At 49.3% G+C, this 69,271-nt stretch overlaps 3 protein-coding genes across 5 annotated transcripts; all 3 read left to right on the top strand.

Annotated features, from left to right (window-relative positions):
• Positions 1-12,289: 12,289 nt before the first annotated feature.
• Positions 12,290-23,922, top strand: KRT2 (keratin 2). 3 transcript variants are annotated; one of them, XM_036915172.2, is made up of 10 exons: positions 12,290-12,369; positions 14,704-14,887; positions 18,100-18,314; positions 18,672-18,732; positions 19,508-19,603; positions 20,280-20,444; positions 20,760-20,885; positions 21,657-21,877; positions 22,969-23,003; positions 23,099-23,922. In XM_036915172.2, the coding sequence occupies exons 3-10, from the start codon at positions 18,283-18,285 to the stop codon at positions 23,338-23,340; spliced, it is 978 nt and encodes a 325-aa protein (XP_036771067.2). In that variant the 5' UTR covers positions 12,290-12,369; positions 14,704-14,887; positions 18,100-18,282; the 3' UTR covers positions 23,341-23,922. The 3 variants fall into 3 exon arrangements, with proteins under 3 accessions (XP_036771067.2, XP_057342623.1, XP_036771065.2); XM_057486640.1 differs by lacking the exon at positions 14,704-14,887 and having other exon boundaries at positions 12,296-12,369; XM_036915170.2 differs by lacking the exons at positions 12,290-12,369; positions 14,704-14,887 and adding an exon at positions 16,396-17,095.
• A 5,266-nt stretch (positions 23,923-29,188) lies between these two features.
• Positions 29,189-39,191, top strand: LOC118927166 (keratin, type II cytoskeletal 73-like). Its single transcript, XM_036915051.2, has 9 exons — positions 29,189-29,648; positions 31,152-31,366; positions 32,195-32,255; positions 32,903-32,998; positions 33,708-33,872; positions 36,299-36,424; positions 36,793-37,013; positions 37,552-37,586; positions 38,338-39,191. Exons 1-9 carry the CDS (start codon positions 29,202-29,204, stop codon positions 38,586-38,588), a joined length of 1,617 nt encoding a protein of 538 aa, XP_036770946.2. The 5' UTR covers positions 29,189-29,201; the 3' UTR covers positions 38,589-39,191.
• Positions 39,192-43,116: 3,925 nt separating this feature from the next.
• On the top strand, positions 43,117-53,823 carry LOC118927183 (keratin, type II cytoskeletal 72-like). Its single transcript, XM_057487884.1, is given in 12 exon segments — positions 43,117-43,125; positions 43,323-43,841; positions 45,103-45,188; positions 45,190-45,309; positions 47,859-47,919; positions 48,302-48,397; positions 49,156-49,320; positions 49,949-50,000; positions 50,003-50,073; positions 51,639-51,859; positions 52,494-52,528; positions 53,268-53,823. Coding segments are annotated over 12 exon segments (1,602 nt in total). The 3' UTR covers positions 53,435-53,823.
• Positions 53,824-69,271: the final 15,448 nt, after the last annotated feature.

Here is a 69,271-nt window from a genome sequence, read left to right as displayed (position 1 = left end):
TGAAGAATTAAATTGAGTAAGATCAAGTGCCCAAATGCATTAGTACTAGAAAGCTAGTAAAGGAAAAATATGGATTCTGTTTAGTTCAATAGTTACTGCACACATACTATGTGTGAAGGCCAAGGCCAAGCACTGGGGATACTAAGTGAGACATGGTTATTGCTCTCAAAGAGCTTAGAGACTTGGGTAATGGGAAGTATGCAAGCATGTCATTACAATCACATGGCTCATGCAAGGATAAAAACACACAAAGAGTATAGAAATGGTACATACAGAAGTGAGGGTGATTAAAAATGGTGACTGGCAGGGTTTTAGAGCATAAATAGGAGTTTGCCAGGTAGACAAGGAAAGTCAAGGCAGACAAGGACATTTAAGTCAAAGAAGGATACTCCAGGCAGGAAGGATAATATTGTTAAAGACACTGAAGAGTGAAATTTCATGAAGTATTTGAACATCTGAAGGAGCATGAAGTTAGTGACAAGAACTGAGGGTGAAGAGTTAGGTCCAATCAGGAAGGGCCTCATAGACATTCAACAGAGTCTGGTCTGTAGTTTGTGAGTCTGAAATTCTCAGATGGGGTTTTGGGAACTACTGGCTTATTACAAGCTACTATGCACGGTGCCAATGGGAGACAAAGGTGTTGCCTTACTGCTTAGTGGAATAAGAATTTAGCATAAACCACAGTTTGTCTTGTATCTGAGTATCCCCTAAGAAATCTTGCCTGCATATGGGACATCTGCTTATGGAAATGTCACTTTCCAGGCATTTCATCACTGAAACAGCTGTGATAGGTGAGAAGGAGCCTATACTGGGATTTCCATTTATTTGTTTATTATTGAAGTATAGTTGATATACAATACTATATTGGTTTCAAGATACAACATAGTGATTAAACAGTTATATATATTATTAAATCCTTACCCCAACTAGTGTAGTTACTATCTATCAACATAGAAAGATGTTATAGAACTACTGGCTGTATTCATTCTTTATGCTTTACTATTATCCTGGTGACTAATATATTTTATGATTGAGGTTTTGTGCCTCTTTATTCCCTTCACCTATTTCACCCACTCACTTCAACTATTCCCCCCATGGTAACTATCAGTCACTTCTCAGTGTCTATGAGTCTACTGCTGTTTTGTTCATTTTATTTTGTTTTTAGATTCTACGTATAAGTGAAATCATATGGTATTTGTCCTTCTCCATCTGGCTTATTAAATTTAGCATAATACCCTCTAGGTCCATCCATGTTGTCCCAAATTCTTTCTTCTTCATGGCTGAGTAATATTCCATTGTATGTATGTACCACATCTTTATCTATTCATTTATTGGTGGGCACTTTGGTTGCTTCTATATGTTGGTTATTATAAATAATGTGGCAATAAACATAGGGGTACATATATCTTTTTGAATGAGAGATTTGTTTTCTTTGGGTAAATTCCTAGAAGTGGAGTAAGTAGGTTGTACGATATTCCTATTTTTAGCTTTTTGAGGAGCCCCATATTGCTTTCCATTGTGGTTGTACCAATTTACATTCCCATCGACAGTGTAGGAGGGTTCCCTTTCCTCCACATTCTCACCAACACTTGTTATTCTTGTCTTTTGGATAGTGGCCATTCTAACTGGTGTGAGGTGATATCTCACTGTGGTTTTAATGTTCATTTCTCTGATGATTAGTGATGTGGATCATTTTTTCATATACTTGCTGTCCTCTGTTTTTTAATCAGATTATCTGTTTTTTCAGTGTTGAGTCATGAGTTCTTTGTGTATATTGGATGTTTACCCCTTACTGGATAAGTGATTTATGAATATATTCTCCCATACTGTAGTTTGCCCTTTTGTTTTGTTGATAGTTTCTTTTGCAGTACAGAAGCTTTTTATTTTGATGCAGTCCCACTTGTTAATTTTTGCTTTTGTTTCCCTTGCCCAGGGAGGTATGTCCAGAAAAAAATTGCTCATGTTTGTGTTCAAGAGATTTTTGCCAATGTTTTCTTCTAAGAGTTTTATGGTTTCATGTCTTATATTTAGGTCTTTAATCCATTTCAAGTTTACTTTGTGTATGGAGTTAGACAGTAATCCAGTTGTATTCTCTTGCATGTAGCTGTCCAACTATCCCAACACTATTTATTGAAGAGCTGTCTTTTCCTCATTGCATGTATATTCATGGCTCCTTTATCATACATTTATTGACCATATGTGCATGGATTTATTTTGGGACTCTCTATTCTGTTCCATTGATCTATGTAGTATATCTTGACGTCAGGGTGCATAATACCCCCAGCTTTGTTCCTTCTCAAGATTGCTTTGGCTATTTGGAGTCTTTTGTGGTCCCATATTAACTTTAGGATTATTGCTCTAGTTCATTGAAAAATGCCATTGGTGTTTTGATAGGAATTGCATTGAATCTGTAAATTGTTTTGGACAGGGTAGCCATTTTGACAATATTAATTCTTCCTACCCATGAGCATGGGATAGAGTTTCATTTATTTGTGTCTTCTTCAATTTCTATCATCAGTGTTTTACACTTTTCAGAGTACAGGTTTTTCATCTCCTTGGTTAGGTTTATTCCTAGGTACTTTATTGTTTTTGATGCAACTGACATGGAATTGCTTTCCTGATTTCTCTTTCTGCTAGTTCATTGTTAGTATACACAAGATTTCTGTACATTGATTTTGTATCTTGCAACTTTGCTGAATTCAGTTATTAGTTCTAATAGTTTTTTGGTGGAGTCTTTAGGGTTTTGTATATATAGTATCATGTCATCTGCAAACAGTGACAGTTTTACTTCTTCCTTACTAATTTGGATGCCTTTTATCTCTTTTTCTTGTCTGATTACTGTGGCTAGGACTTACAGTACTATGTTGAATACTGGTGGTGAGAGTGGGCAACCTTGTCTTGCTCCTGATCTTAGAGGAAAAGCTTTCAGCTTTTTTGCCCATGAGTTTGATGTTAGCTGTGCATGTGTCATATATGGCCTTTATTATGTTGAGTTATATTCCACTTTGTTGAGAGTTTTTATCATGAATGGATGTTGAATTTTGTTACATACTTTTGCAACATCTCTAGAGATGATCATATGGTTTTTATCCTTCATTTTGTTAATGTGGTATATCACATTGATTGATTTATGCATATTGTACCATCTTAGCATCCCTGGAATAAATTCCACTTGGTTTGATGGATGATCCTTTTGATGTATTTTTGGATGTGGTTTGGTAATACTTTGTTGAGGATTTTTGCATCTATATTCATCAGGGATATTGGTCTATAATTGTCTTTTTTTGTAGTGACTTTGTCTGGCTTTGGCATTAGAGTGATGTTGGCCTTAAAGAATGAGCTTGGAAGTATTCCTGCCTCTTCTATTTTTTGGAATACTTTAAGAAGTGTGGGTATTAGCTATTCTTTAAATGTTGGGTAGAATTCACCTATGAAGCCATCTCCTGGGCTTTTGCTCATTGGGAGTTTTTTGATTACCAATTCAATTTCATTACTGGTATTGGTCCACTCAGATTTTCTATTTCTTTCTAGGTCAGTCTTGGAAGGGAGTACTTTGGTAGGAATTTGTCCATTTCTTCTAGGTTGCCCAATTTATTGGCATATAATTTTTCATAGAATTATCTACTAATTCTTTGTATTTCTGTGGTATTATTTGTACTCCTTTTTCATTTCTCATTTCTCATTTTGTTTATATGTGTCTTCTCTCTTTTTTTCTTGACAAGTCTGCTGGAGGTTTGTTCATTTTGTGTATTATCTTGATGAGCCACCTCTTGGTTTCATTGATAGTTTCATTATTTTATTATGCTCTATTTTATTTATTTCTGCTCTTTATTCTTTCTGTCCTTCTACTAACTTTGGGTTTCATTTGTTTTTCTTTTTCTAATTTCTCTAGTTGTAAATTTAGACTCCTCATTTGGTACTGTTCTTGTTTCTTGAGGTAGGCCTGTCAATAATGAGATTTAACATGAGATAGACATGGTCAGATTGGTGCTTCAGAGGGATCTCCCAGGCCAGATTGGAGGGGCCCATATTGGAGGTAAGAAGACTTGTTAGGGGATTATTGCAAAGGTGAAGGCGAACTTTAGGTCAAATCCTTAATGGTGGTAGAGTGGCCAGAAATGAGGATGATGATCTACATTCCAGAGGTAGTTAAGAGCCTTAAATCATCAGGACTTGGTGATGGACTGGATAATGGGTTAGGGAAGGGAAGAGTTGAGAGTGGCCCCACATTCCTGGCTTGGGTAATCACAAACTATTGTAAGAGGGTTAATGGGAAAAAACAACGAGTTAATGCTTTTGAGGTGCCTCTACCCTATCCCTGTAATTATTGGAGTTAGCGAGGTAAATTGTAAAGTCAATTGAAGTTTGAAACTTAGAGCAAATCATCAGATAACTTAGGAAGAAGGGGTAGGGAGAGAATTGCAGAGAACTCTCAGTAGGCAAGCCATAAATTTAGGGGAGAAACTTGCTTGAATGGAGAAAACTTAGAGGTCAGATAATTTTTCATGGCTAACCAGCCAAGATACTGAGGTCCCCCAGATCTAGTGATGACCTTTTCAAGTCTGAGACTCCAGTATTTCATTCTTGGGCAGGTCCAGTGTGGATGTGAGGCTTGGTGCTTATCTAAGTAATAATATTCAGAAGGAGGGAAATTTGGCAAGTATAAGTGTGTGATAAAAATTCTCCTATTCCCCCCCCACTGGGTATATGTGCACATTCAAGCAAAAATGTACACATGTGTTTATTCTCCTTTCTCAGATGTCCTGCCACCCCGACCTCTCACTCCCCTCATCCCCCCCACCCCCCCGCAGACTTGACTGTCTCCACTCCACTGGGATTTGAATTGCACGATTTTCAGTAGATAAGCCTTTTAGAATCTCTCTGTGGTTTCTGCCCATATGCTGTAGCCTCTGACTGAATTTCAGTGCTTTTGCCCTTACCTTGAGATACCTGCACATTCCTTCTCTTCCTGTAGATCCATGTGTCTCACTCCTAGTGTCTGAGCTGGAAGGACAGAATCCTTCCTTTTGCTCACTGGCAGACTGAGCCTTGGGGCTCTCCTTGAATGGTCACAGCGTCGCAGCCATTAGTTCAGTGGCCAGTTTTTCTTTCATAACTGACCAAAGTTTCTTTCCATAAGTATGTGACTCTCACACAGCCAACTCTCTAATACAGTTTTGAGATTCATCTAACTTTAGAGAAGAATGGGCTTCCCACCTGCACTAACTGCATCCTCTCCCACAATTCCAGGCTTAAGACAACCATCTAGTACCCCTGGGAAAACAGCAGAATCCCACAAGTCTTCCTGAAACCCTTGCTTATCATGTCCTAGCTCAGCTTAGCTCAATTGTGCTATCCCACTCTTTCCCTTGAGGGAGGGTCTTTACTAGCCTCAGGGGCTGTTCATTAGCTCTTGGGAATTCTGCAATACAGTCTTAAACCAGTGTCTATGCTTTGCTTGGAATTTTAGGAACCATAACCTCTCAGGAGAATCATCACTGGAATGGGGACCTTCCAGTGAAGGTTAGTTAGTCCCTTGGAGGGACTGTGAAAAAGTCTCATACAGCTGCCCTGTTTTATAAAAAAACGTGTGTGGGAAATTTGGCAGGGATGTTATGGACATTGATAAAGGTATATTTTGAAAAAGAATATAGGTCAGTTATACTAAAGATGTCTGTTCATTGCCTTCTGTTTTATAACAAAAGTTAAAGTAACACCCTTTTACTATTAGGAACAGAAAAACTGGTAATAATATCATGTATATTTCACTTTGTGAATTCTCAGGAAGGACTTTTACTTTTTTTTACTTTTTAAAAATTTTGGTATCATTAATATACAATCATATGGGCAACATTGTGGTTACTAGATTCCCCCCATTATCAAGTCCCTGCCACATACCCCATTACAGTCACTGTCCATCAGTGTAGTGAGATGCTATAGAGTCACTACTTGCAGGAAGGACTGTTTTAGAAAACATAATGCAGCACCAGATGTTGGCACCGGTCAGGGAGATTCAGCATGTGCTCACCAGCTACAGATGCAGGCTGATGCAGGCGTATTGTTTTGGCAACCTGAACACTGTGAACAACTCTGCCATTGACAAGACAGTTTTCCTAAAAGATGAAAATTCCTGTAATCTTCCTAATGAAAAGAAAATACCACCTTCTTTTGATTTACACAGTAGTTGCATTCCTTAACAACTCAGTATATCTGAAAACGGAGCTAAACCACTTTGCATGTGTATGGGATATGAAATTGGGTGGAGCTGGGCTGTGGGCTGAACCGTTACAAATGGTGGGGCATTCAAAAGTTGTTCAGGAGGTCTAGCCTAATCTGGATCGCGCCCACGATATGTCATTATCAGCCTTCCATATCACAGTGACAAGCAAAAAATGTCCCCGCAGATTCCCAAAAGATCCCTAGGGCACTATTACAGCTTTCGGACATTTTATGGCTGAGGACATTTTTAGAGCATCCAGGGGGATAATATGAGGCACATATTTTCAACTGAACCTTTTTTTCTGTGTGTGTGTGCATGTGTGCGTGCTGGTATTGAGGGGGAGGAGTTGTGGAAAGGCCATATCTCTGTCTCAGAAAGTTATTATATGGACCCCTGAATTGTGTGGCTGTTTTCATTAGTTTCAATTTCATTTGCAATTAAAGAAATTAATTTTTTTAAGAAAGGGAGAGAGACTGGAGAATCAAGAACAGAATCCACAAAGAAAGAGAAATTGGTAAAGAGTGTAAAGGAGCAGGCACTGAGGATGGGCAGAGTGAGAACGTGGTGTCATGGAAACCAAGAGGGAAGCACATTTACACAAGCAGCAAGGAAGAGATGCCAGGTGTGAGCAGAAGTTTCCTGGAGGAGCTGTAAATTGAGAAGAGCCTAGAAATATGGTCAGGATTTGGTAGGAGGAAGGAATGAAGTGGGTACTACAGGCCCCTTCTTTGTGGAGAGGGTGTGCCTAGGAGGCTGACTACAGTTGGAGGCCAGAGAAGTGGTCTATAAATTTGCTTCCTGGAGCTGCAGTTAGCCGGAGTCTTGTGCCAGGTGAAGGGGAGGGTAAGGATGCCCATGAGACATTTGGGTGGTGTCATCAATTTTTGGTTGTTTGTTGGAAGGATGGATACCCAAGCTGCTCTGGAATGTTCTGTGTCACTGTGTTTGCCCCTCCCATACCTGCTGGAGGGAACGCGGCACTCCCTGCCAGTCTATTATCAGAAAAATGGCACATTCTTAGCCAACCTGTGACCTTCCCCGGTTCACATTGGCTTATTTCCACCCCTCCCTGGTGCTACACCCAGTTTCCAATCTGTCAATAGGCCCTGTTCTGTCAAGACAGTTTGGAGTGTCCTCTGCTGGCACAAAGACTCCTTTACACCCAGGCATGGTACCTGTGTTGGTCACCTCAAGGCAGAGGCTCGCAGGGGCAGTGCCTGTGCAATTAGGGTATTTCAGAAAGCCCTTTGGGAATAACGAAAAGACTTTTTCTTAGTTCTGTTTGTCGGAAAGATGTAAGGAAGCAGCTAAATCCCTCTTCTGGTAGTGGGAGAACAGTCTCCCCCCAGCTGTTGAGCTCAGTCTTGCGTGTTTGGAAAGTTTGAGTGACCCTGTTGAGAAGCTGGTGTGAGCTCAGGGGCTAGAACGGGGCAGAGAAGGGACTTGAAAGGAGATCAGAGATGACTGAGGGTGGGTGTGATGGTCACTGTCACTGATGGTAAACCACACCATTGTTGTATGGAGGAGGGCCAGGCCTGTTCTTGCTCGGAAGTGACAGGGGTCATTGAAGAGGACATTTCACCCAGGGTCAGTTGTCTGGCAGAGGTAGGGGAGGCCCTGTGAGATGGCGACTTAACTCCATTGGAGATACCTGAGTAGACTGGCCTTTCCCAAGGCAGGGGTGCTTCAGAAGACTCAAACCCTGGATGAAACCACTTCCACCTTGAGTCCCCATCTGCCTTCCCCAGAATCTGCCCAATTCTTCTTCCTCTCGTTTCCTTCTGCAAGTCTCAGGTTTAACTTCCATAATAGTTGGACCAGTTATTTTAAAAAGTGTTAAAGTTTGGTCTTGGTTTGAGCAGATCTCATAGGTGATTTGGAGAATGTTTTTGTTTGTTCAGTTCAGAAAATACCAGAATTCAGTCCCTGAGCATGGGTTGTTCATGGCATGGTGTGCTAACTGCCAGGGTGTGCTTTGAATTCAAAAAGCTCCTCTGGGCTCCAGGGGGAGGGCCCCAGTTTTGGCTCCTCATTGCCCAGAATCCTCTCTCTTGGCTTGACAATGCATCAACAAGGTTTCCACAGTGAGGACACTGGGCTTCGAGGCCAGGTGTGCAGCAGGACCCTCAGGGGCACTTGTGACCTGCCAGCACCCACTGTGGAGAGGTGCGCACCTGGCAGGACCAGGGGAGAAATGCAGTCTATCCCGTGGCAGGACAGTTGCAAACTTCTGGTTATGAGGGTCTGATGGCTTGGATTTTATTGTCCCTGGACCCAACCTTCAAACCCTTTCCCTAGCCACCCACAGGGGTGTGAATAGGAATGAACAGTCAGTTTGACGTCTTCACAGCCTGGGGGACGCACTGCAATGAAAGATTCAGCAGCCTGGAAAGGACACAGCTCCTGTTTACTTCCTATTTTCCAGAATCATGGGTAACCGAGCATTGATTGTGCTGTTTATTAAGCCCCTGTTGTCGGTCTACAACAACAGGGTATTTTAGGGCTTTGGAATTCCACACCGTCAGCGGCGGTATGGCTCAGTGGCAGAGCTGCTGGGCTGGGTTCTTGTTCTATCACCTTTTAGTCATGTGACCTCAGCAAGTCACTGAACTCAGTCTGGTGTGAAGGAATGGTGGGTGGTCTCTCACGTGTTTCTGAGCTGTTAGTTGATGCAGATGTGAGCATGGGGTGGAGGGCCTTCCAGAGGGGCATAGCACTCTCATCAAATCTCTGTGTTGGGAGCAGGGGTTCGGCAGAGGAGGGTGGAGTGAGCAGAAGTGGTGCTCACAGAAGTATGGAGCCTGAAGACGCTGGTACAATCCCAGGTGTGCCGAGTTACTCATCTGGTGATCTCAGGCAGGTCTCTGCACTTACAGACTCAGTCTGCTCATGTGTGAAATGGGCATAATAACACCTGCCTTGATTATTTCAGAAAGAGATTGCCCCGAATGAAATGATATTTGGGAGGGTGACCTGAAGTGTTACATGATGGGTGCAATCATTACCTTTGTTGTTCTTCCTTGTGCTCAATGTGGGGTGGGACCCACACACAGAGGTGTAGTCGGGGTACCTGGGAAAGGCTGCTTGCCTGGAGACCAAGGTGGAGTCCTCATTCTTCCCTATGGCTTCATTTTTATGGGACTTGAGGCATTCAGGAGTCCTCTTTTTAAAAGAAAGACTCATTTGGGAGGAAGGTTGATGTCCTAGGCCATTACCAGCAGCTCTGCAATGAGTGGCTGGTTAATACTTGAGCAGGGTTGAGCTGACTGAAAGCTGAGAATGGGGCTCAGTAAGGCACAGGAGCCTCAGGGAGTAGGGAGGTCTGCGAGGCAAACTTGTGAGCCTCAGGTACAGTGCGTAGTCGGGAGGCAAGATGCAGCCTAGGATGTGCTGTCATTTGTATGTCATTACCAAATTATTGGAATTTCTAGACATTTTCTGCAACTTTTACAGAGAATGGGAAAGTAGAAACATTTGATTTCTACTGGAAATTGTGCTGTTACATATATTATTTCATTTCAATCTTTCATTTCAGTTATTTCCTTTATGTTCAAGGCCTGGGGCAGGTGGCAAGAAACACAAGGGAGCAAGATCAACTCAGGACCATGGTGTGTTCATGTATTTGGGTCACGGTCCCAGTGAGAACCTGGAAGGGCTTTACTCCCTTTCCTCGATGGAACTGTGCACACTGCACAAGCATCTGATTTTGCAAGATCTGCGCAGAGCCCAGCCATGGACTCTTTACGGATGGCACTGCTGTTTCAGAGCCCAGCTTGAGGGTTTGTGGGTGGAGACAGACAAACATGGCTTGACCTCTTGAGCAAGCAGTATAATAAAGAAGTAAAAGGAGCTGAGGGCGCAGGTGCGGGAAGGTGACAGGGTGAAGGAGGAGTGAGCACCTTGTGAGGGGCATCAGCAGAAGCTTTCTAGCAAAGCGGGATTCCAAGCAGGTGCTCCCTCTGGGGTGAACTAGGAGGGTGTGTGAGAGGAGCCAGGGAGGGTGGCCGTTCCAAACCATTGGCCCTCTGGAATCTGGAGACAGATACTGGGAATCCTGGGATGTGTTCTGGGCACAAGCCCTATGTCATTATAGCAAATCCTTCCATATCTCAGCTTCCCCTCCTATAAATCCTATCTCATGGGATTGTTGGCAGATTTAAATGAGGCTAGGAATGTAAAAATGAACACCTAGCAAAGGACAAGGTGCTGTGAAAATGGGCACTAGTCAAGGTCCTGCCCGGGAGGCTGAGCGAGGTGGACAAGCTGCTGCTGTTCCGTCCACGGGCCAGTGCCTCCTGCGGCTGTGCCTCCTGCCCCAGTGGGAGGGGCGCCAAGGGGCCCTGCTCGTGGAGGCTGTCCCTCCTTTCTGCTGTCTGCGGAAGAGAGGACTGGGGCTTGGCTGGCTGGTCTGCACAGAACAGGGCAATGGCAACTGTCAGCAATGACCTGGTTCCATGAACTTGCTGACAGCCCTGCCATGCATCCCCACTGCAAGATTCTGTCATTACCGACTTCCTTACCAGAGAAGCATTATTTCTGCTTAGGAGTGAATGGCACAGCGTTAAACCTGCAGAGAGAAGTACAGACCCAATCCTGTGCTCTGGGGGCTTCCAATATATGTACCACAGATATGGTAAAGGTTTTCCAGGGGAAAGACCCTGACCAGAAGGTGGGGCTGTCTGGGGCCCTCACTAAAAGACAGGGGTCAGGAAGCCCCTGCATGTTCCTGTCTAGAGTTCACATGCCAGCTAAAATGCTGACTTGGAGGGCTGGTGGGGAAGCTGGGGTCCAGGCAGACCCTGCACTTCCCAAGGATCTTCTTTGAGAGACTCCATGGCATTTCCATCTTTGGCTCTTGCTCTGTATGGCAGAGATGCAGCACCAAAGCATGCCAACCCAAATAAATCAAGGTGTTTACACAAATGCCCAAAATGGCCAAGGGAGGAGAAAGAGCCTGGAGATTTTATATCCCAGGGACTCCAAATCTCAGGCAGATGAACTTTTCTTAAAATGTTTCTGAGTGGCTAATGTGGAGCACCAGAAGAAGAGGTGCAGTTCTCTGCCTGCTCCCAGGTATGCTGGCAAGCTGATGCCAAGGAGAGACACAGAATGAAAGGCAGAGTCGTAGACCTGGGGTTCAGCAGCTGTGCTCCATGTTTGTAAGTGTTGAAATGTTATTTCAAAGGGGCGACTGTTTATTGATCAACTCTATTTCTAGGCTTCTTTGAAAAACAGAGCCATAAACTCAGGAGGAGCTTACGGTTGGGGAATCAAGATGTATTGAGATTGTGCCTCTCAGACCCCAATGGCCAGAGCCTGCTGGGGTTTCTCTGTTTCCCCTCTAAGGGCAAAACTCTCCTTCTTTAACTGAAGCCATAGCTGTTTGCCCTTGGTCTCTCCAGCTTCCCCTGTCTGCCCTTGGCTGCCATTTCTTCCACTGTCCCTCAGTGAAAGAATAAATGACAGTGGGGGTAGGTGTGTGAGTTTTCTTTTCCAAGTTTCCCCCCCGAGTTTGCTTCAGCCTTGGGGCTTTTCCTATGAATGAGCATTTGAAGCACAAAATGACTTCAGTGGACCCTTAGGGGGATGAAGTTCAACAGCTCCATTTCCCAGATGAGAAAACCAAGGCTCAAAGCCAAGGCTGTAGGCTGCCCCTAGTCCTGGGGTCAGCTGGGTACAGGGCTGCAAATAGAATGCAGGTTCTCTGACCCTCATCTAATGCTCTTTCTACTCCTGTTGATTTCCAAACCCCTCAGTCTGCAGGTGAGGAGAGGGAGGCCCAGCAAGAGAGGCAACATTCCAAGGTCACATGGCCAGTTCCTGGCACAGGGACTTGACCTTTAAACTAAACATGCTCTTCCCAGTTCATCACAGAGTTTTCCTTTTGGAAGTACTGCTAAACAGAGTCACATATAAAACTTTGAATGCCTGATGGGTTATGAAGCATGCCGGTGGCTCATAAAAATATAATTTGCATCATAAACTTTGCACATTCGAAATAAGTAACTAACTGTTCTTGCTCTATTAAACATGCACTGTTTAATTAGCAATGATTTCACTTGCTCTTTTAGAATTTAAAAAGCTTTGAAGAAGCGTTTGGAAGACTCATGGTTTTTGATGTGAAGAAAAGAAAAAAGCTGTCCAGAGAGGTTTGAACAGTTATCTTCTTTTTTTTTTTGTTCGATTCCTGTAGCAAGCAGGTCATCCAGAATCAAGCCCTTTGGCCATTCCTTCCAAAACAAGGCATCCCAGCTCTCACAGGTCCGAGAGCATCTTGAAGAGATTTGTTGCTACACTGAGGAACAGGAATCTCTTGAAATAAGAAACTGTTTGGTCGTTTATAATTCCATTTGTTTTCACGCTTTTCTTGCTCTTATTATTTTTTGGGGGGTGTGCTTCTCCACCTGCCCCCCTCCTACCATTATCCCCAGCCAACCCAACACAGGAAGCCTTGAAAGAAGTACAAGAGGTCATGTGATGGAGGCAGGTTTAAGTGATGGGGAAGGGTGAGGTGGGCTCTGCAGGAGGGAGGAAAGGAGTGAGCAGAAGGCATCTGATGGAACTCCCAGTGGGCACTTGGTACAGGGGCCACAAGTGTCACAAAGACACTTTTCTAGCTTTTTCTGTGTGATGAAGACATGTTACATGTGGAAGCATACAGGCACAAATGTCAGAGTGATATCATTAACTAGACAGCATTTTAACACCCAAAGCACATGCCCCCTAAGTTGTAGGTAGCCATGACAGAACAAGGTGCGTTAAGCTGGGGACTGACCTGGGGGCAGCGAGGCTGAGATGTGTAACTTCCCATTGTCTGGGTCAGATCTGCTGGAAATGAGACAATTCCCAATTAGCAAATGAGAACTCCATGGGATATCTATGGCCACAACAGTGGGTAAGGAAGTGACATTGTTGAGCACCTACTATGTTCCAGGCACTGTGCTGGAGGCCTCATTCCTCGATTGCTGGGTTGTGTCATTAACTCAACCAGCATGTGTTGAGGCCCTGCCATGTCCCAGGCGGTGTTCCTGCCCTCATTCCTCCTCTGTTTTGGGGTGTGTGTTGTTTCTGAGCAGTGAGCAAGGGCCTGCTCTCCTGTGGAGCCGGGTGTATATGTCCTGGAGTGTCCTAATTCCAAAACACAGTGCGGGGCTGGGTACTTCACAGTGGGGTAGGCCTGGCTGCCTGCCAGCCTGGCTTCCAGGTTACAAGCAGTCTGACCAGGGCACCTTAGACTCAGTAGCCATGGGGTTCCAGGGTTCGTGGTAAGAAATCGAGTCAACTGAAAACAACAAAATGAGAAAGAACATATTAGGTAAGAAAGGAGGAGGGCCCAGGGCTGTAACTGAGGCCTGGGTCAGCAGCTGGGAGTAAAGACTGAGTGAGCAGTTTTAAAATAATTGTTTACAAAGAATTCCCTGGAGGAGTTATTGAGCAAGTGGCTCCCGTTGGGAGCCTGCAAGCCTCCTGTGCCACCTTCCCTTGGAGCAGCTAGAACTCGGAGCTCTCTGGGGCAGCACCTGCCTGCTCAGACAGAAGGCGCCGGGCTTAGCAGGTGGTGCAGGGATGGGGCAGCAGCTGCCTGGGGAGGTTTCTGCTGCAGGCTGTGTGCAGCATGGTTCCAGTCTGTTGCTGGCTGTCCTCATTGTTTTCTGAACTTTTTTCTTAGTATGATCGGATTCTGAATGGGTTCTGGCCCATTGAGCAGCCTGAACTCAGCAGCAAGGGGCCGGAAGAGGAGGGTTTGTTGTTCTGTTTTGTTTTTGAAAGGCAAACACTTGGTTAGTGCAGTGTGAACCAGACCGGCTTGAGGGTGGATAGCTCAGTTCAGCTGATGCTTTGAGGCTTTGGAAGGAGAGACTAACTTAGCTCACTGGGTGGGGTGGGTGGTGGGTGGGACAGAACTCTGAGGCACCTTCCCGGGGTGGGGGATCCCTAATCCCTAGGGAACAGGTACTGGGAAGGCTGTGAAGACGTAAGCATTGCTAACAGCACATTTCCACATCAGGGAAAACCTGCAATTCCAAACCGCAAACCCTAGAGATGATTTTCATGTGGTAGGCTTACTCCCTGAGTGACTGCTCTGTGCTAGGGGATAGAGGTTTGGGGTTGAGATAAATCTGACCTGGCCTGCCCTACAGAAGTCCAGCGAGGTGGCTCATTGTAACACAAGAAGCTGTGCTGAGTCTGTAGGAGGTACTCATGCTACTAAGGGAGTATGAGGGGGATGTAATTCCCACGGGGAGAATCTGGGGTCAGCATTCATCCTTTTTTCCACTGGCTAAACAGTCATCCCTCTCAGCTTAGCACTGGGGACTTTCTTTTCTGCTCCACTGGCCAAGGGATGTGCTTCTGAAAACCTCTGAGGAGAAGCACTTAGGGGCCTGGGCTTGCCAGCAGCTTGTTGCAAGAAGGATTTTATCCTACAGGATCCCTGTTCTATTTTCAGAGACAGCAAAGCTTAAAACCTATTACACCAACAGGTCAGCATCCTTGTGGGATAGTGAGATCCAGAATAAATGTTCCCCATTCAGAGGTGAAGAAATTGAGGATCACAGTGGAAGTCAGCTGCAAAATCACAGCCAGAACCCAGAGCCTTAACTCCCATCTCACCCCCTTAAAGGCAGAACATGTGCTTGAGACGAGCACATTGAGATCATGTAAAAGGTAAAGATTTAAAAAATGGAAATAAAATGTTATGTAATAACTAAATTGCATGAATCCTACCTTCCACATTTAGAGAGAAGAGGAGGACTCACCCTCTTCAACTTGACCTTCAAAACCCAGTGAATGGCTCTAATCTGGAAGGGGAGGGTGCCCAGTGCAGAGTACAGGAAGGGAGACTGGGTCTGAAAGCAGGATTATAGAGCAGGAAAACATGTAGACTGTGTGCTGGCACAAGCCTAGGACATGGCAGATGCTCCACTGAGGTCCATTCCTTTTCTTCACAGAGGGACTAAGACCCCCCTGAAGCCGATGAGGTCTTGGCAGAGTTACCATGGCATAATGGGCAATTAAGGTGTTGTTCAGACATCCATAGATAATGACACATTTGGCTCTGGATTGAGGCTTTCCCCGGAGATTTCAGCTTTGTGATTTACTTGCATGATTATGATTATATAAACCAGATTGGGGAAAAAAATCAAGGAGACACATGGATTTGCTTCCTTCAGTATTCACTTATTGCACATTGGATATCTTTAATTGCTAGCTCTCTGTTTCCCCCTCTCAGCCCCACTCAGGGATGGATGGAAGATTTGGGGGAGGAGGTACAAGAAGATGAAAACTTATCAAGGTCTTGCTATTAACTAGCAACTTTGTTTAGCACATTTGTCTATTATCGGATCTGTTTTTGTAACACCCATATTCATATGCACTTAGTGACTCTATGGGACTTCTGATAGTCACCCATCTCTGGGAGCCATTGAGGAGCACAGCTTCCTAACTGCTTAGCAGAATCACTGGGCAACACATGATTACTGACTAGCTGAATCAATGTACATTTAGGTTTTAGAGCTGTATAAAGCCTTTGATTGCAACCTTTTGTTGGGTGCCCAGAGTTAGACACACTCAGGAACAGAGAAACTTTCCTTATGCCCCTCATCTTCTGGGTTTTCATATAGAAAACTGACAGAGTTGATGGTTATAAAGACTTTGGTTACAGGAATGAAATTCTCTCCTCATTGACTCTCATTCTTGGTGTGAAAGAGTCAAGATATTTTGAAAAATGACAACTTTTTTGAAGCATTGTAGGTCAACTTCTTTCTGTAAAAGGATGCTTTTTACCCCATATCGCATGTGTGCTCTGCAAAAGCACTTCCTGGAGCAGAGGGAAAAGCAAGGAGAGCTATAAAGCTGGTACTGAGGGGCCTCTGTACAGTCTCTAGACCTAGAGTCTCTCTCATCAGCTGAACTGGGTGGCAAGATGCCCAGGTCTGAGTGTTAGCTGCCCTCCCTTGGGTTGGTACAGAAGAGGGAGCAACATTGCTGAAGTTCCTTTTTCAGACTGAGAAACCCACATACTGATCTCCTCTTTTGATGATTTCATAGAAATCGAATTGCATGATAGATGCCCAGATCAACAGGAGAAATTGGAATCAAAGCAGCTTTGGGATGGAGCCTGTTAGTAGAGTTTTAATGGTTATTAGGTTGATAATCACTCACCAGGATAGCTTCCAGGCAGACCAAACCCATGCGTTAAGTGGGCCCACACCCAAGCACACCCACGCCTCGCTGGCAGGTATATAAGAGGACCCTGACAGTCTCAACAGCTGAGTTGAGTCTCCAGCCTTACCTCCTCTCAGGAATCTTCAGCTTCCCTTGCTGGGCAAAGGCATCATGAGCTGTCAGATCTCGTACAAATCTCAGGGATTTGGAGGAGGAGGTGGAGGAAGATTCCAGGGCTTCAGCGGAGGCTCGGCCGTGGTCTCTGGTGGGAGCCAGAGATCAGCCTCTGGTTTCTCCTGCCTGAGCCGCCATGGCGGTGGCAGAGGGGGCTTCGGTGGAGGTGGCTTCAGCAGTCAGAGCCTAGTTGGCCTTGGAGGGACCAGAAGCATCTCCCTTAGTATGGCTGGAGGAGGCTCCAGTGGTGGATTTGGGGGCAGAGGAGGTGGCTTCGGAGGGGGCAGTGGCTTCAGGGGCAGTGGCTTTGGTGGAGGTGGCTTCGGAGGGGGTGGTGGCTTTGGAGGTTTTGGGGGTCCTGGGGGCTTGGGGCCTGCAGGATTCCCTGGTGGAGGTATCCATGAAGTCTCTGTCAACGAGAACCTCCTGCAACCTCTCAATGTGGAAGTCGACCCAGAGATCCAGAAAGTGAAGTCTCAGGAGCGGGAGCAGATTAAAAATCTCAACAACAAATTTGTGTCCTTCATTGACAAGGTACGTCAAGAGAAGATGGCTCTGTCTGATGCTCAGGAGGCCCTCCTTCCAGGCTAATTGAAAAGCGAATGACAAAGATCTGTTTCTTTCAGATACCACTGCTGCAGTCTTACTGGCCTGTGTTACTGGCAACATCCAAATGGGAAAGATGCCGGCTTCGCGGCTACATCTTCTGTAACAGCCTGCAGATAGGAATGATCTGTGCCTTTGGGTTTATGGTTTCAGGCTAAATAAATACCACTTAGAGAAAATTTTGAAAAATCACAGAAACCTTGATATAGACAAGAAACTGGCTGGCCAGTTCAGGCCATGTGACAGAGCAGGTTTGGAAGGGATTGGGAAGACATCCTCTTCCGAGATAGTCTTCCTTTCCTTGGAAGTTACCACTCTGTTAAATCCTGGGAAGCAGAACCTGAAATATCTGCTTGGGGATGAATGAGATTCCAGCCTTCAAGGGAAGCACTCCAAGTTTCGTGACCCATAAAATCTTTATTGGGGTCACTCAGGAGTGTAGTAGCATTTTCTCCTATTTCAAAACAAATGAAGCTACGGAATTTACAAGGCTCTCAAAACCCAAACTGAGGAGCCACGCCCTCCAGCGTGCTCACATGCAGCACCTTCAGGTGCAGTGCCAGTGTATGCTTGCTTTTGTTTCTCCCAAGAATTTATGGGACCTTTGCCAGGAATTCAACTAGGATGGAAAAGGGAAATGGCCTGGAATCTTGGGAGTAGCTGCAAACAAAATAGTGGGCAGTGAAGTAGGAAAAGAAGTTCTCTTCATGGAGAGGGCCAGATGTAACCTTAGGAGTCTGTAGAACTTTTCAGCTGCAGAGGCAGAGAGCTCTGAAGCTCTGCCTGGCATTATCTGGCATCCAGCTGGTGAGGACAAAGCTGTGTAGACTGCCCTGCATCCAGAAGCTGGACCAGAGCAGACTCTGGCAGGTGTGGTCTGTTGGCAGGAAGGGCAACCGAGGGCTCATGTACTCTCCTTCTGGTCACCACAGGTGCGGTTCCTGGAGCAGCAGAACCAGGTGCTGCAGACCAAATGGGAGCTGCTGCAGCAAATCGACATCAGAAGCCACAGAGTCAACCTGGAGCCCAGTTTTCGGGAGTACATTGAAAAACTGACGAATCAATTGAATGCACTCTTGGCAGAAAGAACATCACAAGATTCAGAGCTGAACAACATGCAGGATCTCGTGGAGGATTTTAAGAAGAAGTAGGTGGCAGAGTAAACACTGAGTGAGAAAAATATTGATCTGAGTCGTTGGATCTGTCCCCCAGAAAACCACTCATCTCCCAGTTGCATTTGTGGTGATAAAAGGGAGAGGCATCTGAGTCTTTGTAGATTATTTGTGAGGAAGATATTTAGGGCTTTAGAAGTTGTGTTTTATTCACATTTGAGGGTTAATTTATAGAAAGCATCCTCATTTGAGATATCATAGTTTCAACTGAGACAGTTAAAGAGTGCTTAATATTGCCAGAGGATGAAGTATTTGGGGTGAGTCCAGTGGAAAAAGGGAAAGAGTCAACAAACTAGAACCAATATAATGGCTGTGTCCCTGGGTCCCAACAGGTACGAGGATGAAATCAACAAGCGCACGACTGCTGAGAATGAGTTTGTGACGCTTAAAAAGGTGAGAGAGAGAATGTCATGGCTGGGGTGGGAATGAGGGTGTTTTAGAGGTCCATGATGTCCAAACAGGCTGAGAAAAAGCAGTAGCCCGGGGAAGGGGTGAGGCGTGTCCATGGTTGGTTTTACTGGCAACCAAAGTGTCTCTGTAGTTTAAGTTTCTGGAGTTGTTCTGGAAATTGGCTAGAGCATTTACCACCAATAAGCTTCTTAAAGTGCCTATTGGATCATGAAAGATAAAAACACAGAGAATGCTTAATTTTTCTCCTAAAGAGCTGAGGAAGGAATGGACTTCTCTTAGAATACCTGCCGATTGATGGGGTCAGTTGTGCTGACAAAGGCTTGAGTTAGAAGGCAAGTAGGTTCTCAGCCCGGTGCCTACAGAGGCTTTGGTGTAGAAGCCAGAGAATTCGGGAGAGGTGGGCTGGACAGACAAGATGAGTTGAGGACTGCTGAAAGCCACTGAGACCATTGTGCCCCACAGTGGGAACACAGTGTCTCAAGCTGGAGGGAGAGAATGGCTCCAAAGCTTGGTCCCATTAGAGCTCTGACGGTGTCAGGGGACAGGACCAGTGAAGTGGGCATGGAGCCTGCAGCATTGTGGACCCCAGGCCAAATGGGTTCCCTTGGGGACATGGCTCCCTGAGGTGCGTGGGATGCTGGAGAGCCACTCACAGTGACTGGCTGGAGAAGGGTGGCCAAGAGAGGGTAGGACCCATACCCTGGGCAAAGAAGGGGGAGGCATGAGTTTCACCAGAGGCCCCTAACCTTCCCTGAAGGATGTGGACAATGCCTACAAGGCCAACGTGGAGCTACAGGCCAAGGCAGGCGTGCTGAACCAGGAGGTTGAGTTCATGAGAACCCTCTTTGATGTGGTAAGGAGGCTATTCCTGGGTAGATCCTTGCTTCCTACCCTTCCCACCAAAGGAAAGTCCTTCCTGTTTGGTGGGAAGTTGGCATCAGTGGGGTTTATGGACTGCCTAACTTCAACTTGCCATCATTTTGGTCCATTCGGGAGCTTCTATGGTGTAGATCTTGGGGGAGAGGGGATTTTCTTCTGATATTGTACAAGTAGGGCTCAGGAAATCCCAGGACAATTTCCCCTCACTCTGTTCCCCAAATGTCCAGCTCCCATTAAGAAGAGACTTGTTCTTTTCCGATTCCATGTACTACAGATACCAAAATGCAATATTCTCCCTGCGTCTCTGCCCAGAGGCACACATGTGACTTCTGAAACAGGAAATAAAATTGAAGGCATTTACCAGTGGCTGGTTTCCTTCTGGGGGGATCAAACTGTATTAAACTTATCAAAACAGTATAAATGGTAAAGGCTGCTAAATAGGAGGCTCAGAAGCACAGATTCCTCTCCTATAATTCTCAGGACAACCTTGACAGAGGCCTAAGAATGGTGGTTATATTGCTTTAAATGCCACCCAGTGCATGCTTAGTGTAGGAATCTGTGTATTTCCCTAAGCCTGGGGACGGGGCTGCCTCCTTACTGCCTTTGGCTGTGGGCAGGGAAGCCATGGCCAGACCTCCCGTGTGTTGCAGGAGCTGTTCCAGATGCAACAGCAGATCACCAACACCAACGTCATCCTGTCCATGGACAACAACAGGAGCCTGGACCTGGACAGCATCATCTCTGAGGTCCGTGCCCAGTATGACGAGATCGCCCAGAGGAGCAAGGCCGAGGCAGAGACCCTGTACCAGACCAAGGTGGGTATGAGGAGAGCAGGGGCCTCAGCCCCTGCCACCAGGCTGGGCTTCACCCCAGCCAGAAAATTATAAGGTTATGGGTGTTTTTGTCGAATGGAAGTTGGGCATCATTCCCAAGAAAGTGTGCCCATAGTACCCCAAATGCCCTCAATAAAAAATGGCACTGAGTCTTCTGTGGGTGTGAGATGGTCCTCCACCTCCCACGAAGGCGCCATGGCATTCAGCTCGGTTGGTCCTCCCTGGACCAGTATCAGACTTTCCTCAGCTCAAGCCAAGCTTCCTCCAAGCTGCAACTGCCCTCCTCTTCCTGCACAGTATGAAGAGCTCCAGGTTACTGCCGGGAAACACGGGGACAGCCTGAAAGAAGTCAAGATGGAGCTCGGTGAGCTGAAGCGCACGATCCAGAGGCTGCAAGGGGAGATCACCCATGCGAAGAAGCAGGTGTGGCATGGCCCTGAGGACTGGCACTGCTCCATGAGCTCAGTGGGGCTCGGTGTGGGGTGGAGGTTCTATGCAGGGGTGTGAGTGCATGTATGAGAGAGGGACAGGGGAGAACCTAGGAAACTAAGGCTAGCATATGTTGTACCCAGTGCCTCATGTGTAACATAATTTAAGGCTTATAATAAATTTTAGAGTGGTCTGAGAGCCCTTTTAAAGTAAGGATGAGGACAGGGCCAGAAATGTGTTAACCTCTGATTGTTTGCACAGTGAACAGGAACAATAACAAGGTCACTTGACTTGTGGAGAATGGCAGGTGTAACTTCCCATCTATGCTTAGCACAAGCCTTGCATTGCCTGACCATGTGATGGAGGCCCAGTGGGCTGCAGGGAGGTGGCCTGAGGCCATAGGTTAGCTTTAGAAGAGATAATGTGGGGTGGAGAGTTGACTCCCTAAGCAGCAGTTCTGTGAAGCAGTCCACATAGAATGTTTTCCTATGCAGCTATAAAATGAGGTTATGACTCTGGGCCTGTACTGTGAGGATCAAAGGTCATTATGGGGAAGTGTAAGGGCCAGTTAAAGGTGATTTGGGAAGATGATGGCCCAGAGACAGCGGCAAGTCTCAGCACAGTTGTCTTGCATTAACTCAAGGGAGACTCAGCACTCCAGGGCTGCTGATTCTGGCTTCCCACACCCTAAACACTTCTGCTTCCTCTCCCCTTCTGCAGGCAGACTCTCTGTATGAACAGAAACCTTGTCACCTTCTCTCCTAGTCTAAGAGCCTGCAAGAAGCCATGGCAGATGCTGAGCAGAAGGGAGAGCACGCTCTCAAAGATGCCCAGAACAAGATGGCTGAGATGGAGGATGCTCTGCAGCGGGCCAAGGAGGACCTGACTGGGCTGCTGCGCGACTACCAGGAGCTGCTCAACATCAAGCTGACCCTGGATGTGGAGATCGCCACCTACCGCAAGATGCTGGAGGGCGAGGAGAGCCGGTGAGCTGGTGAGGGGCCCTGGGAGGGCGGAATGGTACCCTGGCCCATGTTCCCCTCTCTCCTAGAACCAGGGCTGGAGGCAATGGTAGAGAAAGCAGAAGTGGGGCAGGGTCTTCTGCTGGCTGAGGGCTGTCATCCCTGAGTTCCCCAAGCAGAGATTCAGGCATTAGTGTACTGCCCGTAGATTCATCAATGTGGATGACTAACAAAGCAGATTAAGTTAAACTAAGCAATAAGTTAATTTTGGTCTTTTCTGAAAGAGAGAACAGAATGCTGTGAAGACAGGCTAACCCTAGACAGTCTGAATGAAACATTGGTCTCTGGGTCTGCAGGGTGAGGAGCCTCTTCTCCCCCAACCTTGTGACCCAGAGTGGGGAGATCGTGTGTTGGAAGATGCTGCCTGCCAAGGCATGACTGGCTGACTGCTCACCTGGAGCAGGTGCCAGCCTAGTTCTTTGTAGGTTTCTGGAGTGACAAACAGAACCATTTGCTAACCCCCAAAAGGGGAACCTTTCCTCCTGCTGTGGTCTGGGACCTTTGTCAGTTAGCAGCACCCCTGGTGATTTAATCTGGGAAAAGCTATCCCAGGCCACCAGCAAGCCAGGATGACAGAGCCTCTTTGCTTGGGCTGTTGCTCTCTTCTGTCTGCTAGGCCATGCCTCCATCTCCAGCTTGCTAGAGGATGTGGGAAAGATTTCAGATGAAGCAGAGGAGGGTGGAGCAGGAGGGCGGTATCAGGAGGGTGCTGCAATTCTTTCTGAATTAAACGCTCATAGTGCAGCCTCATTTCAAAATTCCTGGCATGGCTTGGATTCTGAATATCAGACTCTAAAAGACAGTTAAATACAAAAACGGGTTGCAAAGTCAGGAGTGAATTTGCTTTTTGATCATTTTTGTCAAAGCAAAAATTTGAGATGGATTGGGATGCCAGTGATGCAGAAATGTGGGGCTTGCCACATCTCTGTGATCTGGCAGCATGAAGAGGTGGGCTCTGGAAGGCACTGGGGCCTGGTTTTTTGGGTGGAAGTGGTAAAACATGTACACAGAACCCAAGTGCTCTGCCATGAGCTGTTTTCTCTCCCTCCCGACAGGATGTCTGGAGACATCAGCAACAACGTGACAGTGTGTAAGTGCCTGGGTGTGCTCCTGTCCTGTGGGTGGCGTGTGGGGAGGCAGGCTGAGGCAGTGGACCTGCTGTGCTAACACCACCTCTCTCTGCAGCGGTGACAAGCAGCACCGTTTCCTCCAGTGTGGCGTCCAATGCTGGCTTTGGAGGCCGTGGTTCTGGAGGTAGAGGATCCAGTTCTGGAGGAGGAGGCTACAGCTCTGGAAGCAGCAGTTATGGCTCTGGAGGCAGAGGACAGATCTCCAGTGGTGGCGGTGGAGGGGCCTCCAGAGGTGGCTCTAGCTTGGGAGGCAGATACGGTTCTGGAGGAAAATACAGCTCTGGAGGCAATGCTTGAGGAGGTTCTAGCTCTGGAGGAGGACACAGCTCTGGAGGTGGTTCCAGAGGAGGCTTTGGTTCTGGAGGGGGAGGGCTCTTGCTCTGAAAAGGGTGGTTCTGACTCAGGTGAAGGTTGTGGTTACAGCATGACCTTCTCTTTTGGATCAAGAGGGAGTCCCGCCCTTGACTCTCCCACTCCAGAATGTAGAAGCCTGTCTCTGTACATTTAACTGACAGCAAGTTAAACCTGTCATTCATCTCTGATGGTATTTTGGGGGAAAGAGATACCCACATACAGTTTTTGAAATTTCTTCTCTCCAATCCGATTAACTGGAGTCAGTGCCACCCTCTGCCCCCTGGGGAATAGTCTGCATTGTCTACATTTGTGCTTCCAGCTCTGCCCTCTTTCCCGGCCCCTGCTTACATTGCCCTTCTGGTGGGCCTTTTCCCACCAGGTAGTCTGTTGAGGACCTCATCTCAAAGCCTGTGTCTTTCCCCAGCACTGTCCCCAGGAAACATGTTTCTGGGTATATATCCCATCATATTGGCTCTGCACCTAAAGTGCTGTGGTCTTGGTGTCTGTACAATAAATTTCATTTGTGATTCATAGCATGTGATGTGTGTTAATGTCAAGCCTTGGCAAAAGTGGGCAGCCAGGAGATGTTGTTACTCATTGTTTAACTTAAGGCACCAGAAAATGGAGCGATTGGAAATGATAAAACAGAAGCTTCCTGGAGGAGGGACATATCGTGCTGAAGCAGTGTAGCTTGGAGAAACAAGGGTGTTTTTTCTGGAAGTCTTTACGAACAGGAGGGGCTAGCCCTGGAGTCAGCAGCTGGGTGTGATATTCTCAGAAAGTATTTGCCGGACCTGGGGAATGTGATATTGACAGGTGGTTGACAAGAGGATTTGTGGAAAATTTTCCCTCCTAGAAAAAGACACCCTTGAACAAGCATTTTCCAACAGACTGCCAGCCCTCCCTGCCCTTTCTGAGGAGAGCTCTGATCTGAGACCCTTTCTCCTCCGGGCAAATCAGTTGAGCCCCTCATGTGTCCATCCAGCCTGTCTGCCGCTCTGAGCTCCCAAGACCGAATTTCCTCAACCTGACCTAGGTCCTGGGCTTTCTAGGTCCTCACAGTCCCGTGTCCCAGGTGGGGGCTCTCAACAAGGTTGAAGGAGAGTATTTGGGGACGTCTCTGGAGGACTCTAAAGTGATCTCCAGAAAAATGACTGCGGCCTTCACAGACCACTCCCCTGCTTCCATCAGGAAGTCCTCCACACATTCAGCTGATACTGGCCCCTCTTTCCCCCTCAGGCAGCAGCTCTGTGGGAACCCCTCCTCCAGACATCTCAATCAGGGCAGCTGCGTCTATGGGTGTCACGGTGATGTTAGTGCCTCCCCCAAAAAGGCCTTGTCACCTGGCAGGGGCTCCCTGGGAGCTCAGGAATGGCTGGGCAGGCAGGATGGGCTTGTGGGTTGGTATCAGATTGGCCGGAGTCACCCAGACGAGAGCCGAGAGCCGGTGGTTTTGCTCCGGTGTGGCCAAGCCTCCTGTGTGTGGTGTTCAAGAGGCAGCAGATGCGGCTTCAAACAGCTCAGAAAAAAATGCTGGGGGATTCTTTTCTTTTCATTCTACTTGTGCTTCAAGATCTCAGTAAGGCCTTAGTTGAGTCTAGAGTGTCTTCCTGTTCCTAGAGGTTGTAGAGAGAGGTTTGAGAAGTGCTACAATGAGGCATTAATAGAGAATAGATGGTTTCACCTGTTCCCAGACCCAGCCAGCCTCAGGTTTGAGGGAGCAGGGCACAGAGCTTAGCTGCCTGCAGGGGGCAAGGTGACAGTACACGGGGCTGACCTCTCTAAGGTGAAGTGCTGCTCAGAGGGGCTCAGAGCTGCCCCGGCTGGCTCAGGTGAGAGAGGTCTGCGGAGGTGAGGGTGCGGGTGGGGAAGGCTGCGAGGTGTACAGGAGGCCAGGCTGTTCTAGGCTGTACATACCATGCAAATGTGAACATGACATTAAATGGGGCCTAGTGTCCCAGACATTTGGGCCTGAAGGGAGCTTTAGCACTCAGTGAATTTGAACCTCCAGTTTAGGTAAGGAAACAGGTAAGGCCCAGGGTGGGCCCAGAAACCAGACCTCCACCCCCGATTCATGTTTAAAGGCTTCAGGATGGTGAGCTGCCCTGATAACCTTGTGAAGGGAAGGAAGGCGAGGCAGGCAAGGCGGCAGCTTTTATTCGCACTGCGCTCACTGCCGACTCTCGGGTGTGAGTCTCCACCCCTTCTCTGGTTCCTGCTCCTCATGGCCTCTCCACCTGGGAAGCAGGCCTTCTTTTCAGATCTACTCAGACAAGTGCTACTTTCATGTTGATCTCTCATAGCAAAGTGAGCCTTGTGCATGGACTCAGAGGCCTGAGGTGTGAAAGGAATCTGGTTCTAAGTAGGTATTGGAGGGAGGGGCCATCTTGGTGGGGGGGTGGATTTGCCTGTCCTCCCAAGTATTGCAGGGGACTCGTCCAGAATCCGTGTCTCACCCCTTTCGGCAGGGCCTCTGGCCATCTTCCACCAAATGTGATAACTGACTTGTCAGGTCTTGGGCTTCAACAGAGAGATGCGCACAGGCAGGAGGATTTTACAAGCTCTATTTCCACAGGGAATGGGGCTAAATATTTACATCCTGATGATGTTGCAGAATATTTGAGATACCCTCCCTCCTGTGGTTCCCCCCCTTTCTCTGCCTGTGAATTCTGGTGTGAATTCAAACGAGCCTTTTTTCTGCCCTTCACCATCTCTTCCCTAACAACTCAGATGAGAGTACTTGGACAGCTCACCTCATCCAGGAAGCCCTCTTGGGTGGAACACTCCAGCTTCTACTTTGAAGAGGGGAAGGCCTTGCAGTGGGGATTAGGAGACGTAAATGCTAACCTTAATCTTGGGGGAATCTCTGTGGGGCACTGGACTAGTCATTTCTCCTCCCAAGGCTCAATTTCAGCCCCAGTTAAAGGAGATGGAATGAAATGATCTACAGATCCCTTCGGCCCAAATTCATCTGTATGTTTGAGGAAATCTCAACCAAAATCACAGCAAGATTCTTTTGTAGAAATTGATAAGATTATTCAAAATATATTCAGAAATGCAATTACCTGGACTAAGCAAAATAATTCTGAAAAAACAATGTTGGCAGACTCAGGCTACTTGATTTCAAGACTTATAATACTCAAGACAGTGTGGTGTTGGCTAAAGGATAGATGCATAGCTTCATGAAATAGAATAGAGAGTCAGAAATAGACTATAACCATTCCAGAGGAAACCATAAGAGAAATTATTTGTGACCTTTGGGTTAGGCAACGATTTCTTAGATAAAAACACTGAAATCATGAGCCATTAAGAGAGAAAGACTTAAAAAGTTAAACTTCAGTTTCATTCTTTTACATATAGCTGTCCTGTTTTGCCAGCACCATCTGTTGAAGAGACTGTCATTTCCGCATTGTATGTTAATGGCTCCTTTACTGTATATTAAATGACCATATATATTTGGGTTAATGTCTGGAGTCCCTATACTGTTCCACTGGTCTGTGGCTCTGTTCTTGTGCCAGTACCAAATTGTCTTGATTACTGTGGCTTTGTAGTAGAGCTTGAAGTTGGGGAGCGAGATCCCTCCCACTTTATTCTTCCTTCTCAGGGTTGCCACTCTAGAAAACCCACTTAGAGTTTTAAAGACAGGTGCTAAGGATCCTGTCCTTAGGTTCCCTCTGAGAGTCCCTCACCCTTGCAGTTCTGGGCAATGAGTAGAGGATTAGAGGGAGATTGGGCTCTGGGTCTTGTCCTCAGGAACCTTTCTGGCTCTTGGGTAAGACTGACACACACTTGGGACACAGGTAGAGACATCGAATTAGAGCAGACAACTGGTACAGTTTGGGGAGTCTGGCCAGAGAGGAGTGGCAGGATTGAGATGTGACCAGAGAAGGTTTCCCAGGTGCCCCTGTAACAGGTTCATGAGGAGGGGAGGCCAGAGTTGGAGGGGGCAGTGAAGGTCACATGGGCGAGGGGCTGGTTGCTCATCTGCATTCGTTCACCGCACTGTAGAGTTGGCGGTCCCATTGTGAACACTGGCTTTCAGGCCTTAGGGAGTGATCTCAAGGCCTGTGACAGCAGTTTGTAGTTTTGCTGAGACGCAGGTCTGAATCATGACTACCCCGACACTGGTGTGCTGGAAGGAGTCAATTATGGAGTGATTCTGGCTGGAATACTCAGGATCCTCATCACAACACAGTTTTGCTGGTTTTTACTTATCTTGCCTTGTGAAGAAATTGCAAAGGGATAAAACCTTTGTGTCCAGTGAAAAAAGAAAAGATTGCCAAATGCCATTGCTGGTACTGAAACTGAGGCCACCTAAGAAAATGATTATGCTTAACTAGAAAATAGCTGTTCTGTATAAAAAAAGAACAGGAGGTTGACCTTGGTAATTGCTTGGTACAACCATATTAGCAGGGTAGTATGGTTATATTATAATATGTAATACAGAAAGGGCCATAATCTCTGCACAGGAATAGAAAAGTGGGATTGACAGACTGCCTGTTGGCAAACTAGTACTCTAGCTAGTGAAATAATTACATTTTTATGGTGGAGATTATATATAGTGAGTATATTTGGGATTTGGGAACTGTGAAACACTTGGGTCACATATGTTGGTAACGTCAAGGGTTTCATGAAATCAAGTGTCTGCCCTACCCTCTAGAATTGAGAGTTGAGCTTCTGTCTTATTAATTTATGGCCCCAGAGCCTAGCACAGGGCCCAGGACACAGCCCTCAATAGAACGCTGTTTAGTGAACGAATGGATGGATGAATGAATAGTCCAGGGGCTGGATAGACAGACAGATAACTGTGGCCTGCAAAGCTCTGAATGGGGGGTCAAAAGACCAGTCCAGGGAGTCCTCAAGGCTGGGCCTGAGTTTTGTTGGGTATTGAAACCCCTGAGATTCCTACGAAGAAAGGGATCATGAAATATTTGCCATCCTCAACTATTTGAGCCTTGTTTTTCTCATTTGTGCAATGTGGCTCATCATATCTCCTCCCCAGGCTGACTAAGAAAAGTAAATGAACTCGAACATGTGATCAGCTCTTTTAATGCAGTAAAGCACAGTATCAGTGTAGGCCATCATGAGTGGTGGCAATACTATTATTTCAAGGTCAAGGGGGGTGGTGGGGGGAGAAGGTAGGCACAAAGAAGTTAAAGTGTGCAAGGCAGCCTGGCCATGCAGATAAGCAGAGGACCTGGGAGGACACAGTGGGGGTTGGTAGCCAAGGGGTTGGGCCTGGATTCCTAGTGGGCTCACCTCCCACAATCCTAGACAGCCAGGGGAACAGCCTCCAGGAGCCCTGGGAAGTCAGGCTGCAGGGTCTCTTCCTAACCACATAAACACGGCTTAGCCAGGGTCCCCGGGAGTGGCATATCTGATGCTAGCTAGTACAGTTTGAGATCTCCCACAGATGACGCTGCCAGTTAAAGGTCTCCTTCTGCACCCCCGCAATCCAGCCTCCCTGCTCCTTGGGGAAGGGCAGTTGAGGCAGTGACAAACCTGCCAGCCAAGATCTTTCGAGGATAACTTGGCCAGGCTAGTCACCCCATGCTAATTAGATCAGGCTCAAATTATATGAGCAAGGCTCACAAGCCCAGCACTTTGGGGGTTTTCATGTTATTTACCCAGTGTCTCTGATTTTCTTGGGAGACAATGATTTCTTGCTCCCAGGCAAACTAAACCCACAATTTAGGGCAGTGGCTCCCTCCTGAGTTCTATAAAGGGGGAGCCTGAGATCACAGGCTGGTGAATCACATCTCAGCTAAGGGATAGCATCTTATTCCAGCTCTGGCCTCACCAGCATGAGCCGCCAATTCACCTGCAAGTCGGGGGCTGCCGCCAAGGGGGGCTTCAGTGGCTGCTCGGCAGTCCTCTCGGGGGTTAGCTCATCCTCCTACCGGGCAGCGGGCAAAGGGCTCAGTGGGGGCTTCGGAAGTCAGAGCCTCTACAACCTGGGGGACACCCAGAGCATCTCCCTCAATGTGGCCTGTGACAGTGGATGGGCAGGGGGCTATGGATTTGGCCGGGGCCGGGCCAGTGGCTTTGCTGGAAGCATGTTTGGCAGTGTGGCCCTGGGTCCTGTGTGCCCGACTGTGTGCCTGCCGGGGGGCATCCACCAGGTCACCATCAACAAGAGCCTCCTGACCCCCCTCAACGTGGAGCTGGACCCCAAGATTCAGAAAGTGCGAGCCCAGGAGCGGGAGCAGATCAAGGCTCTGAACAATAAGTTTGTCTCCTTCATCGACAAGGTGGGACCTTCTGGAGAAAGCCAAGCATGGAGCACCTTCCTTCCACCTTCACTGCCCTTGGAAGGCTTCCTGTCTGAGGCAGAGGAAGGCAGGACACCTTCCCAGGATGCAGACACAGCTGAGGACAGAGCAGGGAGGAAGTGGACAAACCTGGGACATTGGCGCTGAGGTTTGGGGGGTGGTCAGAGGGGTGGGAGCTCAGTCTGACAAGGTTTCCAGTAGGCAGGGGACGTGGTCTTAGAGTTAAGAAGCAGGAGAGTGATGGCATGTGAAGTTTAGAAACCAGACAGAGGAGAGGTCCATGGCAGCCTAGGGTATTAGAAAGCTATGAGACCCAGCTCCTCCTCTCACAGGACTCAGACCAGCGCAGACGAGAAACTCACAGCCTAGTACAGCCTATAAGGTGAGGCAGCTGGGGCCCAGCAGTACACTAGAGCAGTACTTCTCAAGAGTGGTCCTCAAACTTGTGGCAATGGCATCACCTGGGCACCTATTAGAAATGCACATTCCCAAGGCCCCACCTCATGCCTCCTGAAGCTCAAACTCTGGGAGTGGGAGCCAGCAACCTGTGTTTTAAAAAGCCCCTGCATGATGCTGATGCACATCTGAGTTTGAGAACCATGGAGGGATGAAGGGGCAAGGGGATCTTGGGAAGTGGAGACCTCCTGGGAGTCCTAAGGGAGCAGGGGAAGCTCACCAGGGGTGATAGTGAGGTAGGGTGGTGAAGCACGAGTAGGAGTTTGTCGGGCAGAGGAGGGGAAAGGCAGCCTAGGGATGGGGGCAGTCCCCTGTGGTATGATAGGACTTGTCTGGAGAGTAGGGAGACCTGCGTTGGCACGGGTATTGGGTGAATGGTGGAAGAAGGGCTGGGCATGTTGTGAAGCACACAGTAAGGAATTTGGACTTGGCCTGTAGGGAATGTGGAAACGCCAGGGTTTTAAGCACGGAAATGGTATGATATTTGTAGGCTGCAACTTGAGAATGGTGGTTCTCTCCCTGGGGAAATGCTCTGAGATCACAGAGGGTCAGACATGAGGGCCACATAGGGGAGCCCGAGACCCCTGCCATCTGAGTGCTTGCCTCTGGCTGCCTGGGAGAGGCAGGGCCTGAGAACACAGGGAGGAGGCAGAGCCCAGGCCAAGCCAGCAGGCCCTGAGCAGAGGTGCCCAAGAGTGTGGAGGTGGTACAGGCCAGCTTACGTGTTGGAGGATTTGCCTTAGAAAAGGGGCCCAGGCTGGCCGGGCACCCTGGTCCAGGCAGGCTTAGACAGGTGCAGGGAGCAGACCTTGATTAGAGGGAAATAAAGATGGTAAGTCCTGGCCTGATCTTGGGGGCTGTCCCCTAAAGACAGCCTCAGTCAGACACTGGGGAGGGGAGGGACATGAGTGACATGTCTCAGGGTGAGGCTTACCCTTCAGCTATGTAGCAACACAGCCAGTCTCCAGGAAAGGAAACCGTACAGCCTTTCCCCATTGATTGAGTGCCTATTGATTGGGGCTCCAGGTGTGTTTCCTGGAGCAGCAGAACCAGGTGCTGGAGACCAAGTGGGAGCTGCTGCAGCAGCTGGACCTGAACAACTGCAGGAAGAATCTGGAGCCCATCCTTGAGGGCTACATCAGCAACCTGCGGAAGCAGCTGGAAACGCTGTCCGGGGACAGGGTGAGGCTGGACTCGGAGCTGAGGAGCGTGCGGGACGTGGTGGAGGACTACAAGAAGCGGTGAGTGAGGACCCTGTGCCCAGGCTGACATGGCCCCCAGGGCTGGGCTTTCCCAGCAGGCATGGGGACATTTACCTGTGGGCTTAAGGGCACTGAGCTGAGTGTGACCCACCCCAAGCTCCTGTGCCCAGGCAAGATGAGGGTCTTCTCTGGGAGGCCAGGTGGTCTGGACAGTGGGCAGCCAGCCTCTCAGGCAGCAGCAGGGCTGTCCCTAGCAGGTGGCCCCTCTTTGGCATGCTCTCCACTGCTCCCCGCTTGAGAGAGCCCGAGTATTGTACCCCATAGCCTCTTGGTTCCTGAGCTCCCTCACTGTATCCTCAGATTTCTAGGAAACCCTCCTAGCAGGGCAGGGAGTTGGAGTTTCTGTTGGGCCTCCTTTATTTCCCTCTAATCCTTCCTTTCCCTGGATATTTGGGCCATTCCCCTTCTTCCTGTCCCAGGGGACAGTCTGTCTTCCTTGGGACTCAAGTTCAGGATAGGATGGAGTTATTAGTTGGCATGTCAGGCAACTGGGTGACACCAAAGTCATGGCCAGAAGGGGCAGCAGCATATTCCTGTGATTTGAACTCTGAGTGGAGGAGGAAGAACCTGCTCATCTCCCAGGCATCAGAGGGAATCCAGACTCCAAACCATCTAGTCCCAGGGCCCTGGAGGGGGTTACTTATAACCCTGCCCACAGTGCTGGCCAAATGTTCCTAATGAGTTGGACAGATTTGCAAAGATGTAGAATAATACCTGTTAAAAGGTACTAAGTATGGCATCTCTCTTCTGCTTTCATGATGAGAACACCCCCACACATACACACTCACACCTCATGCCTTTCTGCAGGTATGAGGAGGAAATAAACAAGCGCACAACTGCTGAGAATGAATTTGTGGTGCTTAAGAAGGTAAGGGGGTGTGCACTGCCCTTGATCACTCAGGGAGTGGAGCACAGAGGGTAGGGGGAGGAAACAGGGAGGATGGGGGGCTGGTGCTCCCTGCAGAAGGGCCTGGAGCCAGAGGGCCAGAAGAGGATGGAGACATTTGCTTCTTGGGACATCTTGGGATGCCCTGATGTTTCTCTAAAACATATCACTGTCAGGTCCCTATATTTTGAGTAAACAGGTGGGGGCCCAGATGTGAACAATTGCCAGGTAATGTCCACTTTGGCTTGGGGAACAAGACATGCTTTGGGAGGGACTGCAGGCACCTTCTAACTCTGCCTGTCTCTGCAAATTGCCATGGCTGCCATCAGCTCTGACTGCTGAACGAGTGACCACGTGGGGGATTGCACTCCTCCCTGTACCTTCTCTCTGAGAAATAGAGGCTGTAACAAGCTTCCACTTTTGGATGGGGCAGAAGGAGTTCCAGAGATATGAGGAACTTGTTAAGGTCTTGTAGTGAGTCCTGGATGGTCACGTCCCTGCCCTCCGGGTCTTGACTCCATTCCCTGGGGCGGCTAACCTCAGTGTTGGGCGCTGGTGTGACCGTTCCTGCAAAAGCCCTGTCTGGGCTCGAGGAAGGGCGATATCAGGGGACCTCTGGATTCCTTTAGGATGTGGACACGGCTTACATGAGCAAGGTGGAGCCTCACGTCAAGGTGGATGCCCTGGATGAAGAAATGAAGTTCTTCAAGGGCCTGTATGAGGAGGTATGGCTCCCCTTGCCCCACCCCCAGCTCTGTCTTTTGGAAGGACAGATGTGAAGGAGCCATTACTCACTCCTTAGTAGCTTTAAGAGTATCTCCAGCATTTGGATACTGGGAGCTTTGTAGATCAAAGTTGAGAGTGACATCTATCCTGGTATCCCAAGTGATGTGTGCCATCAGTCCCAGCCTGGCCTGAGATGGCCTGCTCTGACATCCTTCAGGAAGCCATGGGTCCTTAAGGGGCTTCCACTGACCTTGAGCCGGGCATATTTTCATTTCTGTCTATCTTCTCTCTACTTAGGATGTTTCCTCAGGTAGTGGGCAGGAATCCCTAGGGATGGAGGTGGGGAGTCCTCATGCCCTTTCTACGGCCTCTGTGACCAGCTGGCTTCAAGCCTCAGCCTGTTGGCCAAGCATTGGTGGCTCCTGCGTCCTTAGTGTCTCCTTCATGGTGGCCACCCTGTTTTCCCTCCACCTTCTCCATTCCTGACCAGTGCCTGGTTTTCCTCTGGGGCTGCTTCAAACTCACTCAGCAGTTTTCAGATGTGGTATTAAAGCTTCCGGGCCAGTGAACTCCATTCTTACAAGCTTTGGGGAACACAGCTTAATTCTGCTGGGGAGGGCTTGGGGGCCTCCTGCTGGGACAGGGCCATCACCTTGGCACCCTGCTTTGCTCACAAAACCTATTTCATGCTTCCTTGATTTCTTGCAGGAGATTGCTCAGATCCAGTCCCACATCAGTGACACATCTGTCATCCTGTCCATGGACAATAACCGCAGCCTGGACCTGGACAGCATCATCGCCGAGGTCCGCGCCCAGTACGAGGAGATAGCCCAGAGGAGCAAGGCCGAGGCCAAGGCCCTGTACCAGACCAAGGTGGGGCTGCAGACCTTCCCAGAGTCATGTGTTCTGGGGCTGCTTGTCTAGCCCCATGACACACTGCAACTCACACCTTTCCTGGGAGCACAGCACTGTCCCAGACCCTGCAGGAAGCCCAAAGGAGAAGACACAGCTCTTAGACTGATCCTCTTAGAGGCAGTCATAGGAGGATTCACATTCTTGAGTGCAGATGTATGTGGTACAAACAGAGTTGTGAATACTGGGGAGACAGAAGTTAGGGGACAAGGACCACGTGGCGCTGGTCAGGACTGACTTCCTGGAGGCAGAGTTTTGATGTGGGTGGTTAGCATCTCAACTCTCTCATTAATTACAATAACTTCAGTGGTCTCTTGAGTGTAATCTCAAATCAGGTAACTCTTGCCTTTTTGTTTAAGTTCAACTCCAAGGATAAAGGGGGAGTTGAGTGCCTTAGATCTTAACTCCTCTAATGGTTTTTGGGTGGGGAAATAAGTCTTCAGATAATTTGGTTTCTCTAATCAAGATGGCAACTTCCTAGTTTTCAGGCTCCTTCTCAAGGTAAATTTGCACTCTTGAGACCTTATCTGTCCCTCCCACTGCCTTCTTGCTACCCTAGGGATAGACGGATCTCACATGCAGGGGTGGGAGGAAGGGAGGTCTCAAGGCATAGGAGACAACACAGCCAGGGCGTGTGGATAAAGGTTCAAACTCAAGTCTTCAGCCCTTACTTAATCCCTCCACATTATTTGCAAGCCATGGTCAGAGATGGCTGTTTGGCCTAATCAGTCTGGATTGTGACTGGCCAGTGCTTATCCAGACTCCTTCCAGAAGAATTAGGTAGGTCTGCACAGACATGATTTTTGGATTGTTGCTGTTTGAGGTTACCCACCCTGCACTTCTCCAGTTAGGGGTAAGTACTTACTGAACAGAATTTATTGGTATAATCCTAGCAGCAGAATTATGAGGACTTATTGTTATTCCCTTTTAAAGATGAAGTCAGGTTTCAGGGAGTTCAAGTAACTTACCGAGGTTATTTAGCTGGTAAGTTATGGAGCTGGATCTGCATCTAGATGACTGACTGCCAATTCCATGGTGTTCAGAAAATCAGGTGGTGACTCTGCTTAAGAAGCATTTATGATAAGCAGTTAGGGGGGCTGAGAGCTGAACAGCAAAGGATGTTTACCTGTTTGCTTCAGAAGGAGACTGCTTGGTGTCAGAACCGGGGGAGCCAGTGTCTCTGTCCTGGTCAGTGTGTGGGGAGGGCCTTGCAGAGAAGCAGGAGAAGGCCACCTGTTCTGCCCTGTGTTTACTGTCCCAATAGTTAGCACCAAAGATAGAACAAGAGCATAGAGATAAGACCCCCTTGCCTCCCAGGGGACCTGGCATCTTTAAGAGGAATCCTGAATCTAGGGCTCTGCTGGGGCCAGAAAAGAGACAACCAGTGAAGCCAAGTACCCAGAGAGACACAGGCAGCACACAGCCACCAGGGTTCAGAGTGTCACACTTTCTTGTATTCTTCTTCAGCTCAAATCTGAGGTAGAAATGGAGTACTCTCTGTTGACTAGATAATGGATGACATCAAAGGCAGGAATAATCCCAAACTAGTGTATGACCTTGAATTCATGTCTAGTGCTGTTGACAAACAGCCGAATCTACATTCATTCATCCATTCATCATCAGCCCTCTTTTGAGTAGCAACCAGGCACTGTGCTATGTACTGGGAATTCAGAAATAAATGAGAAGGTCCCTGCTATCCAGTCATGCTGGGTCTGATGGGAAAGACATAGAAATGTGCGATCATAGTACAGTGTGGTAAGACCTATGGCCTGGTGTGCTATGGGCTGTAGAACTAGAAGTATACCCAGCAAGGGCGTCAGGGAATCCTTTTGGAGGAAGTGACTCTGCCATGGCTGACTTGGAGTTAGTTAGGAAAAAAGGGAGGATGATGAGAAAGGGTTTTCCAGGTGGAGGGAGAGACTCACGCACAGAGTCAGAGACTTGAGCGCACATGGACATTTAGGGAACATGGACCTGTTCAGCACAGGTGGAGAGCCAGGTAGGTCATTGGCAGAGGCTGTGAGGAATGAGGCTACAGAGGCTGGTCGATGCCAGACCTCAAAGCACCTTGATGCCATGCTAGGTATTTGAATTTGACCTTGACTTTGATGGACTAAGGGTAGAGGAATGTCATAATAGGAGATGTGGAGCGTATGGGACTTTCAATAGTCCTTACTGCCAAATCTAACCATCAGTGAAATCAGCTGTGCTTAAAGCAAACAAATATATCCAGTAAACTGCTGGTTGAGTGGGAGGCTGTTGGTGGGCCTGGTGAAGTTGGGGACCCTTTCCCACTTCTGCCACACTCTGAAGGCAAAGGTATAATCTGCCAGGATGAACTCAGCCAGGTCCTGAGTTAAGGTCCCTCCTCTGCCCACTCTCCCTAGTTCCAGGAGCTCCAGCTGGCAGCTGGCCAGCATGGGGATGACCTCAAACACACCAAGAACGAGATCTCAGAACTGACCCGGCTCACCCAAAGGCTGCGCTCGGAGATCGAGAGTGTGAAGAAGCAGGTGAAGGGGCTGTGGGGGGTCCTGGCTCACTCCCAAGGGATGCGTGAGCTGCCTATCAGACATGTTCCCCGAGGCTCCTCTCCTCTCGGCCTTCCATCTCAGAACCCTCTTCCTCCAATGGAGCCCCTGCTTTCATCCCACACACTGGCTCCCATCTGACTCTGGAATAATTGGAAGGGTCTTTTCAGAAAGCCAAGGGCTGAGAATAATGAATCTCCTAGTCCCAGGTTGACAGGACTCCATTAGTATGGGTGTGGCTGTGTCCTTGTGTAAGAAGTGGGACAGGACAGTTGAAGGTCCAGCCTGGGAGAAGGGAGGCTCGGGGTGCCTGAGAACTCAAGGGGGGAATGCTGTCTCCTGGCCCTCAGTGCTCCAACCTGGAGATGGCCATCACCGATGCCGAGCAGCGGGGCGACTGTGCCCTGAAGGATGCCCGGGCCAAGCTGGATGAGCTGGAGGCCGCCCTGCACCAGGCCAAGGAGGAGCTGGCCCGGATGCTGCGGGAGCATCAGGAGCTCATGAGCACAAAGCTGGCCCTGGACATAGAGATTGTCACCTACCGCAAGCTGCTGGAGGGCGAGGAGAGCCGGTGAGTGGTGTGAGGGGTCTTAGAATGTTACAGCTGGAAGAACCTTTGCAATCTCCTGACTCAGTTTCCCAGAGAGAGGGGTCACAGCAACAATTGGGAGGGAGGTACAGAAAGCACTGGCATTTGAAAACCGTTTTAACCTAGCACCATTTTACTACTGAGGCCCAGAGAAGAGGTTATGGGTCCTAATACCACACAGTTAGTTACTTAGCAACTCCTGCTGCTAGTATTTCCACAGATGTGTTTATTCAAGCAGCAGCCTCACATGAATGAAAAAATGGGCTAAAGAGAAACCCAGCAGGAGGGCTTCTGGGAGATGGTTGCTGGCCCCTCCAAGGTTGTGAGTTCGTACATCTCTGAAATGGGAAGAGTAGGGTGACGGGGGTGTCCTTAGAGATTAACACTGGTGCAGTTAATGCCATCTGGCCAGCTGGAGGGCTCATGAGGGCAGAGCTAGTCTGGCTGATGATGTCAGGCTGTGTGAGGGTAACTTGGATTCCATGTGATGGAGATTAACCTGTGTGTTTCTCTCTGTCAGGATGTCTGGAGAATACACCAATTCTGTGAGCGTCTGTGAGTATGTCATTCCTCTGAGGGAATGTTTTTAGTTCATTGATGAACACAGAGTAAGTGTTCTCGGTGCCTATTCCCAGGTGCCCCATGGGAGCACCTGGGCTCTGCCTGGGGGCACACCATTGTCATAATCGCCTCCCTTGTGAGACCTGCTGCCTCTTCCCCAGTGGAGTCAGCTGACATTTCACAATGGCCCTTTTCCAGCAGTCTCACCCAGGCTGGGACGAAACTCTCAGCCCACCCTCTCTGTCACCCCCACCTCAGCTTGTCCGCATGACGGAAGCTGTGAGCAGGAAGAGTTCACCTCCTCACGGAGAGTAATGAGCTCTGCACAGCCACACATGCATAACCGGTTTGAAGGCTGGCCCCATAGGGTTCAGCCCGGTCTCAGGCCAGCAAAACCTCTCTCAGATAAGCAATCAGGAAATTCTTTGAGAAAAAACTGAGAATGTATTCTAAAGTTAAATGCAAGACTCGTCAGCTCACGTGAGGCTCGGGCATCATCTGTTCTTCAGGGGAAGCCCTCACTACTCCTGTTTGTGTAAAGAATGAGAAGGTGCCCGATTTGGCTATTGTCCTCAGGGCTTGAGCTGTTCAGGAACCGAGCATATGTCATTAGACCACAGTTGGTGTGAGATGTTTGCTTAAGATGGGGATGTTTAAGCTAGTTGGGGCTGGGAGGTTGGCGGGGATGTAGGGTCTCCCCTGCCCTGGGACACACTCTGATCATTCTGCCCTCCATCCCCCACAGCGGTCCTCAGCAGCTCCACGGCCGGGACCACAGGCGCGGGGACCGGCTTTGGGCTCAGTGGTGCTGGAGTCTGTGGCTACTGGCCTGGCTCTGTCAGCAGGGGCTACAGCATGCTGTCTGGGGGCTGTGTCACTGGCAGTGGGAACTGCAGCCCCTGGCGGGAGGTCAGAACCAGGCTGGGCAGTGCCAGTGAATTCAGTGATCTCCTTGGGAAGACCTCAGCTCTGCCCACCAAGAAAACCATGAGATAAGGTGGGAGACAGCCCATTTCCTGAAGCTGTCCGCCTGGCCCTGGTTTCCTCTGGACTCCCTTCTCCAGAAAGTCCTCTGTCACATTTATTATTATCTCCCTTTTACTTTTCTTTGCCTCTGTCATTTCCTCTCTTTACTTCTCTGCTTTAGTCTTTCTTCGTCTAGACTCAGGATTCTAGCCCATCCTTCTGGCTCCATACCAAAACCTCTTAACTCAGTCTCCTCTTCCTGAAGCATTGTGAAGGAGGAAGACGCAACCCTTTATCTGGCCTGCATGCCCCCTTGAAGAAGAAGGTTTTCTCTCAGGGTAACCCCAATCTTCCCTTCCTGCAGCCCCTCCCATGCCCTGGCTTAGGAGCTGATTGCTCATGTGCTCCACGGGTACGTGAGACTGCATGTCTACTGTCTCCTATTAGAGCAACATCAGCTCAGTGAAACACCTGGCTATAGGTTATATGTTACATGGCACCTGAATGTATACAGAGCTGGGAGCAGCTCTGCAGATGTGTCCTATCACCAAAGGGATTTGTGCCCTCAATATGTGAGAGCTTGTCTTCATTCAGGCCTCACTTCCCTGCTTCTGTGTCTCACCAATAAACTTATAAAACTCACACAGGACTAGGATGCTTGTCTCTCCTAAGGGAATCCTCATCTCAGCCCACATCTCTTCTCTATGTGCAGGTCAATGACCTGAAACCTGGGGCATTAGAGGTCTGGTGTGTTCTGTGCAGCCCCAAAGTCTCTTTCAATCTGAGGGAAAGAGATCCTTGCATGGACTGCAGGATCCCACCATCACCTCCACTGAGTTTTCTGGTACTCAGGATTCATCTCTGACCCCAGCTGTAGCAGATGGACATTCTGAGTCATGCTCTTCTCAGGCCAATGCTCCAGTGAATGGGCAGTCTTTACGAACACTCAGGTTATTGCAGGGAGAGGGAGCCCACATTTGTCTTGCAGTAAGCTCTAAAAATGGTCAAGAGGCAGCAGAAGGCCAGTTCCAGAAAACCGTGGCTCATGTTGTGGCTGTTCTTTGTTCTCTGGGGAAAAAACAGATTCTTTTTCAAGTAATGAACCATGTTCTCTTGGTCTTTGGTGAAGTTTCACTGGGTTGAGGAATGGATGTGGATGTATATGTGTATGAGTTGTGTTTAAGCAACGGGGACATTGTGTTACACACGTCACTCAGCCTCCCAAACACCCTTGTGCTCCAAGAATTCCGATAGGTTCCTAGGCCATGATGATGCTGTAGGGATGCAACAGGACCCAAAGAGCAAGTGAGAGGTTGACTCGTGCTCAGGCTGGGGCTCAGAGTGCATCTGAACAGGGTCAGTGGGCCCAGAGACAGTCCTAGAGTTCAAGTCAACAGCTCTGAATTCAGATTCAGACTCTGCAACTAACTGGGGATCATGAGCAAAGCTCTCAGCCTGTTTGAGCCTCATTTCTTCAGCTATAAAGTAGGCAAAGTAATACTTCCAGATCATTGTTAGGCTAAAGTGAGAGGACAGGAGGATGTGTTATGCAATTCCTGGTACAAAGTTCATGCATAATAAATGTTAGTGGAAACAGAATCTTGTCCTCAATCTGTTTGGTTAAAGAACTTGACTAAATTAGCTCACTGAATGAGGTGTTTAGCTGCTGGCAAAGCAATTCACAAAATTCAAACTTTAAAGAGACCATCTTATGAAGTATATACTAGTAGAGATACCTGAGCAGTGCTGGGATGTTGTTGGCCCACGCTCTCTGGTCCATACAAACAACCACCCTTTGGTTTAGACAGTGTAACCCTAGGCATATTGCCATAAACTAGCTCAGGCTGCATATTATATTTATTATATTTCAGTCTCCTCAATGCTTTTTGTAGTAGCTAGTATCTGTTTGGATTTGGGAAATTTGAGTTTATTTAATGGTGAAATGGAGATAACTTGCTCAATATTTCTTATATTCCTTGAAATCCTAGCTCTTGTAAGATATTTGGCCAAAGAGAGGGCTCTGTGACCAAAAAAACGTTTGAAAAGCACTGAGTTTTTATTTTCTTGTAAGAACAGTACTTTATTTCTGATACTAGAATCAGCCTTCTTTCTTTCTCTAGTTAAAAAAAAATAACTCATTGATAAAAACATTATAAGGGAATGAATAGGGTCAAGAATATTCCAGAGAATCATCCTCAGCCTGTTGGCAACTGCTTCCCAGGCTTCTGGACAAGAATAGCTCTGTCCTGAGCACCGACAGAAGTCCTGAGGGTGGAGACTTCCGGCTAGGGTGTGAGAAAACTCAGAAATATTAAAAAGTAAGAAAAACCCCTTTATTATAGACCCACATCCTAGTCACCATCTGTGGAAAACATTGAGTTTTGTATCATTGATCTAAAAAGTCTGGCAATAAGATACCTGCTTGGCCTTTTTTTTTTTTAAAAACCCAGCATGGAATCCATCTCCACACTTTTCTATATGATACCTATTCACATCCCAAGAACTACCATGCTGGGGCAAAGAGACCCAGTTTAATTGGCAACATATTTGCAAATCCTTGCATGGAGTGGTTTCATCCATCCTATGTCCTTGAGTCCTGGTTTCAAAGGGCAGTGTTTCTGGTCTAGTCCACCAGCTCAGGGGCTGTTTTCACTCAGAACTAATGACAGAGTGGTCACCAGGACTTGAGGCAACCCCATAAGCTGCTGTCAGAAGCAGGTGCAATGAGAACCCCTCCTCCCAGGCCTCAGCCACCTTTTGATCTGTTCACATGCCCACACATCTGATGCCTCTGAAACCTGCATGTGTCCCTTTTGTCTCTTCATAATCTGTAAGAAAGTGAGCTCAGGGGTTGAGGGATTCCTGATTCATCCAGTCAATCCTTCACATGAAGAAAAGAAAAGGTTATCTTACTTGTTCCCTAACCCTGGGCAGCAGTGGCTTGGTCCTAGAGGGATGGGTGTTTCAATTTCTCAGAGTTTCCTGAAAAAAGGAGGCTTCAGAGGCTCCCATGAAAAGCCAATTATAAATAAGTTTCTCCTGTTTCAATGTAAATCCTTTTCTTACTTTTCTATTCTCAGTGACCAGAATTAATAAACTCTTTCTTGTGCTGGTGGGAAAAAAACTGGCTAAAATTATGGGGCAAGGGAGCAATCTCATGAAATAATGGAAAACATGACCTTGAGCTTCATGAAGGGCCTGCTGGTCACCCAGCCACACTGATGTTGCCCACTCCTCTCCAGAGGGAATGGACCACAACATATCCTATTAGGCAGCATGGAGAGCCCATGGTCTTCCCCCCTGGGACACCTAGACTCCTCTATCCGTCTGTGGCTGGTGCCATCTCCCTCCCTCACCGATGCCCCACAGCCTCCTTCCCTGGGGGGTTAACACCTTGGCTGTCACTGTGCTCTGTGACTGGCTCAGCAGAGGCTGTGTCAGCCAATTACCCCCCAGCTAGGACCTGGTCACTCCATGAGGGCCCTAAGGGGAGCCCAGTCTTCAGGGTAGAACAGAGCACAGCTATGAGCCTCGTCCTAAGCACCAGCCTGTTTCACATTCATCCTGAATGTCCCTGGTGCCAAGGCCTGGCTGGGCACCAGGGCAGCTGGGGAGGGAAGGGTGAATCCAAAGGGACCCATCAGGGTGGTGGGAGATGGGACACACAGCCAGGACTCACTCAAATTGAGAAAAAAGAATGATGAAATAGAACCCCATCTGGGAGCCAGAGAAGCAGCAAGGGAAGGGGCTGTTTCTAAGAGAAGAGAAGAATTGAAGGCAACTTTGAGATGAAATTAAGGGGAATTGGGTTAGATCAAAAAAGATACCCTTGAGCTATATTACATGGAATGAAGACCTAGGATCTAGTTCTTAACTTTTAGATCAGAGGTGTCTTCCTCAGTCCTTTTTAAGTGTTCCTAATAGTCAGTCACATTTTGACCCAGAATCAGAGACACCAAGGCAGCAAACGTCCTGATCAGAAGATCCCTGGATTGGATGAGCGATCCTCTCCTGTTATTAAAGGAAAAGACCCCAAACTTTGGGAAAGACCTAAAGCTTTCCGGTGCCATCTGCCCAGGGCCTCTCTTCCCTCCTGCCCAGCTAGTATCTCCCCCACTCTCATTCCAGAAACGCTTTTCTGGAGAAACCGTTTAGCTCTGGCACAGAGCCACCCCCAACACTTGTGACAAGAGCTCTCGCTGGCCTTGACTCTGTGACTGTGCCTGGCCTTCCTCCATAGACGGAGAAGTCCCCACACCCTAGCCGGAAGTCTCCACCCTTGGGACTTCTGTCGGTGCTCAGGACAGAGCTATTCTTGTCCAGAAGCCTGGGAAGCAGTTGCCAACAGGCTGAGGATGATTCTCTGGAATATTCTTGACCCTGTTCATGCCCTTAGGAAGCAGAGCCAGTCTGGACCTCTGCTCCCCTACACCCGTGCCCCACCTCCAGCCATCCCCCGTCCCCCACACCCAGAAAGGCCTTCCACTGGAGATCCTGGTGGCCATAAACCCAGTAATCAGAGGGCAGCAAATGGAGATAAGGTGGCCAAATTATCATAATGGAGGAGGTAAGCAAAGCAAATGCAGGGTTCTGGGCCATTTTATAGGGGATTTATGGTGAGTTCAGGGTAGAAAAGACAAAAATCTAAGAGAGGGGATGGTAATTTCCTAAAGGAAGAACCTGAGAGGCCCATGTGGCCTGAGATGTTGCCAACCTACAAATTACTGCTGACACCAGTCTCCTGGCCACTCCGGCCATTTAAAGGGCGGGGAGGACGGGAAGCCCAGCCGCCTGTGCCCCTCTCGGCCTCGCAGTCCTCCCAGCTCCAGCCGCCAGCTGCACAACTACCCCTGTGGGGAGCTCCTGGGCTTCAGTGGCTGCTCTGCCGTCATCTTGGGCCGGGTCAGCAGCAGCTCCACCTCATTCTGGGCCGGCGTCAAGGGGACGGCAGCCTTCAAGAGCAGGAGCCCCTTCAGCCTCTGGGGTGGCCGTTGTCTGGCCCTGAGCATGGCCGAGCAGGCCAGGGTCCACGCACTGAGCCACTGTATGGGCTCTGGCAGTGGCCGCCTGGGTAGCTGCATGGGCCCCATTTTCAGCAGTGCTCAGCTGGGGCCTGCGTGTTGGTCTGTGTGCCAGCCCGGTGGCATCCCTCAGGTCACTGTCAGCAAGAGCCTCCTGGCCCCCCTCAACGTGGGGCTGGACCCTGAGATCCAGAAGGTGTGTTCCCAGGAGTGGGAGCAGATCAAGGCTCTGAACAACAAGTTCGCCTCCTTCATCGACAAGGTGGGTCCTCGGAGCATCTGCCTGTTCTTGCACTGGGGACCAGGGTACACATGGGGTATTTGCTCTGCTACTGACAGCTGCGGGGGAGCTTGGGCAAGCAAGGTATCCTCTCTGAGCCTCCTTTCCTCATCTGTAAAATGCGCACAACCAAGGCTTTTTCCTGGCAGCGCTGTAATGGGGAGGAATTAGATTAAGTGCTTAAAGCAGTGCATGGCACACGCTGCCGATCACCCAGAGCTTTAGGTTTTCCCTGGGAAGGAGAGGGGTGCATTGGAGGCAGGAGACATATGCAATGGGCCCCCTGAAGGCTGTCAACAGCAGACAAGGAGAGGGGAACACACATCCAGGACAGGAGCACCAGAGGGACAGAGGCCAGGGAGTATCACAGGGCATGATGCTTGGTGGATGAGAAGGGACTTGGAAGGTAGGAAGCAGATGAGGGTGCAAGCAGGGAGGCTTCTAGAGGAGGTGGGAGAAAAGACTGAAGACTGGAAGTGGGGCTGAGGGGAGAAGATTTGGAAGAGGGCATGTCAAGTGTGGGTGGGGAGTACCTAGAAATCAGGGCAATAGGGAAGATGTCTGCAGATTCAGAGGCAGTGACCCCGGTGAATGGGGAGGAGACAAGGAACAGGCTTCTCCTGTCCCCACCTGGGGCAGAAGGTCTAGCCCACAACTGATAGGGGACATCATACTGCCAACTGCTGACATTGCTCAGTGCTTGATGCTGCCCCAAGGGGTAGCATCAATGTAGAATGCTTGATTCTATTATCATTCTGCCCTGCAGATGAGGAAACTAAGAGGGAGGCTAAGAACTGCTGCCAAGGTGACAGAAAGGCAACAGCTGACTGTGTCCCTCACCAAGGGCAGTTTTGGCTACACAAGAGCAAGAACATGACCTAACCACCAGAGCTGCCTTTGCTATGTCGTTTCCCCATCACTGTTTCTCCTCTGCTTTCCACTTCCCTTCACTCTGAAAACACCAGCATTTATAGCAAAAGAAGCTGCCTCGGTCACATGATAACTCATGGTGGCAGTTACAGTGTTGCTTAAGCCTACCTCCTGATTTCTCATAGACTGCATCAAATTTCTTGTCCTGGAGACCCAGATGGGTATGTTCCCCTGGCTGAATCCACTGTCTGATGAGTCTTGGTCTTTCCTGCCCCTCACCCCAGAATGACTGCATCTGATTTCTGGATATTCTCCCCACCTTTGCAAAGCAACAGCACAGGGATTCTGGAATGTGACTGCCTTTGGCTTCCAGGTGTGGTTCCTGGAGCAGCAGAACCAGGTGCTGGAGACCAAGTGGGACCTGCTGCAGCAGCTGGACCTAAACAATGGCAAGAAGAACCATTTACGAGGGCTACATCAGTGACCTGCAGAAGCAGCTGGAGGCACAGACAGGAGACAGGGTGCGGCTGGACTCGGAGCTGAGGAGCGTGCATGATCTGGTAGAGGACTACAAGAAGCGGTGAGTACAGAGGCAGATAATACGCCAGTGCAGGTCTTGATTACATGTGAGGTTCTGATTTGGAGCCAGCCTTTTTGCCAATTAGACCTTGCTGATACCATGCTATTTTCTTTCCCATAGGGGAGGGAGAGAAAGCTAGACAGGGTAAGACTTAGGAAAAGAAAGGATATACCCCAAATGGTGCTCTAAATTGCCTAAGAAATGGTGTGCTCGATTTTTAACGTTGGAAATGAAGGAATGGGTGGGGTGTGTGTGTGTGGGTATCTCAAAACCACATGGATAACCCAGATGGACTGTAGGTACCTCCTCCTGAGTGAGATTTTCCATAAGGGTCCCTAGAACATAAGATACCTACCAATGAAGCAAAAATGAGTTTTAAAACGTTTTTTCACATTGAAGCGTATCTGTGCTACAGGGCAGGGATATTTGTTTGATTTGTTCACTGATTTATTCTAAGTGTCTACAAAATACCCCACATTCAATATATATTTGTGAGGTGAATTATTATACACCAAAATCACATAATGACTCATCATTAAAGATCATTTTTAACATACTGTCAGCTGACAACTCAGTTCTTTCTTTTTCTTGAGAGCAAAAATTGAAAAACACCTCACTTGCAAAAAAGGATTTATTTCCTAGTCAATAAAGTCATTTACCTTCCAAATTTCTGGGAGGTTTTTCAAAATAGCTTTATGAAGACTGATCAAATGAGTCTCTCCCTTAGGGCATCATGTTTAATGTGAACAATGTACTCTGTCCGTTAGGGCATTGTGTTTAATCCAATAGACCAGAGAGGACTGGGAATGTAAAATTATTGTTAGTATTCAATACACCCTTGCCAATTCTTTATTTTTAAAAAATAATATTTCAATCCCATTTTTTAATATACATTTCCACACACATAGGCACATTTCTAAAAGTTAGAGTTACAGGTTTAGCTCATTCAATGTATAGAAAACATCTGTCATTTGCTTAATTGTAGAAGCTAGTTTTCATTGTCAAACCAGAGAAATAAAAGTTGCTTTCTGTCAGAAAATGTCTGGCTTCATTTCTAAATTGAAATAAAAATATAAATGTGCACTTTGGGGACTATTATAAAATCCACTCAGCAATAAACTAAAGACTAGTCGTGCAGTAGGTTATTGAAAGTATTCAAGATTGAAATGATGTAGATGTAGTATAATAAATACCTCTATGTTCTAAAACATGATGTATCAATATACACTTTGTCATGGTTTAGCTTTTTGTTATGCATTGTAATGCATTTTGTAAATTGTAAATTATCTAGAAAGTCATTAGTACTATTAAATGCATTGTTTTCTTATATAAGTGAGTGTACTGAACTCTTGTGCTTGGTTTCTAGAAGTAAATAATAAAAAATTATTTATAATGGATGAATATCATGAATCTTGATAGCCATCATGATCAAACATTTTCTACGTATTTTATGAAATAGAAAGATATACATTGTTAAAGAACTAATTCGTCTGCAACAGGCTTATGTTTTTATTTCTGTTATCAGGAGGAAGATTATAGTGAATATTTTCTAGGAAAATATGCATAAAGTTTGATTGTAATAGAAACAGCTATTTCATAATACAATTTGACAAAAACAAGTTTTAATCATCTTTTGAAAACATACATGGAATCCAAGATAAATTTACATAAACTGTTTTCTGTGTGTTTTATCCAATGTAGCTAAAAAAATTTCGTCATCTTGGGAAATGTTCCAGTTACCTTTTAAATAACCCACTTTACTCACTTGTACTACATCAATCATTCAACAAGCCTTTTTTGGGGGGGGGCAGTCATTGACATGCCATAGGAAGGAATACAAAACTGAAAAGAATTGCTCATGTTAAAATATATGGGAAAAAAGCCATTTTCTAGCATTAATTACTTCTCTCCAGCACCCCATTTCATTTGCTGCCACAAATGTCCTCTAATATGTTCTTTGACAATAGTAAAGGATGGAATAGTGAGGTCTTTCTTTAAGTGAAATGATCAATACTCTTACCTCCCAGATCTACAATATATTTGTATTAACATCCCAGCCCCATCTAAACACCCTATTTCCAAGACCCTGCTTCACCTGCAACAGAAATTTGTATACGAAGCAGGTGTAGCCTACAGCCTGAACCTGGAGACTGTGTTTTGTTTGGTGCCTTGGAGGTTTTGCATCCAGGGCTAATACACTGTACTATGGTGCCAGATGGCAGAAGGGGTGCGTTTTTTCTGTTGTCACAAGGGAGGGAGCAGTTATGAAAGGGAGGTGGGGTGGGGGACCTTCATGACATCTCTGCCACAGGTGCGTTCCTGGGTGGATGCCTTTTAGGGTAGACTGCATATGAACTAAGGAGCTAGAAATTGATTCCTTTAAACCTGTCCTTGTCACATCCCTTCAGGAAGGCCCAGGGTACAGAAACCCCAGTTCATAGACCACCACCCTGCAGCTCTTGGCAATGAAGTGATGAAGTGTTCAGTGAGCATTTGCAGGACCGGATTATCCCAATGACCATGTGTCACCTTTCTCTTGTCCCATGGAGGTATGAGGTGGAGATTAACAGACACACAGTTGCTGAGAATGAGCTTGTGGGGCTCAAGAAGGTAAGAGGGGAGTGGGAAGGGATGGAAGGAGCCTAGAGGTCTCCCTGAGCTCCTGGCACAGTGATATTTGTAGGCTGAGGAAAGGCACCCTGTGGGTCACTCACTCCCTTGAGCAGGGGCACTGGGATTCTAATTTCCCAGCTTCTCTCTCCAGTCCTGTGCCTGGGATGCATGCTGCTCCCAGAACCTGCCTGCTTAGAATCCAGGCATTTGGTGTGCTTCGGGTGTGGCCGCTGCACTGCATATGAGTTGGTCTGCTGTTAGGGGCTGGGCTGTCCCTGTAAAGCTTGCGGTAAGGAGAGTAAAGAGGAGGGAGCCCAAGGCTCCTTGTGGCAGGGAGGGAGGGTAAGGGAGGGAGCTGGCCCCTCTCTGTGTTCCCCAGGATGTGGATGCTGCCTACATGAACAAGATTGAGCTCCAGGCCAAGGTGGACTCCTTGACAGATGAGATCAGATTCTTCAAATGCCTCTGTGAAGGGGTAAGGACCTGGCTGAGCTCTTTTGTATGATCTGCTCCTCGTACAAGTGGCTTCTGGTTCTCAGCCTGGATGGTTGTATGAACCAAACATTGGTAGAGAAGCCTTTCAACTCAGGTGGATGCATTTTAAGGTAGGATATTTGCTGAGGCCCTACTATGTGTTGAGCAATGACATAGGCTTTGAGGAGAACATGATGGTGAAGAAATGATTCCTGTCCTCCAGGAATTCACAGTCTGGCGGGGAAATGAGCTTTGTGTTTTGTACAGGATGGAATGGTGAATTCTGCCTGAACAGTCAGGGAAAGTTCCTGAAGAAAGATGAGGAAGATCTCAGTGGGTTCTGAGAAGGACATGGTGCTTCAGCCTGAAGGAGCAGGACAAGTGGAGATGCAGAGGCCTGAGCTGTGCTAAAGCACGAGGGGTCTGGGGAAGGGAAGGTCGGGGTGACTCCTGAAAGTGCTCTGGGGTGACTCCTGAAAGTGCTCTGAGTGCTTGGAGTTCAGACATGATTCTAGGGGGGAGGGTGGCCACTGCTGCAGAGTGTGCAATAGGGGTGGGGGTGGTCCTGAGTGTGTGACTGAGAGGGAAGGCCCATGCTGGGCATCCACAGGCCCTGGTCCTGGTAGGCTGTGCTCAAGGCAGAGTTCGAATGCCATGGAAGGGCAGAGAGGGGCAATGAGAGATTTGCCAGGGAGGATCGGAAGACATGCTGTCCTTGTGGGAACCTCCAACTGGCTCCACTCCTCTAATGTCCCCCAGGAGATTGCTCAGATCCAGTGTCACATCAGTGACACGTCTGTCATCTTGTCCTTGGACAACAACCGGGACGTGGACCTGGACAGCATCATTGCGGAGGTCTGCACCCAGTACAAGGACATCACCCAGAGAAGCAAGGCCGAGGCCGAGGTGCTGTGCCAGACCAAGGTGAGCTGGTGCCAGGGTGCCGAGGCCCAGTGACCACAGCTGCCACCCTCTTGTCATGCATGCACACATGTGTCTGTGTGCATGCATGCATGCGTGAGCGTGTGCATGTGTGTGTGTTTGGGCTGAGCCAGGACTTCTTTTGTCTTGGAGCTGGGTCTTGTTGAAATGCCTCCCTGTGGTCCAAAGAGGTCACCACAGTCTTGGTATGTGTTGGGGAAATATATGGGATTTAGCATTTCCCCTGCCATGGCCCTTGCTGATGGCGGAGGCCACACCAGTCACAACCTTCATAAGACTTTGACCCTGGTAAGTCTCTGTGGTTAATCCACAAATCTTGGCTTTCGTCTTGTTCCCAACTTGCCAAATAGAGGACAAGAAATCTGAACCCTGTGAAGGCTCTCACACTTGAGAGCCCAAGGATCCTGGTGACCTGGGCAAGGGCCTTCCTGTCCAGAAGGGAAGGACCGTCTTTCTCTCCTCTCCCCTCCCCCCACACTCCTTCATTTGTTCTTACACTGCTTGGGTGATGAGAAGAGCGTGAGGTCACCTTCCCCCTCCCCATGCTGCACAGTTAAGAAGTGAATTACCAGTTGTCCTGGGCTCCTCTTCTCTTGTCCTCCAGCCTCAGGTCCAGGAGCTACCAGTCACAGCTGGCCAGCATGGCGATGACTTCACACTCACCCGGCTGAGATCTCAGAGCTCAACCGGCTGATCCAGAGGATCCATTCAGAGATAGGGAACATGAAGAAGCAGGTGGGTTCTATGAAATGAACCAGCTAACAGGGTTTATTGAGCACCAGTCAGTATGAGACCAAATATGGAAAAAGGATAAGACATGGTCCCTCTTCAGGGCATTTATAATTCATGCGAGAACAGTCGGAACCTGTATAGAAGGATGGAGCCTTCTGCCTAAGGCGTGGAGTGCTCCATGCACGCTGTAGAACAGAGGGGCTCCAGCTGAATGAAGTTCCGAGTCAGGATTTCTGCAGGAGAAGGGATTACACTGGGATGGGAGGCAGGGAGGATAGTGGAAGGGCTATGGTGGGGGAGCCAGCAGGAACAGTGGATCTAAGGGAGGCAAACCGAGTCACCCCGTCCCCATGCCTCCCCTCTCCTGCCCCCTCTGCCTGCCCTGCACACGGGCACATGCAAACACACCCACCCACCCACACATACACAGGATCCATGTGATAATGGTTTCAAAAGACACCCACACTGCATGTCCTCTCAACTCATGCCACACTCTTTTGGAATCCCCAAGGTTCACCCTGAAGGAACTCGGTTGGTGAAAAGGAACAGGGGGCAGTTTGATTGAGTTCAGGTGACAGTTTATTGCTGCCTCCTGAATGATGAGACCTCCGCAGTCCCTAGGATGGGACGTGGTTTTCCATGGTCGGGCAGCTGGGTCCTAGGTGTCTCCTCCAAGTGAGCCTCTCACCCAAAAGTGCTGTGGGTGCCTGCATGGCTGGGAGCCTGCCTGGCAGCGGAGGGATGGCGCCAGCTGGACAACAGTCTAGGATTCTGTCTGGCCTCAGAATCAGCAGCTCTCCTTGGAGTGAAACAGATTGGACTACGGAGGAAGGGGACACACCAGAAAGAGAAGCCAGATAACAGATCCCACAAAACCTTAGCCAAGAGGCTGGAACACACACCTGAGGCTGAAAGGCTCGAGAAGCCCAGCCCGGGGCCTTTCACATGACTCAGCACAGAGCCCTTCTGTGGTTTTTCTCATGCAAGTCATGTATCTGCCTAACTCAGGAGTTGTTTGTAAACTTGGAAAACCTGTTGTACAATAATATCTTTTAAGTCTCTTGCCATGTGGCATGATTCTCTGTGGCATTCTGGAGGCCAGACTTTCAGTGCGGCAGGTTTAAAAGGCATTTTATTAATAAGAACTTTATTAGTCCTCAGTTTATTTTTCATGATTTATAGGATCTTCCAAGAAAACCTTTACACTGTGGGGCAGAATTAAGGCTAGCGATCCAGAGACTTTTTCAGGGTTGATATTAAAATCTTATAGTCAACGTAGCCAGAGGGAGAGGGCAGGGGCCAGATGCCCAGGTAGCCCACCTTCTCAGCGTCCTTCCCCTCCTCTTTTCCAAGGTGAGGATGCCCCACCTTCACATGACAAAGTATGAGCCTGGTGAACCATGCCTGGAGTTGGGGAAAGGACAAATTCACCGCTAGTGATGTGCAGAGATGGAGAAATTAGGGGGCTGAAAGCATTTACTGTTACTCAGGACTAAATGAGGGGAAGTTGTCTGAGCAGCACCTCAGAACTGTGCTTTGACCCAAACTCCCATCTGTTTGCCCCTCAGTGCACCAACCCAGAGGCAGCCATTGCTGATGCTGAGCAGTGAGGCAACTGTGCCCTGAGGGATGCCTGGGCCAAGCTGGACGAGCTGGAGGCCGCCCTGCACCAGGCCAAGGAGGAGCTGGCCTGGATTCTGCATGAGTACCAGGAGCTCATGAACGTCAAGCTGGCCCTGGACATGGAGATCGCCACCTACCTCAAGCTGCTGGAGGGCGAGGAGAGCCGGTGAGCAGCCAGATATCTTTTGTTGGGAGGCATTATCTCTCTGCTTTAGCAGGAAGACTGAAGGCAAACATTTTGGTTCTGTTCAGGTCCTGCTGAGGTATAAAGCCTTATAGAGAATGGGCTTTGATATGGTGCAATAGGAAAAACCAAAGATTGATAGCAAGGATTATGTTGTAAAAATCCCAAAGAGGTGGTGGGAGAGGAAATACTAATGTAACAATGTTTGAGAAATAGCATCCTTGGCCTTTCATGATGCATTCTTATGGTTAAGGGGTTGGGGGAGGATGGCCTAAGTTCAAGGTTGCTCTGGCAAGGCCTGGGCCCCATGAGGATGTGAGCTCATTCCTCTTAATTGTCTGAGATCAGTAGCATAACTGAAGAGAAGCAGGAGTACAGTCATCCTACACAGCAGATAGTCCCAAAGCCACTGGCAGACTCTCTTGACAAGCTGACTTTGTAGACAATTTTTCATCTTAGTTCTCCACTTCTTAAGAGGTTCTGCTGGGAAAGGAGGCTGGGATGGGGCGGAAGGTGGCATGTTCTGAGATGAGGGGTTAATTCGCAGAGATGACTCCCTGGAGAGATGGGGTGATGGTTTTCAGAGAGCTGATCTGGTTTTCTTCTCCCTCTTTAGGATGTCTGGTGAATACCCCAACTCCATGAGCATCTGTAAGTACCTGCAGGACCCAGTTCTGTCCTTGATCACCTACCCAAAGTCTAAGTCCCTCTCATTCCATGACACCAAAGAGAAGTCAGAACAACAGCATAACAGAGTGGGTACAGGGGACACTTAGGAGCACAAATAGGGAACTGGCTTTGGTAATAATCACAGAGAAGCAGTGGCTGGAGAAAAATAATAATATCACAAAATACAAAAGTAAAACCCATAGAAAAATCAAATGATATGCAACCGTGCATAATCCAAAGAATGATGCTTAATGGCTACATTCTGTTTCTGTTGAGGCCAGACCAATATTATGGCCCTAGCCTGCAGTAAGGAGAGCCTGAAAGGCAGAGTGGGGGAAGCAGATGGCTGAAATGCCCCCCGCCAGGTTTAAAATCCAGCGAGAGTGCAGGGAGGTCTGCCTTGTGGGAGGCAGGGTTACTGCAGCAGCCGCCTCTACAGGAGCAGCGCCTGCTGCCCTCCTTGAATGCCTGCCTCCCTTTGGCCTTGCTCTTGGGGAGTTGCCTGAGAGATTTTGCTAAAGCTTAGAGTCTGCTATAATAGATTGATCCAGACTAATAGGAAGAGGCCAGATACACGGGGCCAAGCGCATGAAAACTGACCCATGCAGTAAATTAAAAATGCACAGAGGGAGTCTGTCTCCACCTGAGCCACCAGAGAGCTAAGGGAGTGGGGGATGTCCCAGGAGGGCTGATGGGCTGGCTCCTCTCTCGCCCATTCCAGCCATCATCAGCAACGCCAGCGCGGGGGCAAGGGCCGCTGGCTTCAGCGTGGGCTTTGGTGCCTCGAGTGGTTGCAGCTACAAACCTGCAGCAGATGTCACCACCAAAGGCAGCTGTGGGAGCGACTTCAAGGATCCCCTTGCCAAAACCTGGGGTGCAGCAGTGTGAGCAAAAAGCCCTTGAGATGCCAGGCAGGCGGCAGGTGGCTCTGGGAGCAGACAGTTGCAGAATGCAGCCTTCTCCTCCCTCTGCTCCTCTTGTCTCCCTCCTTCCCCGGTCCCCTCTCCAAGTCCGGAAGTGCTCCCTCTGTAACCACAACCCCAGCCCTAGCCCTTCTCCCTGTTGTCCTCATCAGGGAGATGCTCTGATGCAGGAAATCCAGTCACCTCCTTGGTCATCTTTCACTGGGGCACTGCCCCCCGAGGCAGAGGTAACACACATCCCCAGGATGCCTCCCTGCAGCCAGGAGCATGCTCCTCTATTCCCATGCTGTTCTTGGCCCTTAGTCCTCTCCTTGGGGTCATGTCCAGCTATCTGCTTCTCCCCCAGTAAATGATTGATGCCATTTGGGTCTCAGCGTCTAATCTGTTGTCCAGGGTGTCAACATGTGCACTGCCCCCTCTAGCTCTTGCTTCCCTCTGTGTCCCTGGCCATCCCTCTGATTCTGGCCAGGTAGGTATGCTGGGTGAGAGCTGCTCCTAGTAAACAGTTGAGATTTGTAACTGATTCACCTCAGGCAGGCTCAGGGCTTCCCGTGCACTGGGGCGCCTGTTCCACAAGGTGTGAGACGGGCATGATCACCCCTCTTACAGAGATGCTCATGTTGCTGTGAGCAAGGAGCCAGGTCATGCAGGACTGTCAGGCGTGCCAGCTTCAGTGTGGCTTCTTGCTCAGAATCTCAAAAGCACCCAGTGTCCTGTGCTAACTGTCTCTGTTGCCATCGTGGTCATTTCCTTTTTCCTTCCCTCCTTGCTCTCCTGCCAACCCACCCTCCAGTCCTCCTCCCCAACAACAGCCCTGATTTCATCCTCTTCCAGCCAGTTCTTTCCCACCTTAAAGTTTGAGGTCTGCTTGTGTATAGCTTATGGATGTATCTGTATCTATTGTGTGTATGTAGTAGTGGCTCCTTGAACCAATCTTCAATGAGCCAGGCATTGTTCAGCCCTGGGAATCCCGGAGTAAACAAACAGTCCAGCCCCTGTCCTCATAGGGCCTACAGTTTGGTAGGAAGAGTGAAAACAGGCAACTAACAAAGAAATATGCACTGTGCTGCCAAGTTGTGGTGACTTCTAAGAAGAAAAATCAAGTGGGCAAGCAGGGAGCTCTCTGAAGTGTGTGTGTGTTTCTGCCAGGGTGCTTGCTTTTGTCTCAGAATCACTTAGCACAGTTGGCTTGGGGGAGGTGCCGAAGAGCATGATCCTCAAGGGCAAGGACACCTTCCAAGGACGAGCTTCCTTTGACGGTAGCATTCAAGGTGCCCGTGACCCCCTTTTCCTCCCATGTCATTCCCTATCCCACACTCAGTCCCTCCAAGCAGGCCAGGACTTTTCAGGCCCGTGGACCTTCACAAATATCATATCTTCATCTCAGGTGCCCATGCCCCTCACAAAAAGTCCGCCCATCTTTGTGGCTTGGCTGCAGTGCCACTGTCCATGTTTATGTGTTTTTCTGGTCCTTCTGGATGGACCCCATCAAGTCATCATAACATTAAATGAGAAGGAACATTATAGCTGGGGGCCCAATAGTTTTCCTCCTCCCCCCACTTCATAGGCAAAGAAATGGGGGCCCAGATGACTCATTGCTCTGCCTCAGTTCACAGTGCTGGGGAACAGCAGGGTTGGAAGTGGTGTCCTGTACACCCACAGCACTGTTCCCAGACCTCTTCAGCCCTCCTGTTTTATTTTCCTGGTGTCATGTTAGCCACAGGTCTGTCCCCTCACCCCACCCCACAGCCCCTTGTTCTAGGGCCCTGGGTCCAGTTACAGTCAGTACTCAGTTTATATTTGCTGCAGGAATGTGTGACTTAGTCTAGCTCACCTTTACTGGGCGAAAGAGCTCAAGGTATACATCCTGGTGATGTGCCATGCAAGTGATGAAACACATTTGTGTTGATAAATTTGTGTTTTATGTGCATCCACATGTATGCAGTTTATATAATTTGTCAACCAAACTGGGAGACTTTTGTTCTGGACACATGCTAAACTGGATCCTTGGACAACAGCCATAAGCCAGGACTATCTTGGGTGGGTGCCCCCCCCTTGGTCTAGCATACTAATGTCTAGCTGTGGCCTAGTTAGTGCCAGACACTGTCCTTGCAAAATAAGATTGACACAAGCTGGCCTATAATGTGTGCTTCCTATGTGCCAGGTACTGTTCTCAGCACGAACTCTTCTGAGCACCTTATGTCTGGCAACTCAATTAATTCTCCCAACAACCTGATAGATATTATTGTTATAAAGTGCAACTGTAACAATGCACATCTCACTGATGAGGATATTGAGGCCCAGAAGGGTAAAATAATCCATCCAACATTACACCGTTAGTAAATGGCAGAGCTAGGAGTGCAACTGGTCCAGTTCCAGAGTCCATGTTTCCAGCCACAACACCTCATTAGCTGTCAGAGTTCTCGCCATCGAAGAGTGCTGAATTTATGAAAAGGGAAATGGAAGCAATACTGTTTGCAACCAATAGATGTTAGTTGTTACAATAATAATTATTATGAAGATTTGTTCACAGGGCCTTCTGCTGCTGCTGTGCACTGGTTCACGATCAGTCAGTGAACAGCAGGACTGTGCCCAGAGCCCTGGCTAAGATGGGCTAAGTGCAGAGCGGAGGGCACTGGGTCGATGCATTGAAGCACATCTCCATCCAGTTACCAACTTTCCAAGCGGGAGAAAGAACTTGGTGCCTCTATTTTGTGCAGACACTGCCCTCTGCCATCAGCCCCCGGTACTGCACCTTCCCTCCCAGGAGGAAAGACTTCCCTACAATGGAGAGGGTGTGGACGTGATTTTGGACAGACTCTGTGCCCACCACGGAGCTGCCAGCTGGAGGGGAAGCAGTTTCGCTCCCTGGCGTGCCCCGGCAGGCCCCAGCCTCCATGTTGCCCGGGCCCTGGCTCCTGGCTCCCCTCCCTCCCCTCTCAGATCTCTCTTCCCTCGGGAGGGAGGGAGGGCGGGCTCACCTCCTTGTCTCCAGTCAGAGGAGGCCTCCAGTCGGGGCCTTCAGACAGCGCTTCCTCAGTGCATGACTGAGAATCTCGGTGCTGATCCAGAGGTCCTGGGTGTGAGAGCCCCTGCCTCAGAGTACCCTGCGCCCCAGCCCTGCCTGCACTGTGCAACCCCCCACGCTGGCTGCCAGAGGGCCCTCTGGGATCTTTCCCTCTGCCAGCAGGCGATCCAGGCATGGAGGCCCTGGCCAGGCACAGCTGAATGGCAAAGGAAGGAAGGGATCTAAGCTAAACACAGTCTGGGAGGGCTTCTTGAAGGAGGTGAAAGGGCTGTGGATTGTAGAGACGGGGAGTATCTTAAAGACTCTTTTAGGTCACATTTAGCAGCTGCTCTGATATTTGAACTGCCCTTTGCTAGCTGCCTCCAATTTCTCTTTCAGGGACTCCACCACTTCTGCCACCTTCATGATGACAACTGCTTTTAGGACAATTGCTTTGCTAGGGCACCATCCCTTTGCCCTTACATGCATATTGACAAGTGCTCCTAGGACCACCGGGGACATTGAGGGTCTGTCCTCTCCTTCAGAACACTTTCCGTCAATCACCCTGGCCCGTCCCTCCCGACTGGTAGGAGTCCACACTACGCCCCCGTGCGATGCAGTCCCTCACAGAAGCTTATTGCCTGAATCTCTCCCTCTTGCTTCCAATCCATCCATTCCCAGAAGGGATCTCAGGGAGTCCAGATTCTTCTTGCTGAAACTCCAGATGCAGCACCAAACTCCAGATTAAAGCTGCTCCCAACTCGTGCACTGAACCATGACACGGTGCATCCAGGCTGGGGGGACGTTTGTGTAGGAAGTCACCCTGTGCCCAGGGACACAAACTCTGTGGTCAGCCAGTTGAGAGTTTGTTTCTTTTGCCACTTAAAACTATGACTTGGGCAGCTCAGTGTCCTCATTCGTGAGGTGGGAAAAATAAGAGTGCCTCACAGGACTGGTATGAGGATGAAAAGACTCAACTACCCAGCCGGCCCCCGACAGTGAGCACCCCATGTCTACTCCTGAGGTATGGCTGACAGGCTTGCTCCCTGTCAGTCCCAGTCCCTGGCCAGCGTTCTCCTTGGCCCTCCCCTCCCACTCCGGGGCTGGCTCCTCTTGGCCATGGTCTCTGTCATGACGTGCAGCCCCCAGCCTTGCCCCTTTCCCTAGCTGGGAGCCATGGTGGCCCCGTCCGCTGTGTTGGCTGGCTCACACTCCCAGACCGCTTGCACCCTGGTGTGTGTCATTCTCCGCCTACTCTCTGGTCTGCAGGTTGGTCTCACAACCAGCTTCCAAGGACCCACAGCTGCAAGTCACACTGTGTAGCCCAACCATAGAGTCCCACTTGCCTCAAGGGGGGCTCTTGACACTGGGGAGGTGGGGACTTTAGTCTCCATGCCTTCTTCTCTACGAGGGGAGATGGACAAAACTTTTCAAAGGGGCTCGGCTGTGGTCTCACCTCCTGATGGAGGGACTCCCACTCTGACCTCAGCCTCAGGTGCCAGCATTGGGTAGCGCCCAGGCCCCACCTTCCTGAGCCTCTATCTGGGCAGACTGGCATCCTGGAGGGTGGTGCTTAGGGCCCCCTGCACAGCAGGAGGTTCTCTGTAGCTGGCAGGTAACTCATCCCTTCCACACAGGCTGGGACTGGATGGAAATGCCTCTCACACAGGGTGGAGGCCTCTGTTCAAGACCCAGCCTCCAGCCTTGGGACTCTTCCTGCACCTTCTCTATGCCTCAGCCCCTCTCCTCAGGACCAACCCATCCCTCCCAACTGACCCAGTCATTTCTAGCTCCCTTGTCCTAAAATGCCCACTTTTAATTTCTTGTATTTCTTCCTTTTACATTTTTCCCCCCCACTTCCTACCTTGCCTATGGTCATCCAGGTCCCTGGTACTTCTGCCCTGCCGGGTGTTTCTCCCTCTCTCCTGGCCCCTTCCTAACTCCTTTCCCCAGGAGCCCGCAGGCCCAGTTATGATGTGGGCCCAGGGAAGGGGGTGGAACTCCCCCCACCCCGGAGGCAGGTGCCCCCCAGCCCACCACTTGGACGGGGTTGCGCCATGCTGCAGTGGGGGATAGCCCACCGCTCAGCCTGCTTGTTTGCTTTGGAACTGGGCAAAGGAAGAGGCAGATTAAGCCCCAAACTTCACAGTCACGGTCAAAAGATTAAGGCATTTCCCGCAGCCTCTCTGTGTCTTTCAAAAAAAGAATCCTGTCATAAAGGGGCTTGGGGACCAGGAAATACCTCGCAAACTTCTTCCAGAAGTGGCCGGGGGTGGAGGGGTCTGAGGTAAGGGGAGGGATGAAATAATACAGGGACGGGGGCTTCGTGGCTTTTCAGAACAAGCGAATGGAAGAAAGTACATCCTGTCTGGAGCAAGACTGTGCTCGTCTGGACATAGCTCTGTGCACTTGAGCTGAGAGGAAGGCTCCCTGGGCTGACTAGGTAGGTGGTGGGGTGGAGCTGGGAGGAGTCCAGAGAGCTTTTCTGTTCACAAAGAGGAAAGAGCACTGCCAGTACTTGATCTGCACAGGGGGTGAGGGGTCTGTCCACTCACAGAAGCCATAGGAACCTGAGTAGGAAGAAAGGGAAAGACAAGAACAGAGGCGCTTAGTGAGACACAGGGCAGGACGGGCTGCAGGCAGAGGAATGCTCAGGCTGGCACAACGGCACGTCCCTAAGTCAGAGGGGAGCGGCCTGGGCAGAGCCCCTGGTAGACAGAGCCCAGAGTGGGCCCAGGCGGGGGGGCTGGGCTGGGGGGAAGCCATCACTTTCCCCCAGGGGCTCAGAGAGGAAAAGGCCTTGGGGGCCGGGAGACAGAGCTCAGCCAGCCCTGGAGAGCCGGAGGGGAGCTCAGCCGGCAAGCCGGGGACCCCACCTCGGGTGCGGCAGGGTTCCGCTGGAGTCTCGACTCCCCTCTATAACATGAGTCTATTCTTGAGATTCAGACAAGCTGCCCCAGGCTCCCCCAAGGGCTAGATAGGTTGTGCCCAGCTTTAAGGCCCAGTGAGGGGCGAGTGGGGGCTGAAATCCATCTGCACCCAGGTGAGGGGCTGCATCTGCCCAGAGGAAGAGACACCTTTTTCTAATTTGCACAAAGGCACCGGAAGGGCCCTGCCGCTACTAGGTTAAATCGCTCTGATGTTTCTCCCTTGAGGCAGGAAGGTGGGGGGCATGGTCCTGAGCTGGATGGCAGCAGGGAGAAGGGAGATGTTGTCCCTGAGGAGAGGGTGCAAGGCTCAGAGAAGGGTGTCTGTGGAGATGCTGAGGAGTGCTGGAGAAAGTTCTGTGAGACTGGTGGTGATAAGGGAGCCACCACCATGTTTCAGGTCACTAAACACCTTCTGCTAAGTTTTAATAAACAGAGGCTTACCACACAATGGTGGTACCAAGAAATAGGAATTTTGACCATGTTGACTGCCTGTCTGGAATTTCACTCAGCCCTGCACTGGGTAACAGAGCAGGCATGTAATAAATGACAGTGGGACTGACTCTAAATTGATGACTGCAGCTAGCTGCTTTCTTAATAATCTGAAGAATTCCTGTTAACATTGTGTTGGGGGAGCGACAGAGGGACTAGGAAGAAGGAGAGAGACCAGCGAATGGCTCAAGTATTCAAGTCTAACAGACTTGGAAAGGTGTGACTTCAGTGACCCCTACGAACTCCTGGAGAATTTGGTGCTCTCTACTCTGCAATATGGTGGGCGATGTTAGGCTGATAAACTGTCCAGGTTTTCCAGAACAGTCCAGGCTGCTGCACTGAAAGTCCTGTGTCTTTAAAAACCCCTCAGTCCCAGACAATCGGGGTAGTTGAACTCCCTACAAAACGATCTTCAGCTGCTCCCAAGAGTCTGCTCTCATCTTCTGTGCCCAGAGTTGCTCTCTCCCCTTCTCATTAACATGGAACTTTCCGCTTCACTCTCTCCACATCCTGTCCCACTCTGCTCCCAGCCTTGTGGCTACAGACCCAGATTGCAGCCATGGGCTCAGCCACTCAGGTGCATAGCCCATCTGCTGTCAGGGTTGATACTCCAGGACCCAGAGACTTTCAGATCAGGAGGGTGGAGGGTGTTGTGGGTGTGTGTGGAGAGAATGGGAGAAAAGTAAATGAACTCCGTTGTTTGATCTAGCTGACTATGGACGAGGGTGGAAAACTTGGCTCCTTTCAAGCTGCTTCCGACAGGCTGACAGCACTAGGATTCTGCACTGAGCTCATTTCCAAAGGGAAATCGTAGAACTCGGTTTCAAGTCCTTTCCATTTCTAAGGTGCTGTGGTTTTTCCCAAGTCTTGTTACCCCAAAGTTAGCTCAGGAGTCCTTCAAGCCTCTTCTTTTCTTCATTAGTGACCTTGATCTACAGAATGCTGGTTCCCTTAACTGTGAACAGGAGTAGTCAAAAGGCCGATGGACTGAGAAAAGCGACCGTCAATATCCATTCTCAGACCAAGGAGACATGACTTTTGTATGCCCATTGGTGATTATTCATGGCACTGCTTTCTATTTACCGCCACTGTGGTATGCTCTGCAGAGTGGGACCCCTGCAATAGCCTTAATAAAGATGGCAGGAGGTTGTGGTGCGTATGGGGCTCCCTTGGGGCTCCCCATATGTCTCCCCTCATGTAACACAGAGCCTGTTCTTTAACCTGAAGCCCTGGCTCTGTGACCTCTCTTCCCCCCAGAACCCTTCATAATACCACAACGACTTTCACATGCTTATATTTTATCTCTTCCAGTTCAATTTCAATTTCTTAGTGGGGGAAGGAGAGAGTCTTAGATGTCTCTCTCAATGTCTAGCAGAGAGCAGTACACACAGTAGGTACTCAAATTTGCATTTATTCAATGAACCAATCCCCTCAGGCCTTGGGACACTCATTAGTCCAATAAACTTAAACACTGGGGCGTGGAGTGTGATGACTAATAAGAGGGTAGCCCACAGAGTGAAGATTGGTACTGTCAGAGATCCTACTGTGCAGGCCAAAGACAATTCCCTGCAATTAAATTCCCTAAGAATCAGCTGGGAGAGGTGCTTGTGTGGGGCCACGTCATGGCACTTGTCAGGAAATTCTCCTGTGCCTCTTCTTCCTTCTGTGTCACAACCACCACCGCCGCAGCCATCATCACCATGTCACCATCATTCTGAGCAGCCTCCAGTGAGGGGCCTGGCACATGGAGGCCCTCACTGTTCGTGGATGGAGGACAAAGGGTGCCAAGACCCCTGGCCCTGGTTCCGCTCTCCTCAGCTGATCACTTCTAAGCGAGATAGTCTTTGTTTATTCGGCAGCATTTTCCTGGGCACTTGAAAACCTGCTTTTTACTTATGCTAAATCTTCTCCAGGCTTGAAGATCCAGGATCACACCTTTCCAGCTTTGTAAACACTCTTGTTGATATCCTGGTAAGAGGCCCAGCTCCCTAGCAGACTGGAGCTAACACCCAGCCAGGCAGGGGAGTTGCAAACTTGAGACTCAGACCCAAGAGACCCACGTCACCAGAACATGTTTATTTCCCCTTTGGTGCCCCTCATTGAAGGCCCAACTACAGGGAATCTAGAGTAAAACAGCCCCACGTGAAAGTGAGTCCTTTCTTCCCTCTGCTCATGAGCATTTGGGCTGACTTTCTTTCTGAGCCCCAGAGTGGTGCCTAATCTACAGCAACCTCTTTACAGAAGCCCCCAGTTTGGGGGCAACGTCCCCTCCTCCTCATGTCAAAAACAGTCTCAACAGCACAGGAGAAACGCCAGCACAAAGGGCCTGGAGCCCAAAGCTGCCATGCCTGCCATGTGCATCAGAGTCTGCACACTTGGCTCTAACTTTCATCTCCATCATGTGACGCGTGGTTAAGAACACAGAATGTGAGACTAGACACACTTGAATTCCACTCCCAGCTCTGACTTAGTAGCTGAGTGATCTCGGGTGAGTTCCCGAATATCCCTTAGCCTCCATTTCTTCAACTGTAGAGTGAAGTTAGTGTCAGAGTGGAATTAAAAAGCCTCATAGTGCTCACATGGTGCCTGGGGCAGGCAAAGTGATGGATCAGTGCTAACTCTTTTTGTTAATACTGTCACTGTCTCTGCAACTGATAGTACTGCTGTCACCAATGTTACTGCTCTGGTACTTCTAACCCTAGTGCCTGGGAGCACCTGCCCCAAGCCAGCCCCACGTGGCTGCTGTCAGGAGTGTAAGCTGGGCCTTCGGAGGTCCTACAGTCCCCAATCACAATTAGCCTGCCTTCCATTGGACCGCTAATGCTTTGTTCCTGACGCTCCTCTGTTACTTGGGAGCTCTGGCCCTGGTTACTTCTTTGTGCAGACTGCTCTCACTGGGCTGCAGGCTCCTTGGTGGCTGGGGCCGCATGTTGGTCAAGGGGCTTGCAGTTTGTTGACACTCACACACCAGTACTTGCAAACTGGTTTGGAACACCGCAAGAGACCACTTCAGTTATGCCCTCCCACACCCTAGGGCTGGGCCCTGCCAGGAAGTTGGGAGACAGAGTCCCTGAGAGGAAGCTTCACCTGCTGCCTTCCCGGCCAGAAGAACAGGGTGGGAGAGAAGGCCTCTGAAGCAGCCGCCCAGCCTGCATGCCAGCCTGCTACCCAGCTCACTGGCTCCCCTCTCTCCACCCCAGCAGCTGGACCGTCTGTCTGCTATCCTTTGGCTGATCCAAATGGGTCAAGGCTCCCCAGTTTAGTTCCAGAAAGTGGTCAGTGTCCTGCGTGAGAGTTGCAGATGCCTGTTTTTGAAGTAATTTTTTAACATTTCACCCTGTCAGGACTACCTGAGCTAAAAAGGGCTGATCTTTCCTGTCTCAAAATTAAGTGGCTTCCTAAAGTGATTAGGAAACCAAGAGAAGAGCCACTCTGAACTCAGAAGTGACACTCAGGGGCTCCTGTGCCTCAGCCTCTGTGCATGGAGTGTTTCCCCAGAGAGAGAAGCGCTAATGTCTGAGCTCCTGATGCTGTTCCTTGGCCTGACTTCCTAGGATGGAACAGGTCACCTTTTCTAGGAGGAAAAATTCAGCTGTAAGGACTGCCAGCTGTATGAAAAGGTTCTCACTGTTGAAAAGGCAACATCGAGGTCTCTACCACCCAGGCCTTGCCCAGCACAGAAAGCCCCAGACAATACCCCTGCTGGGGCCAGACAGGCTCTGTGTGGTCATTCCCACCATCTTCCTGGGGCCTGTCCCATTTGCTGGCAGCTGCGGTCCTTAGTGTGACCCAAAGAGTGGCCCCTGGAAATTCTTTCTTGGATCTGGATATTCGAAGGCACCCATCATGCCCTTTCTGAGTCTCCTCTTCTCTGGCTTGAGCACCTCACCTTCTCAACCAGACAGATCATAGGGAGTTGGGTTTCTTTTGGGAGAAAACCTGGTGTTTTCGGATGACCCCCTCTCTGGATAAAGCCAGGCATTTCCCTTGCTCCTTGCTGATAGATGATCAAGAAGGAGGCAGCCCTGGCAAATAAAGCTAGGAGATCTTTGAAGGGGTTAACTCTCCGGGTCCTTAATTAGGAGCACACATGAACGCCCAGTTAGGTCACTCCAGTGTGCCAGGGCAGCAGATTCTGCTATCAGGGGCACTTTGTTCCTGCAGAGGTTCTGGAGCTCTCTGCTCTATGAACTGCCACGGCCCCTGGCCCTTCAATGCAAGGAAAGGAGATGGCAGAGAGACGCCCTTTTCTGGTGTCCTGGGCTTGCCAGGATAAAAGGAGGTGCCACTCTGGGTGCCCCATTAGAGTGTTCTCTGTCAGTGACAGCTTTTCTCCAGTTCTGTCAACTCCATCTTTCCCACCATGAGTCGGCAACTGAATGTCAAGGCTGGTGGTGACAAGGATGGCATCAGTGGGCACTCAGCAGCAGTGCTGAGGAAGGCTGTGGGCAGTGCAGCTGCCAAAGGATCTGGGGCTGGCTTTGGCTGTCGAAGCCTCGATTGTCTTGGAGGGAATCGGTGTGTTTCCCTTAACATGGCTGCTGGTGGTGTTTGGACTGGCGGTTACAGCTTCGGGCCCAGCTCTGGGTATGGAGTGGGCTGGGCCAGTGGCTAGTTTGGCAGTGTGGCCCTGTGTGCCCACCAGGGGGCATCCACCAGGTCACTGTCAGCAAAAGCCTCCTGGCCACCCTCAACGTGGAGCTGGACCCTTACACGCAGAGTGCACGCCCCAGAGGGCGAGCAGAACAAGGCTCTGAATGACAAGTTTGTGTCCTTCATTGACCAGGTGGGTCTCATGGAAGAAGGACAAATCAGTCCAGGGAGATTTAAGCAATTCCCTGCTGCCTGGGGGTGGATGGGTCATTGTGGCTGGAAAGGTTGCCACTGGGCCTCAGGATCATAACTTATAAGCTAGGTAGCACAAAGGAATAAATAAATGTATAATAAATGAATGAATGAATGTTGTTTTCTTTGAGGATTTTACAGAGAAGGATTGGAAGTGGGGTCAAGGGTAGCCCTACTTTGAGCAAGAAGTGATGGACTTCTGGAGGACAACTGGATGGATCTCTAGCTTTTAAAAGAAGACAAGTAGCTAGAATCAGCACTACTCAGAGGGAAGGGCTCATGGTACAGCAGAAACACTTGCCTGAGGAACACCTGAAGCACAAGCCTGAGCAACTCCGGGTGCTGGGGCGGACAGCAGGAAAAAGCCATTGACTCTCCTTCAGTGAGTTGTGGGTGACTGGCTTTGTCCAGCAAGCTATGGGATGAACATTTGTGATGCATCTAGTTTGCATGGGATTTTCTGAGTGGAGAGTCATGACGGGCCGAATGCCATTAGGGGGCTACCTGAAGTCCCTGCCCTCAGCGTGGGGCATGGTCCTGGTGACCAGCAGTGATGGCAGCAGATGAAGCCCTCCTGGGTCCCTTGCCCTGTGCCATGGGGGATGCTGTCTTACCTGAAAACAACACACCTTAAACACCATATCAGCTGCTTTTAGAGGGTGGGGACTACTTCCCGTGTCTTCTCTAAAGAACCAGGCCAACGCTGCTAGTGATAGAATTGCCCAGCTGCCCCCGTACCTCCATGCCTGGCAATGTGGGGAACTGGGAGACAGCGCTCTGACTCTGCATGCAGCTGATTCACAGACTCCATGAGGACCCTTCCTCCCATCAGTGCTTGGCACCACAGTGCTTCTAGATGTTTGTCAGGGTCCAGTTTCTAAGGGTGTGCATATAATTTCAGGGCCTTTCTGATCTAAGGGAAGCCTCCCTCACCCATTCAGGCCAGACTTGGGGGGCATTCAGATAGAGCCTCCCTGCAGAGTTGCTGGAATAATCCAGAAACACTCACTCTTGGTGCTCACAAGTAGGAAGGGGCCCTACTGGGAGATGTCCTGCAGGCAGGAATCTGATCACAGTGGCACCTTGGCACTCTGTCTGGTCCTTAGAGGCATCCTGGCTGGAATCTTAGCATGAGTCTCCTGGACCTGGCCTCCTTTGAACCTATAGCCATTGGGGCCTCCAGCCCCAGGCACTAGACAAGTTTACAAACATTGAATTTTCTTCCTGCATTCATGAAATGCAATTGCTCCGAGAGATTTTCAGAACTCCTTTAACTATATGTCTCCAATAGAAAACAGAGGCAACATATGTTCTGGTGCTGGCTCTGTAGCTGCTACTTGCTGTCACCTTGGGCCTTGTCTGTAAAGTGAGGGGGTCGTGCTACCTAACCTACAAGACCTCAAGTTATTTTGTGTTCTGATGATCTCCTTGTTTTTTGACCCTCAATGCACCAACCTGGAGGCAGCCATTGCTGATGCCAAGCAGCAGCAGGGGGACAGTGTCCAGAGGACTCCCGGGCCAAGCTGGACAAGCTGGAGGCTTCCCTGCACCAGGCCAAGGAGGAGCTGGCCCGGATGCTGCACAAGTACCAGGAGCTCATGAGCCGGAAGCTGGACCTGGACATGGAGATCGCCACCTACCGCAAGCTGCTGGAGGGCGAGGAGAGCTGGTGAGGGTGGAGGGGAATGCCATGGTGCCAAGGGGCAAGGGGCTGTGGATGGCTCCTTGTCGGGCTGGGGGCCACACAGCATATGGAAGATGAAAGACAGCAGAGCTGATGACATGAAAGCAGAAGGTGGTGGTTTGACTGGTGAGCTCAGCTGGAGTTTCCTGCAAGGGGAGGTCAGACGTGAACCATGAACCACAACGGGTGTTGTAAAGAAAGCCAGTGGGGTCCGACAGACCCAGGTTGAATTGCTGGCTTTGCCCCATACTAGCTGTATGGTCCTGCCAAATCATTTACTGCCTCTGCTTCTCTATCTTTTCATCTGTAAAATGGGGATCACAATCTCCATCTCACAGGTTGTTATAAGGATGAACTAAAATGATATACATATACGAGCAAGAGCCCCTCAAGGCTCAGCTGAACTTAGACTCTTCCCTGAGGTTTTATGCTCTGGCACCTTTGTGTCTCCCAGGCTGTCTGGTGAGAACCGGTCCTCTGAGAGCATCTGCGAGTACCCCTCTGACGGGCTGGGCTGGGGAAAGCTGGGCACCGCAGAATGAACGCCACCTCTTCTCATTGTCGCCCCCATCTGGGAAGTTCTGTTACCATCTGGGGGAGGTTCTCCAGCTTCCAAGGAAAACTGTTTCCCTTTTGTCCCCCTGGAAAGTGACTGAAGTCATGCCCACCCCGCTTTCTTCCTGTCTCTCCCCTGCGGTGTTGTCATCTGGAGGAAGGGTTGAGAGCATGGCCTTGGGAGCCAAGGCCCTAGAATCTCCAGGAGGGTAGGGACCATGTGTGTCCTGTGTGCTCCTCATCCCGCATGCAGCCTGGCACACAACAGGGGCTCCATTCCTCTCTGCGGCGTTTCTTGAGGCTGAGGGTTGTGGTGGATCGGGCGGCGGGGTGGCAGCTCACTTACTGGCCGCCCTCTGTCCCCTCCTCTTGGCCCTTCGCGTCAGCCATCATCAGCAGCAGTGACAGCAGCTCCGGCACCACCCCAGGCAGACAGGCCAGGACCAAAGGGGCACGAGTGGGGGACCCCAAGGACTCCCAAGGCAAGAGCTCCCCAGTCAGGGCCCCAGCCAGGAAAGCCGCCTGATGAGCCCCCCAGCCCTGCTCACCTCAGCTCCGGGAGAAGAGATACCCTTGCAGCCGCCCTGCCCAAAGGTGCCCGCCACACCCCGATCCTGCACTCTTGAGCCCTGGGACTGTCAGTGGTGCACCTGCCATCGGCACTATGGCTTCTCTTACTGTCACGCTCTGCTTGGTGCTAGTACCATCCTGTTTCCTCAGTGCCAGTCCCGTGTGGACTTCTCTTTCTCTCTGCTGCCTTCAGCGGGGAGGAGGCTTTGGGGCACAAGCTAGCATTACCTTTGTGTCCCTGGGAAGCTCTGATCCTCCTGAGAGAAGGAGGAGATGGGGAGTGGGAAGGGAGGGAGAGGAAAGCAGGGAGGGGGAGGGAAGGGAAATGGTCTTGCTCTGCCCTTAGCCCAAGTCACTTGTCTGGGAGGCCAGCATATGGGGTGGACATGGAGATGTGTAACTGGGAGGTGAGCAGTTAGACAGCCACCTGCCCCCTCCAAAAGGTCTTTGTGGAAGGGCTCTGTCATTTAGGAGAACATGTATATCTGTCAGACCACTGGCTATACCCATGTTCATAGAGCCAAGTGAGGGAGAATTGGGAATTTTCTGCCACCTTGTGTCATCCACCTGCCTCTTTGATTGTAGGCAATAGCTACTACCATGTGTTAAGCATGTGCTATGCTCCCTGTATGCATTGCCTCAGATTCGCACCCAAATTGCCAGGTAAATATAATCAGCACCCTTGGGACAGACAAGGAGCCGTGTCGTCTGAGAGGCTGCAGAACTTGCCCCTGCCTCCCACTAAGTGCCAGAGTCAGGACTTGAGCCCAGGCCTGGCTGATTCGAGGGTCTGTGTTTTTTCCATGGCATATTACTGCCTCTTTAACAAAGGGAATGTCAGATTCATGGTTCTTTTATTGAGGGCAGCATACTTAGGCTGCCTTTTGGGCAAGGATGGGGGTATTCATCTCTGGTCCCCCCTGGGGCTATGTTCTGCAGTGCCTTCTGATTCTCAATTCCTGCTGCCATGAGCTGTGTGCAGTGAGGAGAATTTGATCTGTTTCTGGTGGCACCATGCAGCCCAGAAGTTGTGTGACTCTTGATGTAAATGTTCTTAAGAATGGTGACACCCAGTTCTTCCTTGGCTCCAGTTAAGAACTCTGAATTTCTGCTGTATATTCAATAAACTGTCCTTGAGTCATGTCAGTGGGGCACTCCTGTCAGTGAATCAGTCTTTCCAAATTGCCCACCTCTACCAATGACATGCCCCATCCAGCACACAGGCATAAGCCTTTCAGGAGCCTGGGGAGGGGCCAGAGCAGGCTACTCAAGAGGTGACCTCAGGCTGATGGGAGAGACAGACCTACACACACAGCGCCATACCCTCATGCACATGACAGCCCAGTGCAGCCATGCCTAGAAGTGGCTGAAATGACGAAGCTAAGCAAGAAAGCCTCCTGGAGGCAGAGGAGAGGAGAGTTTGATCAAATAACCAGAAAGATGGGCACATAGATTCCTGGAGAGATGACTTGTATTATGCCATCATAGCAGGTTTGGGCACAGATTTTGTATGCTTGTTTTGGTGTAGGGTGGAAGGGCTTAGATTTTTTAAGTCAATAGTGAGGCTGGATACGTTTCTGAGGCCCTCAGCTTTGGCCTGCAGCATTTACCCCTCTGGTCAGCTTTTGGATTCATCTTGTGTTACAGGTATGTGGAGATGTTTCCCCTTCCAGTGTTCAGAACAACAGGTCAGGGCCTTGTGAGGGCAGGGCCTCTGGTCCC

This window comes from Manis pentadactyla, chromosome 10 (assembly GCF_030020395.1).
Source record: "Manis pentadactyla isolate mManPen7 chromosome 10, mManPen7.hap1, whole genome shotgun sequence".
NCBI classification, from domain to species: domain Eukaryota; kingdom Metazoa; phylum Chordata; class Mammalia; order Pholidota; family Manidae; genus Manis; species Manis pentadactyla.
Note: the sequence above shows the minus strand (reverse complement) of the source record. Positions and strands in the feature narration are given on the sequence as shown.

Bases quoted from the DNA above. Each gene is read 5' to 3' on its own strand.
- KRT2 (XM_036915170.2), top strand. From the start codon at position 16,559: ATGAGCTGTCAGATCTCGTACAAATCTCAGGGATTTGGAGGAGGAGGT. The intron at 18,315-18,671 runs GTAGGTGGCAGA...GGGTCCCAACAG, and splicing joins GTGGAGGATTTTAAGAAGAA to GTACGAGGATGAAATCAACA. The intron at 20,445-20,759 runs GTGGGTATGAGG...CTTCCTGCACAG, and splicing joins AGACCCTGTACCAGACCAAG to TATGAAGAGCTCCAGGTTAC.
- LOC118927166 (XM_036915051.2), top strand. From the start codon at position 29,202: ATGAGCCGCCAATTCACCTGCAAGTCGGGGGCTGCCGCCAAGGGGGGC. The intron at 36,425-36,792 runs GTGAAGGGGCTG...CCTGGCCCTCAG, and splicing joins TCGAGAGTGTGAAGAAGCAG to TGCTCCAACCTGGAGATGGC. The intron at 37,587-38,337 runs GTGAGTATGTCA...CATCCCCCACAG, and splicing joins CACCAATTCTGTGAGCGTCT to CGGTCCTCAGCAGCTCCACG.